At 36.1% G+C, this 71,460-nt stretch overlaps 5 protein-coding genes across 7 annotated transcripts in view; 1 reads left to right on the top strand and 4 right to left on the bottom strand.

The window, feature by feature from the left end:
- The window catches only part of trim37 (tripartite motif containing 37), a 27,838-nt gene extending 24,406 nt beyond the window's left edge, over window positions 1-3,432 (bottom strand). Inside the window, exons 1-4 of one of the 2 annotated variants that reach the window (XM_038307481.1) lie at window positions 3,174-3,432; window positions 1,061-1,130; window positions 809-910; window positions 553-593 (exon numbers count right to left, since the gene is read on the bottom strand). In XM_038307481.1, the coding sequence (XP_038163409.1) occupies window positions 553-593; window positions 809-910; window positions 1,061-1,081 (164 nt within the window). In that variant the 5' untranslated portion in view covers window positions 1,082-1,130; window positions 3,174-3,432. Of the gene's footprint in view, window positions 1-552; window positions 594-808; window positions 911-1,060; window positions 1,131-3,173 lie in introns of those variants that run through there. The other variant, XM_038307482.1, reaches the window with a different exon arrangement.
- A 3,781-nt stretch (window positions 3,433-7,213) lies between these two features.
- Window positions 7,214-30,772, top strand: pou2f3 (POU class 2 homeobox 3). Its single transcript, XM_038307467.1, has 13 exons — window positions 7,214-7,366; window positions 7,539-7,595; window positions 19,887-19,915; window positions 23,696-23,797; window positions 24,924-25,029; window positions 25,302-25,390; window positions 26,423-26,599; window positions 26,829-26,970; window positions 27,316-27,449; window positions 28,571-28,735; window positions 29,169-29,211; window positions 29,384-29,501; window positions 30,239-30,772. The coding sequence occupies exons 2-13, from the start codon at window positions 7,547-7,549 to the stop codon at window positions 30,279-30,281; spliced, it is 1,197 nt and encodes a 398-aa protein (XP_038163395.1). The 5' UTR covers window positions 7,214-7,366; window positions 7,539-7,546; the 3' UTR covers window positions 30,282-30,772.
- Window positions 30,773-35,811: 5,039 nt separating this feature from the next.
- slc37a2 (solute carrier family 37 member 2) lies at window positions 35,812-53,034 on the bottom strand. Its single transcript, XM_038307485.1, has 19 exons — window positions 52,507-53,034; window positions 49,879-49,960; window positions 48,998-49,088; window positions 48,140-48,218; window positions 47,927-48,062; window positions 46,043-46,119; window positions 45,152-45,318; window positions 45,004-45,041; window positions 44,771-44,917; window positions 43,318-43,408; window positions 41,938-42,000; window positions 41,263-41,348; window positions 40,618-40,666; window positions 38,977-39,050; window positions 38,798-38,876; window positions 37,696-37,793; window positions 37,470-37,534; window positions 36,612-36,666; window positions 35,812-36,182 (listed from the first exon to the last, which is right to left on the bottom strand). The coding sequence occupies exons 1-18, from the start codon at window positions 52,563-52,565 to the stop codon at window positions 36,657-36,659; spliced, it is 1,491 nt and encodes a 496-aa protein (XP_038163413.1). The 5' UTR covers window positions 52,566-53,034; the 3' UTR covers window positions 35,812-36,182; window positions 36,612-36,656.
- A 4,413-nt stretch (window positions 53,035-57,447) lies between these two features.
- ccdc15 (coiled-coil domain containing 15) lies at window positions 57,448-69,702 on the bottom strand. Of its 2 annotated transcripts, none has more exons than XM_038307472.1 (10): window positions 69,314-69,702; window positions 65,975-66,124; window positions 65,469-65,579; window positions 63,094-63,216; window positions 62,868-62,987; window positions 59,799-59,918; window positions 59,615-59,718; window positions 59,328-59,522; window positions 58,016-58,164; window positions 57,448-57,934 (listed from the first exon to the last, which is right to left on the bottom strand). In XM_038307472.1, the coding sequence occupies exons 1-10, from the start codon at window positions 69,485-69,487 to the stop codon at window positions 57,885-57,887; spliced, it is 1,296 nt and encodes a 431-aa protein (XP_038163400.1). In that variant the 5' UTR covers window positions 69,488-69,702; the 3' UTR covers window positions 57,448-57,884. The 2 variants fall into 2 exon arrangements, with proteins under 2 accessions (XP_038163400.1, XP_038163401.1); XM_038307473.1 differs by having other exon boundaries at window positions 62,868-62,984; window positions 69,314-69,700.
- Window positions 69,703-71,050: 1,348 nt separating this feature from the next.
- psmg1 (proteasome (prosome, macropain) assembly chaperone 1) overlaps window positions 71,051-71,460 on the bottom strand; it is a 15,083-nt gene continuing 14,673 nt past the window's right edge. The window contains exon 7 of the mRNA XM_038307464.1: window positions 71,051-71,211. Coding sequence (XP_038163392.1) covers window positions 71,134-71,211 — 78 coding nt within the window. The 3' untranslated portion in view covers window positions 71,051-71,133. The remainder of the gene's footprint in view (window positions 71,212-71,460) is intronic.

The raw sequence follows: 71,460 nt of genomic DNA, 5'->3' as shown, positions 1-71,460 counted from the left end.
AAGCTGGTTCCAGCATAAAAGAGTTTAAATGTAAGATGACAGTTTTTTCAGCCAAATACAGCTGGAATACTCACAGTACAAAAACACATTTGCTGATTGTTCAAAGTGTATCTTTATAAATAAGATGGCTTCCCCCCCGTTATTCTGCTTATTCTTACACATTTTCTTCTCATTATTCACTAAATAAAACTATTTTTGGTGTCCTTTAAGGAATTTCTGCCAGATATATTTTCTACACACTGTTTGGATCCTGGCAGAATAAACATCTGGACTTCCTTAAATATAAAAATGTTAAATTGTGTCAAATATAATATAACATATGCAAACGCTGTTAAAGGAATCATTTAATGAATGTTTACCACTGCAACAAACTCAATAGTTTTGGTGCCTATAGCTCTCTTTCCTGGGGTTGGGGCTTGTTTTTTTTTCTTACAAAATTATTTTTATAAAAATATTGCACTGTTATCTTAAGGTGGAGATAAAGGACTTAAATAAAAAGAAAAATCTGAAAGTGAGAATCTATGAGTAGATATTAGGGTGAAACATTCTTACCGACAGTGTGGACACTGTGCTCTCTGCTCCGTCAGCCATCGCTGTCAAACAAGAGACCCAAGCTTAAAATGAAAATCATGGATCACCTTTTTCATAACTGCTTTTTGTACAGACTATTCTGTTTTATTATCTTGTCTATAACAAACTTGGTTGTTCCCAATTAACAGTTACATAACTTGTTTTGCTCACAGCAGATTCAAGCAGGGAGCTTTGCAGGAAAAACAGCCCAGTTCCTGCCCCTTGGAGCCACACTCACCCGTATGCAGCTGAAGCAGCAGAGTTTGGAGCAGTGCGGGCACAGGCGAGCATCCCTCAATTTCTCCATGCAGATGAAGCAACGAAACACCTCGGCGATGCTCTGCAAAGAGACAGAGGATGAATCCAACACCAACTGCAGCAGCAGGGCCAACTTCTTGGACACGTATTTAAATGTCATTGAAATAGAAATGAAAACAAATCAATTGACTGTACAGTTTGGACGATACAGAAAGGGGATATAAATACACACCTCTACACTTTGCTCGTCCATTTCAGCCAGTTTGAGATTGTTGGGCTTAATTAGGTTTAAAACAGGACTTCTGCAATAAAAAAAACACATTCCTTTAGTTTTAAGTACAAGCAAATGTGACTCAGCTGTGATTTGATGGCTTTAAGGACTTCATGTGGAGAAAAAACATACAATATTTAACTAACAGAGGCAAAAAAGTCAAAACATTTCAGTTAATAGTACTTTTCGAAACGAGAAGCACATCCCTGCTGTTGTTACATGATTTAATGTTTGACCATCATGACAAAAGTAGAAGTTTGGATCATTTTTTTGATCTGCTGTATAGAAGTAGGTTAAAACAACCCCTGAATTGGATGACATTCACAACAATAAATGTGTTTTTTAGCAGGTACTGTATGGATTAGAAAGACCTTTCACAAGGGGAAAACATAAGAAAGCTGCTCCTCTTCCCAGGAGTTTACATCACAGCAAATTAACACCGACCGTAAAACGCTCGAGAAAAGGCTGAAATCTCTACAGGGCTTAGATTGGGTCCATCAAAAGGCAAACTGATAAAGGATGAACAAATAGGACTTCTTTAGGAAGGTTGAAGAAGAAAACTTTTTTTTAAACGAAGAAGTAGAATTATCTTGGTTTTCAAACAGTCTTTAGGAAGATAAGTTCAAAATACTGAAGGTTTGCAATAAAGCGCAGCTCCATAAGCATTAGCACAAACACCTCATAGCAACTTTCAAGCACAGTAATGGACATGTGATGATGTGGGCTTGTTTGGCTGCATAGGACTTAAAGGTATAGTAGAGGATTTTCTTTTTCCGGGTGGATCATCTCAATAAATGGTCCTCCTTATTGTCAATCATTCTGGTGATATGTTTACGAAAGGCCGTTCGACATGCTCGTCCCGTTAGCTATCTTTTTTCTGCGCATGCGAACTTTCAGGTGTATATCTGTGGTGAGCTATGGTTTCAGACAGTCATTGAAGGTCACCTTTCTCACAGCGGTTCTTTGAAAATGAAAAAAATATATCCAGGAATACTTTGCGCAGAGAGCTCTCCCCTCGCCAAGCATTATGGGATTTGCTGTCACAGCGACCCGACTAATAACAAATATGGCACCGCGCAGTGGACGGGTTACCAACGGGGAGCAAAAAGGAGTGATCATCTCTCCAAACGGTCAGTTAACTGAGTTCACCATAGAGTTCACTATATAGTTCCCGCTCTATATAGTGATTGAGAGATTTAGGGGTTATGATGGACTTTCAGGTACTGTCAGCTTGTATGAGCTATGAGAACAGCAACTTTTAAACAGGGTGTGCACGAGGAGAAATGGGCTCTTGCACACTTTCCCTATCGGGAGTGAGTCCAGGGTTGTGCATGTGTATTTTTTTTTAAGTGGAGAGGGTGGGTCTTAAGAAATCTGTGAAAACCCTCCACTACACCTTTAAGTAGCTTCTACTTAAAGGTGTAGGTCTACTTCTACTTACTAGGAACTGCTCTTTATACCTCTTTAAACCTGAAATATATAGAGCAGTTTATTATTAACAAATCATTCAGCACATATGTTTGTGTTTTTTTTTTATATAATTGTCTCTGAAACTTGTTTTTAAAATACATATTCTGTGGTTCCTTGAGACATCCTCCTGGAATTGTGAATATCAGATTTATTTTTCGTCTTAACAACGCATCTGGCTTTGATCATTTAAGCTACAACCGTCAAAGAGGTTATTTTGACCCTGCTATGTTAGTAGGTCATATGATAATATTCGCATTAGTAGAGTAAATAATCACAGAGAACGGCTCAGGTTTTATTTATACTATGATCGTGTATCATGATAAAGTGAATGAAAATAAAAAAAGTTAAATAATAATGTCAAATCTGACATATATATACATCTATAGCTTTTCCTCACCACTGCAGTTATTATAAACGACAGTTGCTGCTGCTGCTTTTAGCATAAAGGGCCCAGCATGTCGGAAAACAATGCTGCAAATAAAACTCAACAGAAACCGGACTATTTAATCCCGACCCTCTAAAGAAAACAACAGAAGATATTATTTCCTCCCTCGGAGCAGTGAAGCCATCATGTAGCAGCCTTTAGCAGGAGGGGCTGCCTCACCTCTTCGGAGACTCCTCCTCGGCTCCGTTTGCTTCACCTGATCAACAAACCGCCACCAACAGATGCATCATATCACATCTTCTCCATCAGTAAATCATTGTCAACCGAAAGGATCGCGTCTGAAAGCAACAGGATAAGTTAATAAAGACGCAGCGTTTGGGTTTACTACTGAAAAAAATCCCACTTTCTGGGCCAAACTGGAGATGTAGCGGTTTGAACTGTCCCTTAGCGATCACCTTCTTCTGTGGATTAACGCCACTGTCACCCTTCCTCTGTGACTTATTAGCGCCCCCTGTTGACTAGTGTGTTTCACTACAATATCTTTTTGTAAGAACAAATCATTAGAAAAGCAAATTTAAACAGTTAAAAGGCAATTCAAAAAACATACTGTTCCTTACGATGAGACTTGTTTGTCAGATTCAATTGAAAATTTAAAGAATAACAACATTTGAAAGAGAAGCAAATTAGATTAGTTGGGAAATTCAGTTGTACTGACAACTAAGTGACAAATAAAATAGAGGTATGCAGATTCACACAAAGGTAAAAATATAAAAAGTTAAATAAAACTAAGCAATAGTATATTAAGGCCAAAGTTACCACATAAGGAAAATAAAAATTGTGTTCAGTTATTTAAATGACCATAGTAGCATACATTATTATTATTATTTTATTATTATTATTATATTTTTTTTTTTACAAATTAGAATAATTGATGATTTAGATGAGCATCTTCAACATATATATGAAAAGTGCAAACAGTTTTAGAAATAGAACAGTACATGCATTCAAGTTAAATAAAGCTCTCTTTTATAAAACTGCAAATTTTAAACAACTTGACATGTTTTAAACATGCACCTTTTCATTCCAGTTGCACTTGTGGCAATTGTTGATTTCTAATTTTTATCACCTACCCAATTATAGCTTTTTTGCATTTTGAGACGGTCATCATTTAATTTTTGACAAAAAAGTAAAAGTAAGTAGAAAACTATAAGCGTCAAATGCTTGAACTAGGAATTATTGAGATTCAACAATTGTAGTCTGATTTGTTACATTTCTCATGTTGAAGGTTTTGTAGCAAACTTTTATAAAATCCTCCATACATACATATGTTCTCTGTTTTTCTGTTTATCTCTTCTAGTCGGGCAATGATCAATAAAAATACTCCCTTCTCTGATTTTCTGTAGCAGAGCTGTCTTAGTAATGTTTGCACACTTTTATGTCATATTTTAAAATTAAAGAAACATTTTCTTTATCTTAATAGGCCTCTGTGGACATTTTTTTTTTCTTGACATCGATACAGGCACCAATGGATATTTGTTCTTGATGGTGAAGGTTCTATTCAGACTGCTGTGAGAAAGTTGTGTTCTTTAAATAAAACCTGAATCTCTGCTACTCAATATTCCCTATAATCAGGGGCGGATCTAGAGGGGTATCCAGGGGGGCATGGTCACCCCTAACCAATAATTGGCTACCCCTGTGGCCACCTTGGATTTAACTCCATACCCTGGAACAAGCAGTTCTCCACTAAGTCTGATGGTGGCAGCAGTGATACCATCATGTGGAATCTCCTACTTTGACATTTTAACGCTGCTATATCTACCAAAAACTGAATATAAAAAAAATATATATTTACAATAATATACTGCAAATGTGCTGTAGACACATAGCAGTCTTTTCTAAAAATAAAGAACATCGCTCAACCCATTTAATGTATATATTATGTGGAAGCATAAATTCATTTAAACAGCGCTAATGTATAAATATGCACATAGCTTTATCTGCAAGGACCCTAACGAAAATATGCTCTGTCTTTAATTATTTATTTGTAAAATATAGGTTGTGCAAGTTCATTTTCTTGTTGGCTGATTTTTAATTAGTATAGATTGACCCTAAGATATTTTGGTGCCATATTTTCAGCCACCCCTCTGTGCACATTGGCCCCTTCCTGACCACTCACCTCTAAAAATCCTTTAGTAGCCACTTAGACACCCCTTCATCCATTGTAAGTAAGTTAGATGTACCATCAAGACCTGCAAAATTAGATGGAAGTTGGGGGCTTTTGCAGCATTTTTACTAAAACGATTTCAGTTTTATAAAGTAAGACAGGAAAACATGAATAAAGCAGCAGATAAACTTTCACTTGTCTGATACCTTTGAACAGTTTGATCTCTCTGTAAGCTCTTTGCAAAGCAGGCATTTAGCTCCAGGATCAAAACGAGGACGTGAGGAATTACACTAAATCCTGAGAGCTGTTGTTGTTTAGATACCCTGTAGGTGAATCAAAAGAACATACTAGGCACACTTAGGCTTTTTTTTTTTTTATAATTTTTACATTTTCCACTTTGTTTATATTTGAATATTGTTTAGTTCTTTTTAAAAGGAAAAGGTGGAAAAGTTTTGAAATAATCCATGGTGTTCTCATTTTTTCCCCACAACACAGTAACAAAATGTTTTACTAGGGTGTGTGTCTTTTTAAAATGCAGCCATAAGAAGATATAAAATTCAGCTGCTTTAACTTCAACGATTCAGTTAAAGTGTTAAATCATCTTCAACAGTGAACCAAGGAGTGCTTTTGCCAAAATATCGATGGAATAAATGGAAAGGTACACTGTTGGAGACACATTTTATTGAGACCAATGATGTAAAACAGTAACAAAAGCTAAGCAGAGGACAGCTGTATTAGTTTGTCCTCTCAGTCAAGGGTGTTGAAACCACTTCCATTAGTGGCCCTTGGGCGGATTTTATATGGCCCCCAGGTGGTAAGTGCAGAATGAGACTGTTTATTTTTAATAAGAGCAAAAAATATTACCAACACATTCATATTTTCTTTCAAAATCAGCAGAGTGAAGATATTGATAAGACCAAATCTATAGAGGCTAATATTCAAAAGAGTTAACTCCACATAGATCTGCTTCAATGGATTAAAATAGCTTATACTAGACGTCATATTTAGAAAAATAGTTAATCACATAAAGAGCGGCTGCATTAGTTTTGATAAGGCAACTTTTTAAAACACATTTTGAGTTTTTGTCAGGTTCTGCTGGTTAGATTATGGTTCATTATGTCTTACCACATAAGTTTCTGACCAATTTTGCCATTTGGGGTTTGCCATACAGTTTCCGTTTGCCTACTTTTTGTCAGGTGTTTTCTCTTGCATATTTCTGGTGTTTTCCTTCTTTTTATTAGGTAGCTTCTCATAGTTTCCTCTTAGGGTTTTTCCTCGATTATCGTTTTTTTAGTCAGAACCATCAGGTATTCCATTCCCCTTCGTTTTAAATAGCCGGACCTCATCACTTGACCCCCTTCACCCTAATGTCTATGTCTCCAAGCCTGTTTCCTAACATTATTTCATTTGACTCTCAAACTCACCATGCTGCTTCTTAAAATCTGTCTGCATTTAAGTTGTGAACATCAGAACCTGAAAGTTTTAGATCTACAATGTCTTGCCTGAACTTTTCTTCAAAAAAAAAAAAAAAAATCTGACAGTTGAAATGTTGCATGCTTGGTTTATTTTCAAGCTTACAGAAAATAACATCGGTTCTGATTTTAGTGTCTTTTATCTAAACACTATCAAGGCTCCTATAGCAAAGGTTAATATGATATCTAGTTTAAAAAAAAAGAAGCAGTTTTTGTTTGAAAAAAGGGTCTTTTTGCAGGATATTAAAATCACACTTCTTTACTAACAATTAAAGAAGGCTTAAACTAATCCATTTTGTTCAGTTCCCATTCCCAGGTTTTCAAAGCAAGCAGTTTCCAACCTTTTTCTTTAGAAAAAGGGTTGTATGGAAATCAGCATTGACAAGTTTATAGAGATGAGCTGCTCCTCACCATCACTGAGCTATCTCAGTTGGCAGGAATAATACAAACATCACCTTGTTATCCAAAGCACCCCGATGGATTACTCCACTCAGCCCTTTTTGTACGGACACACACACGCACACAGAAATGAACGCTGTATATTTGCAGTAACCCTATTGTTGTTTTATGCAAACGGTCTGAATGAGGATAGGACGCACAGAGGCATATGCAAATCAGCTTATCAGGCGGCGCAGGGTGCACTGCAGAGGTGAACGCTTCTCCACTTAGGAAAATGCCGATGAGCAGCTGTGGATTTCCAAAAGTTTTTATCCCAACACCTTCATCTGCTTGAATAAAGTGAAGATAGAAAGAGGCTCCAAAACTTTTGACCAAAGGTAAGACCCTCTTTGAGAACCAAGCTTATGGATGCTTATGGTTTGTGCAGCAGTTTGGAGGGGAGGGCACATTAGAATAAACTCAAGATCATTTTCCTGGGTGGCCTGAGTGCCTCATTGTCCCTGTTAAGTTACAATCCAGTAGGAAAATCAGCTATATTTATCATTACAGATATTAAGATGAGCTCAGACCCGGTGGAGCAGTCGGAGGCTCTGGCTGAACAGACAGGTAAGGAAATTTCACCTTCAGCAGAGCTGAATCTGGATACCAACACATAGATGTGAGTCAGGAAAGCTGCTTTGTTTGCTGTGAAACTGCTGGAGTTTCTCCACTAAGCAAGTTTGCTCTCCGCTGTTTACAAATCTGAAAATTAAGGTGTGGGTTTAATCTCTTAAACTGGAGACCTGTGTTTGATATTGAGATGTGAAAACAATATATTTTTTTAGATGATCTGCAAGTGTGTGTTTGACCTTTAGGTGTCTTAGGATCTTTACCTATACGATATTTGCAGCATCGTTGCTGTATTTAATGAGCATGAGGCCTGGTTTGTCACAAAAAGTAGAAACATTTAGGTGCTTTGTGAGATTTTGTGTGCAGACAATTTGGCAGTTGGCTTCTGTTCACGCCTGAAGCTATTTTTCTCAATGACACTGAATGCCCACAGGCTGAGGATGCCAGCCAGCCTGCCACAATGAAAAACCAGGAAGAAGCAGCATAAAAATGTGGAACTTTTATTTAAAACAATGAACCCATGAGAGAAGTGATCTATCTGTTTCGTGGAAGTGATAAATGTCTTTCTGTTTTTGGTTCGTTTAGACCTTTAAATCAAGTCTCTATACAGGTTTTCTATAGAGTGTCTTCCAGACAAAAGCATAACATAGAAATATCTTAGATGATCCAAAACAAACAAAACCACATGTGCCTCCAAGGCGAGACACTACAGATGGGGGTTTTCTTCATGGTTTGGGTGAGGAGTCACTAGAAGGCAAAAAAAAAAAAAACGTTTATCTCAGGTGAATCTCCACCTGCACCTGCTCCCTCCGCAAACTTGCCTCCTAGAAGTTTTGTTTACACACGAGTTGGAGTTGAAGCCACCAGCTGCGTTGATGAACCAGTGTGCAAGAAGTTTACTTCTGAAAATATGCATTTCATCAAGTCCATATCTATAGTGCTTTATAGTGTTTTCCCCTTTTAGATCTCAGATTGTTTATTGTACATGTAGCTGTTTCAGATCTACAGATTTTTTTCTATATTACACAATTCTAAAATATATTTTTTAGATGATGATGTAACATATTAAGAGAGATAAGCTATTCAACCAAACTGGCCCTGTGTGGAAAACAGTAATTGGCCCTAGACATCTTGGCCCATTCTTCCTTGTTGTTTTAATTCATTCAAACTGGAGGCTTTTAGAGCATTAGCAACCTTCTGGGGTCATATCAAAGAATCTCAATTCAGATCAAGCCTGGACCTTGACTACCTCACTTCAAAACCAACATGTTACTCTTTTTTTTTAAAGCTGTTTAGAGGTGAACTCGCTGGCGTGCTCTGCATCATTGTTCTGCTTCACAACCCAAGCCTGATTGACATAAGATAATAAAATGCTAGAATTACGCTCACCTTCTGGATTTATTTATTTATTTATTTTTTTTTTTGGTAGATAGCAGAATTCATTCATTCTAGTAAGTTTTCAAGTTTCTGAAGCAGCTCTGTGTTTGCTTGTTCTGATTTAATGGAAGCCAACCAGAACTTTTAGTCAATTAGCTGAGCTGCCAAACTGAACAGTTTCCAGCTGTTTCAGCTAAAAGCCTATCTGTGGTCGTCCTGACCCTGATGTGTAAGAATTAGCGCAATGAGGCTGTCCTGATGTTCTTTTTCTATAATACAATTGAACTTTATTGATCTTACATTGGAGAAATTTACCTCTGCAGTTAACCCATCCCCTTGGGGAGCACTGGGCTGCCATCGTGGGGCACCTGGGGAGCAATCAGGGGTTAAGGGTCTTGCTCAGAGACTCGGAGTGGAAGTCTGTGGGACTGGGGCTTGAACTCAGAACCTCAGGATTCCAAGCTCTATCCCCTAACCACTAGGCCGCCACTCCCCCAAAAAGCTCAGATTAACTTTACACCAGATTTATGGGATATGCAACTTCCTTAAGAGTTTTCTCTTAAAAGAGTTTCCCTAATGGATGTTTTTTTTTTTTCAAATGTGAGATTGGATCTTATTTTAAATTTTTTAAATTAAAAATAAGTTTCACTACCATTTTAGGCTTGGGAGGCCTGCAGTTATTTAGATGTTGCTTTGTATTTTTTAATGACCTTCTGATTGAGTGATGTTGTTGGCTCTTTTGGAGCAATTTTGGTAGCTTCTGTTTGTGGATAATGAGTTTTCAAAGAAAGCCTTTAATAAAACGATGGATGTCAAAGACTCTCTATTAGGATAAAATCACCACTACATGTTATTAAACAGGTTTAATTTAAATAATGTGATGATTCCACTGCTTTGGCAAGTAAGGGTATCTAAGCCTTTATCAAAAAACATTTTTTTCTTATGAGTTAATTCATGACTTAACAATGTGGATGGTTAGTTTTATACAGAGAGCTGAGTTGGGTGGATAATTTTTCCCCTTTAATAACTTCTGAACAAATCATTTTGAAATTGTTTGTTTATTAATCTGGTTTATCTTTGTTAAATAGATCAAATTTAAATACAGATTTGAATTATCAGACAGTGACAAATCAAAAACAAAGAAGAAATCTGTACGGTGGCAAATTTTCACAGCTGTTAGAATCTAATTCTGGCTTAAAATCATTGCTTTTATTTTTCCTTAGCATGTCTAAACTTGCTCTGAGCGAAATACCTGTTGGACTTTAAGCAGGTTAGCAGTACGACAGTAGGCCACCGGACTGAGGCTCCCTGGAGCAAAGTTAAAACCACCAGTTAACGTGCATGCTTTTGAAATGTGGTAGGAAGTGAAACACCCAGAGAAAACCACCACAGCATGAAAATGGCACGCAAGAAAGAAAAGGGAAAAAAGGGAAAAGTTTTAGTGTCACGCGACGCGACAATGTGTGTTATTCATACCCTTAGACCAGGCGGCTGTGGCTTGTATCCAGAACCATGTGCGAGGCGGGTTTATTCAAATAAAATAACCTGGCAGAGTTAAAGTTCTGCTGATTCAGATCATTCAGGAGAATTTTAAAAGCATGATTTTTCCACCCTGACTTACAAAGCTGGAATCCCATTTCGAGCACTTCGAAATGTCTTGCTACTGAAATATGCTCCGTGAATAAGCTTCCTTTGCCTTGATGGTTACAAACTTAAAGTTAAAGTCTAGTGACCCAACAACAAGTATGTCTTTTTATTTTTAATTTAGGTTGACATTGCACTAGGAATTTTTCAGACAAATTCCAGCTTATTCATCCGACCAAATTTAGCCTAAACAGATAATAAAGCTTGTTTGAGTGGATGTGCTCTCTTCGTCCTCTGACATAGGAGCTGGCTCGGAGCTCGTCTGCCTGGCTGTGTGTTTCCTGGACGGGGCCGCCTTTTACAGCTGCTTTTTGTGTCTCTGCTTCTGTCTCCTTGAACCCCAGTCGGCCTCGGCAGATGGCTGTCACACTGAGCCTGGTTCTGCTGGAGGTTTCTTCCTGTTATAAGGGAGTTTTTCCTCTCCACTGTTGCTACAAGCATGCTTAGTGTGAGGGATTGTATTTCAGTCAATGAGTCGATGCAATCAACTGGTTTTCCTTAGATAGAAAACTTTTTATCAATTTGACTGTATGATCTGGTTGAACTGTAAAGTGCCTTGAGATGACATGTGTTGTGAATTTGGCGCTATATAAATAAACTGAATTGAATTGAATTGACCAAAGAGGGCCACCTGAAAAAATCTTTTTAAATACATTTTTGAAACTGTATCTGTAGATGTCTTTTTTTCTGCAATTTATCCCCCATCTTTTGCATGCTTCACTGAAACTTTTTAAAAACTTTTGTCAAATAAAGTAACCTCTTCTATTCAGTACATTTTCCAAGTGAACCTTTGCATGAGGATCTTTTTTATCCTCAATCATACTGTTGTGATAAAACAGGCATAAAATTCAGACATGGCAACAATATCTGGAAAATAGGGAGTCAAGACTGTGGAGTTGTTCAAACGAACAAATGTCTAAAGCTAAATAGTGTTGGCCGACAATTAAAGTTGGTCTGTGTATAAGAGCTGCTTTAGCTGATTTTTCCTAGTAGGTATAGATAAATTAAAATAACCATTTACATGTATTTGTTTGATTATGTATTAACAAACCTAATTGACTATTTTGATTATAATATTTCATATTTAATAAAAATGTGATATTTCAAATTATTTAATATCCTCAGGTTTATTACAACTTTGTGTTTTTACACAATCGATTTATGAAATAATTGGGTCAGGTTTAGGACCGAAGTGCAGACAGATGTTCTGAGGAAGCACTGTGAGTTTAAGAATAACAGAGAAAACAGGGAAGAACAAATTGAGGAGTCACAGGTGAACTGAATTTTCCTATTAAAGGAATGCTCTGGCTGAGGGACAAATGATTGAGCATAGATAAACAGGTAAAAACCCACAGAAGAAACAAAGAGAATGTATCCAAATATATATAGTAATTATGTCAAGAAAAAAAATGAATACAAAAAAAACTAAGAAATATACAAGAGAAGTAGAAAGCACCTAGCAAAAAAAAAAAACAACAACAAGAAAACAGAACTAGTATGGCAAAAATAACAGTATTTGGGAATTTATAATGGACCAAACAAATTACCGTAAACCTGCACGACCTGACAACTAATAGATAAAATCCAAAAAAATTTTTTTATTGTTATTGCGTAAACATACGATAATCTGATTACAGAAACATTAACTCCCTTACAATGAGGAAAAGTAAAAATTGCTTCAATTTAGAAGTAACTGAATCTAATTTATCACATGGCTTAAATACCCTGGATATGTTTAATCATTTCTAAGGACCTTAATTTGGTTTAATGGAAATAGAAGCCAAAAAAGCCCCTTATTTTATATTGCTCCTATTTTAATATGGAAAAAGGAGGTTTGATCAAGCAATTAATAAACACACAATACACATTAAAGATGCTTTTTTTTTAGGACCTAATAGGGTAAATATGGAGATATTGAAGAATATTTACCAGCCTAAAATTGTGATTACCAATAATAAGAAGCTGGATTACTGTAAAACACATCGAAAGTGAGAATCAATTATTGAAAGACTTTACAATATTACTACTTGTTATGTAGGATCTAGAGTGGTAGAGTTGTAGATATGTAGTGCACCTTAATAACCTGTAGAAATGCCTTGTATTTTATTAACTTTAAATGGGTTTAGACTGATCTGGAACTACTTTACTGGACCTGTCTGGACAGGACTGAAATAATGAGATTTATTTTCATACTATTTGAGGTGATTGAAGCTATTAATCTTGTAAAGTACTTTGAAATTACATTAACTGTGAACTTGCAGTAAAGTAATGAACAAAACTGAGCTCAGTTCAATAGAAAAGAAAAGGAGTTTTTCTTGTTTGAAGGAGCCACTCAGTCCAGCTTATTTTTAATTCTCTCTAATTCTAGTACTTCATCACAGAGGATGTTACAATATACCACTTTACATATAAACGAAAATAACTGACTGAAGGCCAAATTCATTTCAGTTAAACCTTCATATTTCACAAGAAGAGTCAAATTAGGTTAAATTGAATTTGTTTAAAAAAAAAAAAATCTTCAGGCCAATTAGGAAAACTGTGATTATTTAGCTGGTGGTGCCCTTCATGGTTTAAATTACAGGAATGGGAGATCAGAGTAATTATTGTTAAAGACTTAACAAAAGGCTGTGGAGACATTTGCACCATTAGGACACTGGTCCTCTGGGACTGGAACTGGGCGGGGCCAATCAAAGGATCACAGCCTTGATCTATTTCTTTATACTAACAAAACTCAGCAGTGCTGCAGACAGAACATTGCAAACCTGTGGTCTTTCATAAAGGAAAACTATGCAGTTCTTTGGTATCAAATCCAATCAAATTGACCCTATAAAAAAAAGACAGGAGGCATCTTCTATATGAGACCTCATTATTTACATCTCATTTAAAACTGTTAAATTCCTCTCGTGTGTTTTCAGTTTTTTGTTTCTTTGATTCAGTGAGGTTAAATTCAGTTATTTCTACTGAGCCGGTCTGAACTAAATATAAATCTTAATGTGGACAGATACAGAGCATTTAATGAAGTTTGCGCTTCTCCTCACATCAATCAGGTCTGCATCTATCCGAGTTTGGAGACAAGCTCCTCCTTTTTTAGCAGAAAGAAACCAACAATCCATTAAGGCTCAGTATGAGCACCTAAAATAGCCCTCATATTCATTAAAATGGTTCTAAATGTAGTTCTAATATTACACATTTCTACTACTGGAATATGATTTTTTTTTTAATTACCAAGTTATGATTAAAACATATTTATACCAATTACTTGGTGAAATCCTGAAGAATATTATTTAAAACTTTATGTATTTTAGTAACTTACTTAAATATGTGAAGAATTATCTTGATTAATCACACAAAGACTAATGCATTTAAATATTTCCTTTGCAATGATGATTTTTCCACTTGAAAACCCGGAATTTAAGGTTATAATATTAAATCAGGACACAAAAAAACATTAAAATGTGGACTCTTCAAAGTCTGTTTTATATGTCTGCTGAAAGGTTGTGTTTGTTTAGTTTAAAAGGTATTCTTAATATTACAAAAGAACTTCATCATAATGAGTATATTCTATTTTAATAAGAATAGTTAATAAAATAGTCAGCTGATGATTTGTTTTCTGTTTGCCATGTCTGTTGGCATATCTAAGAGTATTAAACAGGATTCCAAACATAAAAAAGAAGTTTCTATGAAATATGTGCACGGTTATTAATGTGTCCCTGATTTGTACAGTATATATACAAATGTATAGGCTTGTTACTCCATTACTATTGTTGCTCCATCTCCATTACTAATGCTACAGTTTCTTTTCTTCATTTCCACTCTTATAATTTGCTTGACAGTCTTGGTCTGAAGTTTAACGATCTACAAACAGTTAATGCGCTCATGTGCTCTAAAAATTAACAAGGGAAGCAATCATGTAATAAAAACAGGTTTCATGCAAAGTCAGAAGTTTCCTGCAGTTAGCATGCTGACATGGGCAAATCTTGAACGGCACAGACAGAGTATCTGCATGGTGTAGCCTGGATTAAGTTGTCTTCTTTTTACTGTTGTCTTGTCTTGTCTGCGGAAGCAGAATTCTAGGAACTACTGTGCATTTTCAGTGTTGTTTGTTTTGTGGTGATTATTTTTTTTTCTGTTTTCTTTCTCCTCTTCCCTCTCTGTCTTTCTATTTCTCTCGTCTTAATTCTCCTCCCCTCTCCCTTTCTCACCTCCCTCTCTGTCCAATGCATATAATTTTATTCCCTAAACCATATCTAATAAAACTTCATACATAATTACCCAGTGGAACCTTGTGGCAACAAACCATAATGGTCTACTACTTATTAAAGCAAATCTGTTGGGCTATTATCCAGCTCCCAGGACTATACTAGTGAAACAGGAAATAAAACAAAGATTAAGTCTTGTGGATACAGAGTCATCTGGATGATATCTCAGCATCATGTCTTAAAAATCAGTAGCTGGAGATCACATTTTGAGCTATGCTGCAGAGTCAAATTTGTAAGATAGGGATGCTTGAACTTTTTTTGCTCAAAGCCAAATATTCGTCTGCAATTACTGCCAGTTTATTTAGATTGTATTAAACAATATTTAGCCATATTTGCCTTTGTAACCATCCAATAATATACTTATTAGTTTAGTAGAAATGATTGAGATTTCTGATAATAGGTGTATTATCTGAACCGACAGATCCTTTTAAATTGATCTAAATCAATCTAAGAGCATTTGGAAGTAGAAATAAAAAACATCTAAACTAACCTGATTAATTATGGCAGCAGATTCACAAGGTAATTCTCATTGATGCACATATCTCAGTAATTATGCTATTACAAACTTAAACCAAAATAAGATGGCATTACTTCATTTGGAATATTTCTGTCTTTTTTATGGCAAATCTAAATAAGCCTTTAATGTTGTTTAGACCCCTTAATCAGAAATATTATGCTCCACCTAGTTACATCAACACACTTTCACCTTATATGTCATCCCTGCAAACTAAGACCATTTCAAGACGTGCAGACTGCTTTTTTAGGAAAAAAAGAGATATTAATTAACACCCACCGCCATTTTTTTAGGTATACTAAGTGGACACAATAGCAACGAAAACATCTATAAATTAGTGTGAATGATCGAAAAAAAATTAAATAATTACATTTAAACATACGATCTTAACAAATTGTGAGTTGTAGTTATCCTTATAAAAGTGAGGTAAAGGGACCAGATGACATTCCAAGGTGAAAATGTTTGTCCCAGATTGGGAAAAACAGTATTTTTTTAGATATGGCCAGAAAATAAAACTGCTTTCAGTACAAATGCAGTAACCGAAAATATTGAGAAGTTCAGTGTGTATATTTATTGATTTGTTCCCTCACTAAAAAAATAATTTTTCTCATTTTCCATGGATTCTGTACAGATGGGGGTCATTTTTCTTCACCATTTCATATGTTTGCAGTTTTGTTGGTTTCCTGCATTTATTCAAAGTCAGTGATTGAAGCAATCTTTTAATAATCTACTGCAGAAATGTGGAGTACTACAATAATTAATATGTATCTTCACAAGGTGTCATGTAGTTATTTTGGTTTCTTCATCTTTCCTGTCAAAAATTGGCCCAAACTGGGGCCAGAACCTCAGAACATGGAAAATATGAACGTTTTTATTCTCCCAGATCTGGAGAAAGAAATTGAAACTAACTCTTTTTAACAGGCTGATGGAAACAAAGGGCCTACAGTTCCTATATTATTAGATTTTTTATGAGTTTGCCTTTTATATGTATCCCCAACAGAGGTTCATTGAGATTGAGACCCTCTTAATGACTGAATAAGGCGTAAATCAGGAGTAGAAATACAACTTGTTTGATAAACATTTAGGATCTATTCTGAAATAAGGGAAAACACAACTTCTTCTTAAAGGAAAACACTAAAATATCTTTAGGAAGGCAGAAAATATGATCATTAATACTTTTAAAGAATAAAATGAACTTTTTGGTAGCAAAAAAAATATTTTATATTGTACACAGCAGTCATTAATCTATTTCACACGTGATATATTTGAAAAAATATATTTTTAGAGATGTTTTCTGTTTCTTTTTCTGGTCTTTTCTAGTTTTCCAGCTTTTTTGATAATTTGCCTGTTTGCTTGATATTAGAACCTACAGATTTTTTTTTCTAGACAAAACAAAAAATATTTATTTTATGTAGCTAGTGACTTTTTGTGTCTGCGCACTGATGTGTAACTATTGCAGGTCACATGTGTGCCGGCGTGTGCGTGCGTGTTGAGGCCGAGGCTTCCTGCACTCAGAGCTGATTTGCATGTTCTGGTCATTTCCATACTGGAACCTTGGCTGTGAAGCTGGCTGTGCTGCAGGGAGGGGGTGAAGGGTTGGTTTGGAGAGGTGGGGGTAGGGTAGGGGGTTAAAAGTGTATTTGCATTTTGTGTTTAAAGCAGCTCCCTGCCTCTTTCGTTTGCTCTCTCTCTCTCTGTCTCTCACACACAGCCCAATAGGCCCAATTTGACATTCAAATGATGTGAGCTTACCCAGTAAACCTTTGTACCACCGTCCTCTGTGATCGTCTCCTCACACACACTGACTTCTATCTGTGAATCTTCTTAAAAAGATGTGCATTTTTTTACATGTCTATTACCTTGCAAAGGTATGTTGATAGCTTAAACCTTTTTACATTTGAAACATTAGCGACACAAATTTCCATGTGTTTAATCAGGATTTAATGTGGGGAACAAACACAAATTAGTGGTTCATTGTGAGACATTTGTTCTGAAATAAAATCTGAATAATGTAACATGCATTTGCTCTCCATTCAGTACTTTGCTGCACCACCTGTTACCCTGGTTACCACTGGACTGAGTCTCAATCTGCTGTAAAACTAAAATATCCATCTTTTACTATTCCTTTTTTGGAAAAAGAGCTAAAGTTTATATTGAGTGAGCATCTGGGAAGATTAGTTTTTAAGTCTGGCCACATTAAAACCATTTGATTTTGGTCTGGACTTTGACTGAACCATTTGAAGATGGCCGCTCTGATCTAAACCATAGCATTCTAGCTCAGTCTCTGTATTTGGGGTTGCTCTGCTGAAAAATGAACCCCCACTCTAGTCTCACCAGCAACTTGAGGTTTTACCTCTGGATTGCCTCTAAACATCTCTGAGCAGCTTCTTTCGAAATAAGCATTCCCACAGCATGATGCTGCCACCATGCACATGGTTAGATTACCTAGAGAAATATAGCTTTAAATGTTTACCATAATGCTCATTTTTGGTTTCTTCTGCCACAAGCATCTTCCTCCACATGTTTACAATTTCTCCTACATTGATTAACGACTGGATTCATGGAGTAGGACTAATGTTTGTCCCAGATCCCCCATCACCAAAGCTGCAGAAAACTAAAGCCCCCTTGGAAAAATAGGCCTCTTGGCTATTTCTATTAAATGCTGGGCTCTTAAACCAGGTGAACTATTCTGTCTTGTTGGATTAGTATTTGTGTCATATTCTTTATGTCCAGATGACTGATATGAACAGAGTTAATGAGATTACAGAGCTAAAGAATATTCTTTCATAACTTTCTGTCAGATATGTCTGCAGTGTTTCTCCATTTTAATAATGCTGTTGTTCAACTAATGTTTTAAATAAAAACTCACTGAGGTCTTTACAGCACAGTAGATATATTTACAATTATGTCAACTCAATTTACGACTTAAGTTGCCTGCTGAAAGACTGGGGTTTTAATTAAATGTATTTAAAAGCATTATATAAAAAGAAAATACAAAAACAAGCATAATATCCAAAATCCAGTATATCTATGAACAATTGGAAGAAATTCTGAAGCTCTATAAAAATATTTAATCCATGAATCAGTTGTTTAATTTTTGAATTAAGTAATGTATTTAGAAATAAATGTGATCATGAATCAAGTTTATTACTTTTTTTATTTTTACTGAAAATATATCTAAATGCCTATGCATTTTTTATTAATCATTATATAACTGAAAGTATATTAATTAATTGGTTAGTTGGTTAAGGGCTATGTAAAACAAACGTAGGAATTTGACTACAGACCACAGTGCAACTATTACGCTCTCTTCTTCATCTTATGTTCTCAATGAAGCTTGTTTGTTTAAATTTACCCACTGATAACTCTGCAGAGTCCCATTAAACATTTTCACTCATCTTACATTAATTGAAATTACTTGAATGAACAGTCATCAGAAATCCGCTCATTGTCTATACCCACGTTTCATGCAAGGTCTTGGGTCACTAACAGGATAAACTATCATGCATCCAAGGCTATTAACCAATCAGTTATGTTTTGTTTGGCGAAGTTAATAAAAAGAGGCTATAAATGTATTAGGAAAAAGTGTACGTAGAAAGATCCCAAGCTTTACGCTGGGATGCAGCTGTGCTGTAAATTGTGCCACTGTGCAGCCCTCATGTATGAATTTAAAATAATATATAGTTTTAGTTCTTATTTGTATCTATTTGTTTTATCTCTGTTTTTATTTATTAATTGATATAAATGTCACAATAATTTGTTCAGTTCATGAACTTCCCTGTAAAAGAGCATTATTTAATCGGTTTGTTGATAAGAATTTCAACTGTGCATTATTATATTAAAAATAGACATGATCCAGATTATTGGTCAGGGACCAGAATATTCATTTATTGTTTGATAATTTCTCATCTGTGATCTGGAAGTAAAACGTAATAATCTGCCTTCCTCTCTTTCACATTTAATCATTTAAAATCAAGAGTTCACACCTTTTTTATATACATCAACTTCACATTATGAGCAACTTAATGCGAGGAATCTACAGTTTGTTTTCTTTTTTTTTATGTGACAGTCAGCCAAAAAAGGAAATGAGTAAGTGAAGCCATGAAAACAAATGTATTGTATTAATCCAAAAAAAAAAAAAAGCATGATTGGTGAACCTCTGATTATTAAATGTATTTTCTGCAATGGTAGTATTTGAACTTGAAGCACAAAAAACTGAATCGAAAAATTAAAGAGGCTTTATTTACTCTTCAAATATCAAAGAGTAAATGCTTAAATATTATGTATTTTAAAGGGCAAAATCTCTATAATAATGAAAAAACTCTGACAAATTTTCTAATTCGAATTTGCAGTTAAAGCGGTAACACAAAATACATTAAAGTCCAACACTTGCTCTTTCATAATGGTCTTATAGTTGATTTGCTTTGGATTTTATTTTACAGAAGGCTATATATTTCTGATCTGTTTTCCTTTTTTCTCTCTTTCCACATGCAGAACGAAACGGAATAGACTTCAATCGACAGGTGGGTGCCTGACATCACTTCCAGTGTCCAAATTCTTATGAATGAGGATTGTGTGAATGAGGCCTCTGTTTCCAACGCTATGACTCAGGATGATCTTTTTTTATACATATGATCCCTTCCTCTTTGCTTGCATGCAATCCAATGTTGGTCAAATAAATACATCTCATAATGAAAGAGAAATGATAGTCAAAGATGACCACATGCAATGCTGGGCTGTCTGTATCGCAGAGAGGATGCATGTATGGCTTACCGTACATTTAGGAGAATGATTCTTCACTGAAAGGAAAATCTTTAGTGGAAAACAAACTAAAAGAGCCCACAGTTAATCAAAACAGTTAGATAGATGGAAAAAACAGTATAATGTGCCACAACAGAGCCACAGTTGGATCTATGATGTGTTGGTTCTTATGGCTGTGCTTTATAATCACCAGACTAAGCGGCAACTAACGATTATTTTACAAATCAATTAATCTATCAATTATTTTTCTGATTAATCGATTACTAAATTAGCTGACGATTATTTCAATAATCGATTAATATGATTAATTGTTTTAGCCCTACACCAGACAAATTTTAATGACAGAGATAACATAAGGAATTACTAACAGCTAATTACACTTGATTAATATATGGAATATTTACAAAGAAAATATGAACCTTTATAAAAGAAAAGTTATGCAATCTAAACCTAATAACTGATTCTGCCACAATTTTGGAGCACTATTGTTGGCAGAATTGTCTCAATTCAGCAAATCTGGAAAGGTTTCAAGCCTAAATAGGCTGATTTAAGGTCATCCCACATCATCTCAGTTAGATCTAAGTCTGGTCTCTGACTGGGCATTATTTTGTGTTTTAAACTAGTACGTGATAGTTTAGATCATTTTCCTGCTGCATGATGATGATGATAAGGACATCATTTTGACAATTCACTGCATATTTGTTGAATTCCTTCTTTTGTGTCTAAAACCATATGAGTGACGCCACTCTCATGTTTAAAAAGTGTAGTGAATTAGTATTGGCTCCAAACATATTGTGTGTCAAAACAGTGGATGGATGCTGGTGGATGTGGCAGAGGACCCAAATGCAGAGTACAAGGAGGCGAAGATGAGTTTTTGCTGATTTAATGAAGACGCGAAGGCAACAGAAGCGAAATGAAAAACAAAAAACAGAAAACAAAGACCAGGGTACGTCAGGGAAAACACACATGAGGAGCATAGTAACGACGAGAAACAAGGACCGGGGAACTGCACAGTAACTGTATGTATGGGAGACAGAACAAAGACTGAGGTAATCAGCTAATAGGGAGCAGGTGTGGATAGAAGCAACTAGAAGGGAGCAAGGGAAAAGGAGACTGGCACATGAGGGCAGCAGAGAGAAACACAAAAACACAGCACTGGTTCAATATAACTAGAAAACAATTACAATAACACAAAATGGAAAATAAACCAATGGCCAAGAAAACAGACATAAATAACTGAAAACTTAAAAAGAAACTCAAAAAAAGAAGTCCAAAGGGGAAACCATGACCAGAAAAAACTGATGAGGGTAACTCTTCCGCTGTGGGGAATAAAATCAGCTCCTCTTTTTCCTGTTCTGTTCCCTGCAGTTTTACTAGGAATATGCTAAATTGTGTTGTCCTTATGAGGAAAGGTTCTATTCCTGGGTTGGCTTTAGGGCTGAGGTGAGAAACTGAGTTGAGGTTGAGTTGATCGGTGATAGGAAATATGTGTGTGAGGATCTGTTATGGAGGGCTAATACACTGAAATGGAAGAGAAGGCGAAGTCCCCATAGGTGTAGGTGGACAAAACATCGTGTGTGGAAGTGTGCTCCTGTTTTAGCATCAGAGTGAGGATCATTTAAACTATTTCTGCATCAATTTGAGGACGGTTTGTATCAAAGAGAGGAAATTTTGCTCATCCCCACTTTCAATTAGGTTTAGAGCTTAAAAGTAAATTGAATTTAGATTAAGTAAATGGTTAGGTATGCACTGGTAAATATTGGGTTTATGATTATTGTCAGGGTGAACTTAGAAATTCTGATTTTAGTGCAAGTGTATTTGATTTTTTTGAATAATCAAACTCAATCTAAAGCACCATTAATGTCATTTTCGACATGTTAAGGTTAACTCAGCATTTCCAATCATAACCAGCCGTCATGTAACTTTTACCCAGAAGTGTTGCTAAAGTCTTAAAAATCAAAGCACAATTTACTTACCATGTATTCAATGAATAGGTAAATAATATAAATCAGCTTCTTCTCCCCTCTCTAAATTTCCACCATGACCCCCATTGGTGGCATTCAGTTTGAAAACCACTGAGATAAGCTAAACGTTAAACTTAGCCAGCAGGCTGATAATAAGAGTCATTTGCAATAGCGTTGGAATTAGCATCATTTTACACAATCTATGCTTGATTGAAAAATTAGTAATTGATGCGTAAAATGCCAGAACGTTAATATGTTTTTACACCAACCATGAACAAAATGTTCAGCTCCAATGGGAGGAAACATCTTGTTGCAGTACAAAATCAACATTTTAAAAACCAGCTTAATTTACTAAAAAAGAAATGAACAATAACATATTTGTAGATAAAAAAAAATATTGCATCCTTCCACTGCCACTGGCCAGCCTGGCCTGCTGAACCGTTTCCAAGTCTGTTCATTAAATAACCTTTGTTTTGAGTTACAAAAAGCTGAACCTCTTATTGTTCCTAAGGACAAAGAGGCTGTGTTTTGACAGAGCAAACCAGGATCTACACCAAGTTCCTGTTGATCATTCAATTATCTAAAAACTACTGAATGTCTGCTTTAAAACTTCAACATATATGAAAATCTAAACATAATATTATTATATTCATTGACGTAAAAAGCAAGGATTAACATACTTAACCACATGCTTTCAATTTGCAGGATTGCATCAATGCTGTCGCAGCATATATGGCTTAAATAAACTTTAAATATTTCTTGATTGATATAATATCCTAAAGGCTTTTTAAAAATATCCGTTGTCTGTGCTATTTGATAGAAAATAATTCACTTTGATAAAAATTTTAAACTTTTTAGACTTAAATGTAAATATAAAAATGTTTTACTGTCTTATACTAGTCAAATATTAATCTTTCTGTTAGAAACATGGTTCCCAAGTGACACGGCAAACTACACTGATAAAGCTAAAATAGGTGCTGCAGAAATGCCTTCTCACTAACCTCACAATGTTTTTGTTTTTTAAAAGTTAAAATTATTTAATCAACCGTGGAATGATTCTTTAGATAAAGAAGATGACTTCAACTGAACATATTTCCATGGCAATAAAGTTTAACCGTGGTGTTTTGTTGACAACATAGGTGTTCTTTATGCCAGAAAGCATTTGCTTTAGTCTTTTAAGATTAGTTGATGGTGTTAAGAAATGTCTGGGAATGTTTCCAGATCAAAAGGTTTACAAACTTTAAGTGTCAGTTTGATTAATTAGAAACAAATTACACAGTTTGCAGCACCGTAATTATTATTATTTTTCATTCTGTATTTTGAGGAAGTGCCAAGGGGAGTTAGGGGAATGGATATTTGCATAGCGGTTCGCCCAAAGGGAAGGTTGACCGTCTATCGTGTTTTTTTATCACAAAGAGCGACCAAACAGGTTGTGAGGCCTGTGAGTTTGGTCTGCATCTATGCTGTGAAAATGCAGTCGGAAACATATGTTTCCTGCTTCTATGGCCTCTGTCACATTTAGACAATTATTCTCATATCTCCACTTTTCTATTTATTTATATGTTTGCTGCACTTTAGATTAAAACAGAAGACCTCAACGACTCTCCTCATTCAACCTCCTCTGTGAAGACATGTCACCTCACACAGAGCTCTCCGGTGCATGGGGGTCAGCTGACAGGGGTAAGACAAAGCCCATTAAATCATGCTCTCCTTTGTCAGTAAGTTTCCACATGCTGTGTAACACTGATTTATCCTAAACAATTTGAAAAAATTTTTTTTTTAATGGTATCATATGATGTATTACAAGAAGATGGGACATTAAGAATCCCAAAAAAAGCATTAAACTATCTTATAGCGCTTGCCATAAAAAAACATTTTTCATTTGTTTTGTTTTTTTCCCTAAATGATGTCATATTTTACTAACACTTAGCAATGAGCATGACTTGAAAACCAAAACCTGTCCCATGGACTCATTAGGAAAATCCTTGCCCATGACAATGAAGGCAGTGGAGGCTTCCTCTCTTTGAGGCCACAAGAGTCGCCCCCTGCTGGTCGTTAGACGGATAACAGTTCAAAGTGGCTCCATTCCATCTGCTGGAAAATAAGTCATGTTAAATAGAGTCTGTGCTTATATTTCTCATTATATATCTGTTACCATCACAGACAAAGATGAGAAAAAAAATAATTTATGTTTCATTTAAGATTCGTAATCTGATCTAAAATCACTCATCCTACAATTACCAGTTTGCTTCCCATTTACAATTTGTATAAACCACCTTTTTACCAGACAGTACCAAACACTGATCATACAGCAAGAGAGAGAGATCTCTGACTCCTCCTCTGCTGTGCTCCCTTCTCTCCAGCTCACCCATGGGGATTTTAGTTAGATCTAGGTGTGTCGACCAAGACAACCATAGAAGTCTGATTTTGTGTGAGATAAACTATTTCCTGGGAATCTTATTACCATAGTAATAAGGCCTTTTGAGGAGAAGTAAGCCCCAAGTATTACAGAGCTTCCACCGTGCTTATAAGTCTTTTTCGCTAAAAAAGCTCTCTTGACCACATAAAATGACTCGAATTAACCAACTCTGCATATTTACGTTTACATCTGAGATTTTTTGTTTTTTTGCATATTTAAAAAAATACAATCCTTTTATTTAAAATTGTAGGTTTTTAATCAGAGATTACCAGAAAGTTTTCTCTACTTAAAGAAATTAAAAAACCCTTATAACTTCTAAATATAAACAAATTTTCTTCCCGTTTTGCTTTTCTAAAATAAACCCAACTCTACATGTTGTATTTTCAGGAGCTCACCTCCCTCCATCCAATGCAGCAACTGGTTCTGATGCCGCCGTCTCACCTGTCGACTCCCTCCCCCTTCCTAATCTCCCAGAGTCCCTCCAGCCACCAAGGTGGAGTCTCAGTGAGCTTCCTCTATTTCCAGAGTTCAAGTAGAGACTTAAGCAAGTAACTACTGGGAAAAAATATGACCTCCTCTATAAAAAAAACAATTGAGTTTGAAGATAGAATGCAGTTTGAGATGGTAGTCAAAGATATAGTTTGATAAATCTCAGTGTGAGAAGAGATAAAAAAATGTGGAATTAAATGTAAATGTACAGAAAGATGCTCAGTTCTGTCCATCCAAAGCAGTTATTGATAAACCTCCTGCTGTGTTGCTTGGCAGCCCTCCTGCAGCCGAACCTGCTCTCCCTTCCCGGCCAGAGTCCACAAGGTCTTCTTCAGCATCAGTCTGGGCTAGCGCTGACTCCACAGGTCAGTCCTGCTCTCAGTTCTCACAGTTTTTAATTGTCAGAAGATGATAGAACTGCTGTTGGCCTGCTTTCAGTGTTAGAGCATCTGCGTGCAGAAGTGGAGACGAATAGTTCCTTTAGCTTAAATAAACTATTCACTTAAAAGCATTCAGTGGTTTGATGGTACAACCCGTTAAAGCAACTGATCCCGTAAAATCCCTGTGGGGTGATTCCTCATGTTCATACCTGTATTGATTCAGTTGAAATGAGGTTTATGGGTGTTTATTCATGCACTGCTATTGTTAGCCGAGGAAAGAAAATTTCACTTTGTTCTTAATCTTAAAGGACACTGCAGTAGTAATATTCTGTTTGTTTGTTCTTAGCCATTATGCAATGCAAAAAACTGAAATCTAAATAAGTAATTTTTTCTTAAAATAAGTGCAAAGTGCATTATTTCTGGAATTGAGTAGGTAAGTGAGGGACTTTGCCAATGGAACAAGACATTTTACTTTTAAAATGAGAAAAAAAAACTTGGATTGTCTTATTTCAAGAGCATAATTATCTAATTATCTTATTTTAAGAGTAAAAATAGTAATTCCATTTGCAAATTATCTTATTTACCTACTCAAATTTAGAATAAATACACTTAATTTAAGAAATGTTGACTTATTTTTAGGTCGTATTTGCAGCGTGTTCTAGGTTTTCTGTTTAGTTCAAAAGTAACCTGCACTATTTTCTCCCATGAATGGTTCCTATATTGAGTTTCACCATAAACCTTTAATTGAGGAACGCCTAAGTGTATTTAGAAGCTCATGCCTAATTTAAAGTGATCTTATCTGGAAGAAAAGCCCAGATCATCAGCCTTCCACCACCATGCTTAATGACAGTTAGCAAGGGTTTTCACCAGATGTGGTGCTGTGCGTTGCAAAGAAAAACAACACTGAAAGTATTAAAACAAGTTGTGGGTTCCTTTTTATGCTTGTAGTGATTGAATTGTCCCTTTAATGCCTTCGTAAAGCTGAAGATCAGTCTGTGGGATGGTTTTCCAATGCAGGCTATGAGTCGCTCCGGGTTGGCTGGACCCTCTATGGAGAACCACATGGACATGTCACACCTGCAGATGCCCAAACACATATCTGTGGCCCCGCAGGAGGAACCCAATGATTTGGAGGAACTGGAGCAGTTTGCCAAAGCATTTAAGCAAAGACGCATCAAGCTGGGCTTCACTCAGGTATTGAAAGAAAGATAATAACATTGATTTACTTTGAGGATCCTGAAAACCAGCCAAAAGTTTGAAAATCTGGTTAACCTGTTATTGGATTTAAATGTGAATATCTTCCTAGTTCTTTGTTCACTTGTGTTTCCGTTTTTCTGTAATGGATGGTCACCATTCCAGAGATTTTAGAAATGTTATTTTCTGCTTGCTTCATTCGTCTTGTCATTATTTTGTCTTCTCACAGGGAGACGTGGGCCTGGCAATGGGAAAACTTTATGGGAATGATTTCAGCCAGACCACAATATCTCGATTTGAGGCTCTGAATCTCAGCTTCAAAAACATGTGCAAGCTCAAACCTTTGCTGGAGAAGTGGCTCAGTGATGCAGGTACACAGAACTACAAAATAAGAGAGCTTTGGCCTTTGAGAAAAAATCCTGAAAGGCAAATATCAGTTTCCCAAAATGTGTTAGTTATTTGCATCATGATTATTGGTTTTGAAGTGCAGGGTGATCATAGTTCTTCATCATTGGGGGAATCTATAATAAGGATCTATAATAGAAAAATATGCTTTAGGGAGGCACCTCAAAAAGAACTTTAGTGACAAAATTCACAAAATATTTAGAACACTAGAAGAAGCTTACTATAATGGAATATAATTTAGCATATTTAATGTGTTGTTTTCTTGCTTTTTTGAGCTGATTACACCGCTAATTTTTTTTCTCATGTTTTAGAAAACTCACCTTCTGACTCGATGAACACTCAAACCTCTCTGCCTCCTCTGATGGAGGGATACGGACGCAAACGGAAAAAGAGGACAAGCATAGAAACCAACATCAAGCTGACGTTGGAGAAACGTTTTCTTGACGTAAGATCAAGACAAACAAACGTTGAATTCTGTTATTTAATAAACAAAATGATTTAGAAAGTTAAAATGCTAATGAAACGATGATGATATTGTTAAAAAAAACAACCTGACTTTACCCACCAAGAACTCAGAATCAAAGAAGATCTCTAAAGAATGTTAAATAATTTCAGGAACATCATATAATACATTTGCTTTTGATTCTGTATGTTTCTAGCTAATGTTCAGCCGATCTCACAGGTGTGAAATAATGCAATATATAACTGCGATGGTTTGGTTTTGCACAATATTTTCATCTTCTACTCTTGGAGGAAAAAAAAAGGCTAGATGTTTTTTGATAGACGAAATTATTAAAGATATAAATATGATCTTGAAAGAAATGTTGAAATCCTGTAACCAACTAGATTTTATGTGCAGGTCATCCTACTGAATGTGAGCTTGAACCTCTGATATGCAAAGTTTAAGATCTAAATAGTTAAATTTATATGTACTAATCTTACCATATAATCTATAAAGCTGAGCCGTTTCCAAAAAATCTTATCCATGACTAAGAAGTACTTAATAAGGTGTATTCCCAAACAAAATTCAAATATTATTCATGTGTTATGGTTGCAAGTCGAGCCAGCTTTCTAAAATAAACCATTAGCTCTTTAAAATCCACTTTTAATTCATAAAACGTGCCTTTCTTTACCGTTAACATTAAATAATGTTGAAATTTAGTATAATCAATAAACATAAGCCATTCCTTAGTGGTGAACCTGCTAAAATGCTAACCTTAAACCCTTTTTCTGTCAGAGATAAAAAAATTAGCATTAAATGGTCAATCTTTGTTGTTCCCCCCCAGAAAATTTCAATTTTAACCACCTGTATTATAATTTACCGTCAAATTAACAGCATTTCTTGTGGTAGATTACTAGAAATTCTAAGCATGTTAATAATGTCACAATGCATGTTAATTAATATGGTGACAATACCCATTGTCAACATAAGATGCTGTAAAGTTAATGTGATCAAATCCATCAGTCTAAAGACTGAAGGATAATCATACTATTGAGACACTGTTCTGGAAATTATCCAGATAGCACAGACAGATTTCTGATTTTTTTTTTTCTTGTTGGTTTCAGAATCCAAAACCTAACTCAGAGGAGATAACCTTGATCTCCGAGCAGCTTTCCATGGAGAAAGAGGTTGTTCGAGTTTGGTTCTGCAACCGCCGTCAGAAGGAGAAGAGGATCTACTGCCCAGTAGCTACTTTACCAGTCAAATCGCACAGCTACAACTCCAGAATGGTAAACTGTCAAACCCATCCCTCTCTTAACTTGAATTTGATAATAAAATTAAACCTTTTAAGGACTAACCTCTAACCCCCTCCAGCCATTACTATAAAGAATGTTGTTTTCTTTTTAATCTCCTTCATGAGTTTAGTAGTGCACTTTTTTTCTTTTTTTTTTTTTTTACTTTGTTGAGATATTTTAATCCTTTACTCATATAAATTCAATCTAGTTTTGGATTTGGTGATTAAAGTTAATTTCATGTTTCTTAATTGGAATCTCTGGAAGCCTGAAAAGAGTGAGAATAAAGTATGAATGATATTTATAAATGGGGCAACATTATTTCAACAACAATATCAGACATTTTGAGTAAAAGCACTCGTTGATTTTATAGAGATGTCTATTTCTTAACATTCGTACAATCCTAACGTCTGTTTTGAAACGGTTTCAGGCTTCTACATCCAGGTCCTATAGTCCTTTGGCCTCAGGTGCAGGTGAGTACCGTCCTCAATTTACCAGATAACTGTCATGACTGTCTGACAAAAAAGAAGACAGTTTGGCTAGTTTCCCTTGAAATTCAAATAATGAAACTTCTTCCACTAATGAAAATCCTTCTATAATAATATTTCTATGGTTTTGAACAATGTTTGGTCCTTTATCTTTCAGTTTCATCAAATTCATCTCCAAACAGCACAAGTCGGGAACCATCTCCCAACAGCCTCTCAGTTGCTGCCTCTGTTGCTCTGACCTCCCAGGTCAACCCAGCTTCGTACAGTACGCCTGGGTAAATACATGCTACTGAGTGTGTCTTATGTGAAGCTGAAATATTGTCTGATGTGAAAAGTCTTATTACCTCCTCCTGGTTATCTTAGCTCAGTTGATACTTAAGTAAAAGTCCATGCATCCATTATCTGACACGCTTGTCCCAATTGGGGTTGCGAGGGGTGCTGGTGAATGACAGGTCGCCAGTCCATCGCAGGGCAACACAGAGACAAACAGTACATACAACCTTTCACACATACACCTAAAGAGAATCTAGAGAAGTTAGACCTAACAGTCATGTTTTTGGACTGTGGGAGGAAGCCGAAGTACCCAGAGAGAACCCACACATGCTCAGAGAGAACATGCAAACTCAATGCAGAAAGACCCCAGGCCAGGAATCAAACCCAGAACCTTCTTGCTGCAAGGCAGCAGTGCTACCCACTGCGCCACTGAGCAGCCTTGAGTAAAAGTCTATAAAACCAAATGAACAACAAATGTTATTTAAATCATATTTCTGCTACAAATGTTTGAGATTATACAAAAAAAGCCCAAATAAATTTATAATAGACATTAGCTTTTGATGCTGTTTGTGTTATTTCAGTCTTATATAACCAACTTTGCATACTCAACTGACATATGTGGTCAAATCTCACTTCTAGATTAATAACTGTTGATTAGACAACTTAAATTGCAGGCTACCCAGTATAACTATGAGATGTATAACTATATTTCTGTTTATTTCCTTATTTGAACTTTCAGTTCCTGGTACCGCGCCTGGAATGCTCCCACTTATCACCACTGAGAGCCACAAACTGTATCATACAAAGCTTTTAAAGAAGAAGGAAGATGGATTAACACACTCTCCTTATTTTGAGCAGGGTTACAACTAATATGTTGTATCAACAAAAATTAAACACAACACAAAGCAGGACAATAAGGAGAGGACTTGGTTACGCAGATTTTTCCTGCCAGTTATTTGTTCATATTCCAAGGAGCCTGGAGAAAGTCAAATCATGCTCAGGGGATTCCTTATTCGATTGAAAAAATGAAGGATGAAGAAAAATAATCATCAGAAGCATCAGCTGGAAGTCTAATTTTTGAGTACTCAAGCTCAACACCTTTTTTTTTTTTTTTTTTTTTTTTGTATGTTGAAGGATTCCTGTGCAGATTCACTGAAATTTCGTCAAACTTCTTCTTTAGTCATCTTTGTACAAAGCGTTTATCTGCTGATAACAGTGCTGACTTGGGTGTGCTTATATTTAATTTAAATGTAACTTATATAGTGCTGATTCACAAGAAAACATAAGAAATTGTTTACATACAGGTGCTGGTCATAAAATTAGAATATCATGAAAAAGTAGATTGATTTCAGTAATTCCATTTAAAAAGTGAAACTTGTATATTATATTCATACATTACATACAAACTCATATATTTCAGATGTTTATTTTGTTTAATTTTGATGATTACAAATGACAACAAATGAAAATCTCAAATTCATCATATCAGAAAATTAGAATATTGTGAAAAGGTTCAAAATTGATGGCCCCTGGTGCCACACTCTAATCAGCTAATTAACTCAAACCACCTGCAACAGCCTTTAAATGGTCTTTCAGTCTAGTTCTATAGGCTACACAATCATTGGGAAGACTGCTGACTTGACAGTTGTCCAAAAGACGACCATCGACACCTTGCACAAGGAGGGCAAGACACAAAAGGTCATCGCTAAAGAGGCTGCCTGTTCACAGAGCTCAGTGTCCAAGCACATTAATAGAGAGGCGAAGGGAAGGAAAAGATGTGGTCGAAAAAAGTGTACAAGCAAGAGAGATAACCGCACCCTGGAGAGGATTGTGAAACAAAACCCATTCAAAAATGTGGGGGAGATTCACAAAGAGTGGACTGCAGCTGGAGTGAGTGCTTCAAGAACCACCACACACAGACCTATGAAAGACATGGGTTTCTGCTGTCGCATTCCTTGTGTCAAGCCACTCTTGAACCACAGACAGCGTCAGAAGCGTCTTGCCTGGGCTAAAGAGAAACAGGACTGGACTGCTGGTGAGTGGTCCAAAGTCATGTTCTCTGATGAAAGTAAATTTTGCATTTCCTTTGGAAATCAAGGTCCCAGAGTCTGGAGGAAAAGAAGAGAGGCACTTCATCCACGTTGCTTGAAGTCCAGTGTAAAGTTTCCACAGTCAGTGATGGTTTGGGGTGCCATGTCATCTGCTGGTGTTGGTCCATTGTGTTTTCTGAGGTCCAGGGTCAACGCAGCCACATACCAGGAAGTTTTAGAGCACTTCATGCTTCCTGCAGCTGACCAACTTTTTGGAGATGCAGATTTCATTTTCCAACAGGACTTGGCACCTGCACACAGTGCCAAATCTACCAGTACCTGGTTGAAGGACCATGGTATCCCTGTTCTTAATTGGCCAGCAAACTCTCCTGACCTTAACCCCATAGAAAATCTATGGGGTATTGTGAAGAAGAAGATGCAATACACCAGACCCAACAATTCAGAAGAGCTAAAAGCCACTATTAGAGCAACCTGGGCTATCATAACACCTGAGCAGTGCCACAGACTGATCGACTCCATGCCACGCCGCATTGCTGCAGTAATACAGGCCAAAAGAGGCCCAACTAAATACTGAGTGCTGTACATGCTCATACTTTTCATGTTCATACTTTTCAGTTGGCCAACATTTCTATAAATCCTTTGTTTTTATTGGTCTTCAGTAATATTCTAATTTTCTGATATGATGAATTTGAGATTTTCATTTGTTGTCATTTGTAATCATCAAAATTAAACAAAATAAACATCTGAAATATATGAGTTTGTATGTAATGTATGAATATAATATACAAGTTTCACTTTTTAAATGGAATTACTGAAATCAATCTACTTTTTCATGATATTCTAATTTTATGACCAGCACCTGTATTGCAAATTAGATTTTACACCCCAATTGGAGGGATTTGGGTTTAAATTATTTCCATTATTATGTCTTAAAATTAAAGTAACAACCTTAAAGGTATAGCGGAGGATGTTCTTTTTTCCGGGTGCATCATCAAATAAGTGGTCCTCCTAAATTGTCAAATTGGGCTTGTGCATGCTCTTGCACGCATTTAATAGGTGTTCCCCTTTCAGAAGAGGGTGCAGGGTTGTGCATGTGCATTTTTTTTTTTTTTTAAGTGGAGAGGGCAGGTCTTTAAAAATTTGCGAAAATCCTCCACTATACCTTTAAATATTACTCTGTATACACCTGGACTAATATTAGCATGGATGTACACTACCAAGCTGCAGAGTGACCATACACTTGTGGTCATCTATAAGGTTCTGGTATAATTCCAACTTTATACTAAACCAATCTAATCAAATTTTTAAAAAAGTTCATTGACCATCAGTTTTAAGTTTTTTCTGTAAATGTTCAAGGGTTAAAGTTACTGTCTATCCAGTAGCTTCATGTTGGCCTTAATTGTCCGGTTTAAAACCAATGCTGAAGTTCAAATTTGAGCCACAATTATGAGCTGACAACAAAGAGAAGGATTAGATTAAAACATAAATAAGAATAACCCCAAAAAAGCTAAGTTCCAACTTCACAAGAACCAGAAATTGCTAGAACCCCAGTTTTACTAAGCTCAGCAATACAGACTGATAGGGCATGACCAAGAAAGAAATCAACACCTAATTGTGCTCCTTAACCACTGTAACGAAAATATATTGGAGTGCGTCAAGGTGAGGCTTTCAGACCTTACATCGTATCTGCCTCAAACATGGTATAGGGAGCATCATGCTGGGGGCACTGGCACTATAAGGGGGCCATACTGGATAGAGGATTCGAACAAAGCATTTGTTCAGAAAACAGGGCTCACATATCCAGACACAATTCTACCAGAAGCTACATGAGATACATTATGCTAAGGAAAATGTAGCTAATTGTTAGTTGGAGTTAACCTAAATGTGACTGTATCTACCTGTATACTGTTATTTTGACCCTGTATGGATTAAAGACGAGGCACAATGAGCTTCACTTTGTGCATCCAGTTTATTTATGTAAAATACCTGCCAAAGGCTCAAAAGTTGATGGTTTTAAAAGTAATAGCAGAGTGTTAGAGCTATCCAAATGTTTCAAAACTTGTAAGAAAGTTCTAACCTTTAACGATCGAAAATTAGGCATCTACATTTTCCACTGTATATTATTTTTTTGGGTAAATCCCATTCAACCTTCTGTCAGATTTCATCTAAAGCTCTGACACTTACTTTTTTTATCGTTTGATGACTTGTTTGATTTTGAATTTCTCCTTTCATTGTTTAATGTGTTTAATTTAATTGCATGGAAATGTTGCTGTGGTCTGGAGATCTGTTATGTTCTGTATCTTTACAAGAGGTTCATTCTGATATGTTTCAAAATAAAGCGATGTTTCACTAAAATGAAGCCAAACCTACTGTAAATAAATGAAATTCTTTTGTGATACCACCTGCAATCAAGAAAGTAAAAGTTCCAAAAACAACATACATCTTTTCTGCTTCCATAAAAACCTGCATGGTAAAGTAGATGCATATTTTTTTGCACTGTGACTAGTGTGATCATCTCAATAAAAGCACCAGGTATGGGAGTTTTTAGGGTCTGGGAAGAAAGCCGAAAAGAATTTCGGGAAGCAATTGTTGCAGCCCATAAATCATGGGAGAATAATACAGTCATTTCCAAATATATGTAATGAGTTTTGGTGATGATTGAGTGGTTTATAGACTTTAAGTTCCTGGGAGCCAGTGTAAGGACACTATATCTGGGGTGATGTGCTCCACTTTGTCAAGTTTTAGTAAGGATGTGGGCAGCAGCCATCTGGATAAACTGCAGCTGTTTTCATGCAGACTTGTGAAATCACACATGCAGCAATCTGTTCAATATCAAACATTCCTTTTTCAGGATCCTGCTGAGACATTGGTCCTTCAATCCTGAAAATATTCTGGATTAAAGTTCTATGTCAGTCACTACACTTAGATTTTGGATGTGATCAGTGGTGAATAGCTTTCATATCCTAAGCAGTTTGCTAACTTTTGATCTATCCTTTGGTCCAAAAACTGACTTCAGTTTAACTAAAAAAAATCTTTTACTTATTGATACATTCATTTCTTCTTTATATTTAGTCTGCACTTGTATTGGTGTTTAGTCATCTCTAGTGTAGAGCTGTGTGACATCTGCATAATTATGGTAAATAAAGGGTGAAAAGGGAGTCCTATAAAGCCTGATTGGCTTGTGGGACTCCTGAGGCAGCAAGCAGGTACCATAAGAGCCAAGTATGCTGCTACCCTGGCGGTCGCAGAGGGAAAAACTCTGAACTGGGAGGAGTTTGGAGAGGCCATGGAGAGAGACTATTGGTCAACCTCTAAGCAATACCACAGGAAAAATCGATGTGTTGCTGAAACTGTTTTTAGTGGGAGTGGGGAGCTGCTGAACTTGAATGAGGACATTGTTGGACAGTGGAAGATGCTTTGAGGAATTCCTCGGATGGGTTGACACCCCATCTGTGGTGGTAGATATCACCAAGGCTGGAAGTGGTCTAAAAACTCCACAGTGGAAAAGTTTCTGGGATCGTTAAGATCCAAGATCCATGATCTGCCATGAGGAAAATCTGTCTGACTGTCGAAACTGGGCTTCAGTGTGGTTTTTGTTCTGGCTGTGGAACACGGGACCAGCTCTTCACCTGCTGCAGGGAGCTCAAAGATTCATGGGAATTCGACCAACTGTCCCACCAGGGACACCAGATTACAACAAAGTTTTTTCTTATCTTAGATCAATTTATTCCCATCCAAATGAAGTGACTGACTAATCAGCTTTTTTTTTTCCAAAGACCCCGGTCCAAAGAGAATAACTTCCTGTTTTGTCTGAATTCAGAATCAGAAAGTTAAGAGTCATCCAGTTTTTTTTTTTTGTCTTCAAGACAAAAATGAAGTCTATGTAATGGGTTAGCTTCATCAGGTTTGAAATTATTTAAATGTTTGAAAAGTTGAGTAATTGTTAAGAGTTTCAAGTTTCAGTGTCACATTTATTTAATTTAAAAATGTTCTGGAATAAACTTGTAGATATTTTATTTGATTTTAATGAAATAGGTGGGTTTCTCAAGAATCTTTGGACAAGGAAAAGCCACAGGTTGGTATTAAATAATTAATATAGTGACTTAAAGAGAAAGTTTATCTGCTAAAGCTGACAGCTATAAATCAGCTGTTTAAACAATGCAAAAACAGTTCAAAAAAGAATAATGCAGTGAGCTGTAGCTGGATCTCCATAGCATTTAGTTTGTACATAAAGAGTGAGAAAATAAGGACAGAAAGCTTGTCTGATACTTCAAAATTATTTTATATTTCATAATGAAATGCGCAGCAAAAATTTCTACAGCAAGTCTGAGCACCCCGATAGAGATAATTGGATTTCTAAATGAGTTACCCGTGAGACAGAAAAAAATAAAAGATTAAGACAAAGGTATTTACAGGTTTAACATAAAAGAACAATACAAGTAAGAAATAGGCATTTAAAACCTGTTTCTGAGAGTCATTGTCTCAGTTACTTTACAATAAAAAGGCTTTGATCATCAACCCGTGAGTTTAAATCTTCCGGCTTGGTTTTCTTTGTACAGTGAGGTGATATCTGGTTCAGTGATGGTTTTGGTTCCAGTTTGTTTTCATTGTTTGAGTAGATCATTTTTAAACCTGAAATGACAAGAAATTAGAAAAAAAGAAATGAAAGTTTATTTACATGATCTTGCTTTTTTTAATGTCATATCAGTATAAATTTGGATTAATCTGAAATATCAAACTCTCCCCTGACCTGAAGGGGACCAGGGTAGAGGTGGTACTATATTTACTTCTTTATATTTTGTATGTACAGAATAAGTACAATTTTTGGCTTTCCAAAGCTGTTCCAGTCATCTGTGATCTTATTTAAAGACTAAAGAGAGTAACATGTTTACATTTGAGTACCCAATGTTAAGGTTAAAACTTTTCTTTAGTAGTCGAGGTTCTATACCAGGATCTCTTAATTCGCGGTTGAATTGTAAAGTGCCTTGAGATGGCAAGTGTTGTGAATTGGCGCTATATAAATCTACTGAATTGAACTGAATATAATTCACAGCTGCTCACCTTCAGCCCAGCTCCTGCAGATGCAGCGGTGGACGCACCTGGTAGTCATCTGAATCTAAAGCAAAAAAGAGACAGTTCAGCCTCTAAACGTTCTTATAAATAATGTAATTTAACATGGGTCTATTGGAACGGTTTTAATATTTCACCTAGTAATAATACACAACAGATTAATGACAGAAACTGGTCTGTTTGCACCATCAAAGCTCTAAAAAATATTGGTGACCACCTGCACAGAGCAGGCTGTTTAAGCTAGGCTGTACCCACAGCTTCTCCATATTCAGCAATGGAGCTGCTACTGCCTGAAGGCGAAGGTGAAATTCAGGCTCCAGATTTACCTGCAGTGCAGTGATCCTTATGTACTTTAGAAGAGCGGATGAATACATTTTAAAGAAGCCATGCCAGTGTGGGAGTACCCGATTCCCAGAATTGAAATGGGAAATATGTACCTTTTCATGTACCTTCAATACCAAGCCTATGTACAGTGTTTCCTTACAATGTTTGTTGAGAAAAAAAGGTTGTTTTAGAGAGATAGTTAAAGGAGATGGTTCTGCCCCCCTCTACCACGGCCAAGGAATTTTTTTACTCCTTTTTTTAAGAATCTAACAGCGGCACAAGCTAGTTTTTAAAATGAAGGAAACCAACCCTCCAGGATCAGCCTTATCAACCCAGTAAGGACATAATATATATATCGGTAAGTTAATCCTAAACCTTTTCTGATGTGAAAATTAGTTTTTTAGATTTGTATATAACTGTTCTGTTATGTAATACTTTGATTATTAGTTATTCGAAGATAGTTTCTTATTAGATTTCAGTTAAAACCTTTTTTCAGTACAAATTCTTATCCTGGTAGTAACTCACCCTCTGGATCGGGAGAGTTGTCCACACCAGCCTTTGATTTCCTTGAAGACGAGTCTAGTTAGAAACTGTGAAAAACAGCAGAAAATGAGCCAATTATCACTCTGGATGTGGCAAAAACATTCACAGTAAATACTGTAAAAAGTACCAACAAACACTTGGCAAAAGAATGTAAGGCATTGCTATAAGAAATATTATGAATTAGTAATGTTTAAGTGTTGCTTCTGACCAGGCAGGCTAAGATGTCAGCAGTGATGAGCATGTAGAAAACATTATTCCACCCAGTAGGAGAGATCAAACCAGCAAACAGAGGACCCAACGCTGCACCTGCAAAAAAACATACATAAGAGACATGTCAGCTTTCCTTTGTCCAACAGACTCCGCCTAAATGTTAAATTCTTAAGGTTTTAGGGTTCAAAGGTTTACAAAACAGCTTTTAATGGTAATACTATACTTAAGAATTAACTGCAGGGGTAAAATCTGCAAAATGTTTAAAAAAAATTTTTTTTTTCTTCAGTCAGAGTTTCACAATCGATTTTGTAAGAAATTTTTGTTTTGACAAACCCCCCTGTTTTGATAACTATGAACATCACTATTCTTAGTAATCCATGGATTTCGTTTTTTATGGGGTATAAATAGTTAACTTAATTATCTTAACCACTGACCAAAATTAAAGAGACATGACAGCATGCTGCTAGGGTAAGGCAGGTGTGTTTTTAGTACAATAAAATGTTATGCAGTTTAAAATGAAAAAGAGGATTCCAGAAAATAACAAAAGCAAGATTTTCTTGCAGTTTTTCGATAATCGCCTACAGAGCCCCTTAAGCTTCTGTCCTTATACCTTTACATTTGTACCCAGCTATGATCAATTTTATCACATCTCAGACTGACGCTATCATCTTGTGTTGGATTTAAACTAAGAATTGACCCACTCCTGTCTGCATTAAGAAAAATTTAGGTTTCATGATAACATTTTACAAGAACCTGAACGATTGATTCTACAGCTTTCCCTGCATTAGATGGCTTAGAAAATAATCTGGATTTTCTAAAGGAAGACAAGCAGTTAAACGATCAAAACTGTGACTCATCTACAGGGTGGTTGACAAACTGCTAGAAACATAAATCAATTAAATATCATTTTCGGCAGTAATTCTGTATAAAAAGAAACCTCAGGACTGCCAAGTAAATGTTTTTATTTGACTGTTTCCGATTTGAAAATCCTTTCATTCAATCAAAAAATCTGTTAAAATTTTATTTGGGGCAAATCAATAGGGATACAAATGGCGTGGATTAATCAATAGGGGGAATATATACACGTTTGGAAAGCATACCTATTGATCCAGTGCCGTCAATGATTGCAGTGACTGTTGATAAAGCTCTGGAGTTTCCTCTTAGACTTTCATGTGTTCCCTGCAACCAACAGAAAAAATTGTCATCATCAAATCATTTTTCAAGGTGTAATGCACCGAGGCAGCACAGGATCTTGTTTCATACTGGTTTTATGACGTACCAGGTCAGCAGATACAGCTGTGGTGATCAAGGCATAAGGTCCGTTGACCAGACCGCCACATAGGAGCAACATACCTACATAAACAAAACAAAAAAATAACTTGATTAATAGTCTACACAATAAAAAACTACCAAAAAATAGAAAATAACAACATGCTTGCAAGCTAATCCTTTGTGGGGAGTAGCGGCCAAGTGGTTAAGGCATTGAGCTTGGAATCCTGAGGTTCTGAGTTTGAGCCCCACTCCCACAGACCCCAAAACTGCTCCTTGAGCGCTCCACAATGGCAGCCCAATGCTCCCCAAGTGGATGGGTTAAATGCAGAGGTAAATTTCTCCAATGTGAGATCCATAGGGTTCAATTATTAAATTATCACCTGGGAATTAGTTTTCTTACATTCAACTTAAGATATTTATAAAAGATTAATCCAAAGTGTCTAAATGTTAAAGCTGCACAGATTAGGTCAGATAATGCTGTATTGAGTGACCTATTTTCAGTTTACAATAAGCTGATCTCTCCAAACCTTCATGTATGAGAATCTATCCACTCTTTTAAAGTACTCAGCTTCCTTTTTAATTTTAAGGTGTTAAACCTATGGACTAATAAACACCATGAAGAAAACACATGCACAATCAATAAATAAAACCACATAGGACTGTCTTATCTAGCGGTCGATTTATAGATGCTAAAACACACACAAGGTTATCAGTTGTGATATTGCAGAATGTGCTGCTTCTCTCTGCTGCTGTTTCCTGGAAGTAGATCACTTGGGTTTGAGACTTTCTGTCATTTCCAGTCATGTCTTGTGGTATTAGCCTTCAGAAAGTGTTTATGCTAAAACATTTACATTGATCTAGCCTAGCAATCAGTTCCTCTATCAATTATTTGTTAGAAAACTTTTATTTTGTATATTATAGCGGCTGGTAAGTCGGCTGTCCTGCAAACAGGAAGCCTGGATTTGTATCCCAGCTGGGGGGGAAAGAGCGGCCAGTGTGGGTCCTTAGGCAAGACCCTTCATGCTAATGCCTGTTTTGGGCAATGGCGGCCTAGTTGTTAGGGCATACAGCTTGGAATCCTAAGGTTCTGAGTTCAAGCCCCACTCCCACGGACTGCCACAAGACCCATAAACGCCTTAACCACATCACTGCTCCCCAGGCGCTCCAAAATGGCAGCCCACTGCTCCCCAAGGGGATGGGTTAAATGCAGAGAGTGAATTTCGCTGCTCTGTACTTGTGACAATGTAATGACAATAAAATGTTGGAAAAAATTGCAAACCACAAACTTTTAAATATGTACATGCATGATATGTGTATATATATATATATTTTATTTTATATTAAAAGAAAGGATTTTATTTTTTCATTGTATTTCTTAATTGCTGTTGTAAGTAGGTCAATCTTTAAGCAAATGATTTGATTCAATGACCTAAGCAGTTGTTGATTATTTAAAAAATCGATTAATCACTTGAACCATAATCTACCCTTGAAAAAGCAGTTTAGATAGAAATGGGTGATTAATTTTACACCTAACGCATTGTTCTTTACATATCAAAGGTTTTCAAGTTTTGACATCTATTGCGTAGTTGGGGTGGGGGGTTAGGAAGTGATTGTTTAAAAATATAAATATAAATTGAGGGCCTCTTACCAATTGTGATCCCGAGACTCCTTTGTCCGATGTAATTATAGACGAAGAGCTGGAAGTAAAAAAAAAAAAACAGAAGACATGAGTAAAAAAATAAATCCTGACATCCTTCTACTTTCGCTGTTATAAATCATATTTGGGCTAATAAAATCTCTACTTCAACATAAAAATACTGTGATATATTAATAGTGCTGAAGGTAAATTAGCCATTTATACCTATGAACCATCGAGCATCAGTTTATTTATGAAGTAGTCAAATATTTTGAACAAAACTAGGTACACAAACTATTAAAGACTCTGGTATCTCTTATAGTTTGATCAGAATTATTGTTTGAATATTTTGTTCATACCCCATTTCTAATCATTTTGGCTACAGTTTGTCACTTGTAAAATAATAGGGATTATAATTTCTTTATTAACACTGAATAACTATCAGTACTGCTATACTATTTACTGCTGTAAGAACCACATTCCCCCAGAGCAGATGATAGAAAACAAGTCTCTGTGGAAAGAATCGGTCTCTGTCTGATGAAAGGTTGTCAGGAAGGAAATGGCAAAACTAATGTGGGATAAAAACAAAACTCCAACACAACTGTGCTTTTCCGCATCATATATTTGTCAAAAAATCTGAAATGAGATATATGTCACCATTGGTGCAGCGAGAATCAGCATGACGCAGCAGGTTGAGGCTCTTCCTCCAGTGAAGTCAGACACCAGGCCGGCCATGATGCCTCCTGTGGACAAAAAGAGGTGAGACTGTTTAAAAATAGTTTAAAAATAAAACACAGAACACTAGATCAGCTCTGTTTTTATAAATGTAAATCGTCATGTAAGATCTCCAGAGAAACAACTTTGATTTGTTGTTAACAGGTTTACATTTTAGAAAGAGCAGAACTCCATAATATGATCCTGAATTTTTTATGCTTTGAATTTCACATTAAAACCCTGAATTTCTTTTCTTTGTGTGGAAAATAAAAGCTCTATGGTTGTCAGTACGCTCTATCCAGCCTCCTCATGTGAAAAAGTTATAGTTTCACCTGGTATGATTTCATAAAAAGTCTTCTATAAGGAACCTTTGGCTATTAGATTATTAATCAATTAATCAAAAACTTATTAACAGATTAATCGATTTGCAGAATAATTGTTAGTTGCAGCTTTAAAATGCTCAGTAGCAGTTTGACCTTTAAACCAAAACTAAATCCTTTGCATCTTTAGATAACAATAAAAAGAAAAATTCCAAAATATGTTTTATCTGCATGGTATGAATTAACTTTCTGCCATCACTGAAATATAAAGAAAGATGCCATATTGATCCAAACCTACCCAGAATCCCTCCTGCATCAAATAATGTTGACATATCTCCAGCTTCTTTAGCTGGAAAATGAGCTGAAAGAAAAAAGATTCAATCAGTTAAAAGAGATATTACCAGATTCTATACAGAATAAAATAAACATTTATAAAAAAAATGTATATTCAGGAAAATAAACCTGCATAAATGAACAAAAAAAAGGCTTAATATCTTTACATTTGAACCTGTTTCTCCAACCAGACTAATAATGTATGTACCGGTATCTACTTACCGGTACATATTGTGTACCGGTAAGTAGACTTTCAGACTAATGTTCTCCTTTCTAGGGCAGGCAGTATTGATAAAATTATTATTTTCCAAATCTTAGATTATCAAGAGGACAGCTTTAAAAATTGCATTTCTGTAAATGTCTTTCAAACTGAAATGCATCAAATATTTATGGTTTCCTACTACAAGCTTTAGGCAGCCTCCTTCTCTGTGTCAGAGATCAGGCCTTTATGATGATCACTGTCAAGCATTAACTCTGATGGTGGGATATTCAGGGCCGCTGTCCATTTGAAGACTTATTTGTGCCAAATCTTTAACTTCCAGGTCTTCAGAGGCTGTATACTTATTTCTACATCTTTTTCTCTCATCTACTTTGAGAAGCACGCTTATTCCTCCCCCACAGCATGATGCTGCCACCATCCTACCTCAGAGCAGCATGGCTTTTAAGCTTCCCCCTTTTTTTAAAAAGTAACAGTGGCGGCTTTGGCAAAACAGTCTAATGTTAGTTTAATCAGTACACAGAAACTGTCTCTAAAAATTAAGATCTATATGCATCTGGAAAATGGAATCTGACCTCCGATTGATTTCGGATTAATTGGTTCTACCATTCTTTCACACTTTAAAACACTAACACACTTTAAAACATGTCTAATTCCAGACACAAATCCATGCCGTTCCTGGACAGTGGGATGAATCTGGAATCTGAATCAGGAATCTCAACAGGAAGCCTTTGTGGAACCAGACTAATGAAGATCTATATTTATTTCTGTCATTTTATCTATTTATTTTTAGATTATCTTAACACCCACAGCCTCTAAACTAAAATGTTGCAAATCAGAACTTTACAAAGCCATGACATAAAGATTTGACCTTCCCAGAATTTTGTCTCACATTTTGAAGAAATTCACAAGAAATCTTCCTGCTGGGATTTAAGAAATTCTATTATAGAAATCCTGACTGGTCTAAAACAGAAAACATTTAGTCTGTGTTCAATCGACAGTTGGATAAAAGAAAAAAGTTTTATACTGTATTTTTAATCTATTTTGATAACTTGAAATCATACTGATGATGATTCCTTAAGTAAATAATGTTTGGTTCAAATCATAAGAAGTTGAAATAATACTGACCGACATTTGAGATGTACAGAGGAAGCCAGTACAGGAAGGTGTAGCTGACCAATTTGGCAAACATGAGACAGAGAGAGAACTCCACCACTCCCTGTAGGAAACAGAAGCACATATTAAAAACAGAAGTGGCTTCAACGCCAAACAGGGCAAAAACCAGATTAAGCAACATATTAAATAAGGAACATCTCCAATAAAGGAAGAGGTGAAGGAGACAAGCTTGAATTCAGTAGTTATTTCTGGTATTGTATTAAAAAAAGGGTAAAGATATGGTGATTACTTCTGACCAGCACCAGTCCCTTCATGTTGTTGAATTTTTCACCTTTGGTTAATTTAATTATTATTATTTTAATTTTTTTACATTTCTAAAAGTGTTAACCATGTTAACTAGTTACTGTTGACAGTTTTAACAAGTTTATTAGAACATAATCCCTCATTCTGAATGAGGTAGAATGGGATTGAGGATGTAAAAGTAGTTTGGTTCCCTAAAAACAATCAAGCCTAAAATCTTTCCTTCTCATGGCAGATCTTATCTTTTTTCCATGAATGGTTTGAAGAATCCCAGCTTCAATTTAATAAATAATCTACCGAGTTAACTAAAGATTGGGGTGATGGCAGGGAGGTCTACCAATCTCAAAAGTCCCAGAGCTCATAATTAGAAATAGGTCACATAAATAACAGATGAACAGGGACATAATCTCTTGTTAATTATAGTAGAAGATTGTTAGCAGTACAGCAATTAGTACAGCTAATAAGATATCATTTTAACTGATACTTCCTTTAATTGTCTGTTAGAGATGACTACTCATTTATTCAACCAGAATCAAACATTTAGGATGTAAATAGTTTCCAGTCTAAATTTGCCAAGCGTTCAAATAATTTTGAGCAGATCTGTATTAGATACATGGTAAACAGCTACTGGAAAGTGAAAAAAAATACAAAAAGTTACTTAATATAGAAAGACTCTATGGAAATTTTATCTTTACTAATAGAAAAAAAAACAACGAAATTGAAAATGAAGGACGGCTGTTACCAGTTGCAAAAGTATGATTTTTGGATTGTTTTAAAATCACATTCCAGTGAGCCACTGGTTTCTGGGAATCTCTTTTGGTAATTTTCGTATATGAAACACTATAATTAGGTGAAATGACAGATTATAATCTACCCTGGTTAAATGGCGATAACTAATATTAATAGGTAAAATGTTGATAATGCTGTTACTGACGGGTTTTCGATTTCAGGAGACATGTACGGGGTGGATAAAAAAATAATATGATTATCCCAAATAAAACAGAAGCATTTTCTAACTTTTCTAATTATTATTTTAAAGTACAATGTGCTTTTACACCAGTAGATGGCACCACAAAAACATGAAATAAAAAAAAAAAAAATAATATTTGGAACCGGATCAAACTAGTCCAATATTTCTGCAGTTAAATCAAGCCTTTCTTCTTACAGGTATAGAGAGAGCTCCAACAAAACTGATGGCCTCAGAGTGTTCCTCTACGATCTCTGGAATCTCTGTTGAGACGGCGCCGTTGATGTTTCCGTTTCCATTTCCGTTTTGCAGCAGAGGTTCGGTCTCACCGTTTTCCTGGACAATCTGACACACAAAACACGGCTGTGAGCTCAGAAAGCAAATGTTACAAGGCAAAATGAGGCGGAGGAAGGTTAAAGTTAAAAGCGTACATGATGCTGAGGAGGAGAGCAGTTCACGTCTTCAGGCCCTGAAGGGGAGTGAAAAATAAATTAAGTTTTGACTGAAATAGAAAAGAAAAAAAAGAACAGAAACACAGACTGTGGAAGAAGAGCAAAATTGAACTTTGGGGAAACAGACTTTCAACCAGGAAGAAGAAGCACAGGATCCCAGTTGAGGCGATGATGAGTCCTGGGACGATGAAGGACATTCCCCATTCCGAGGACACGAAGACTCCGGCGATGAGGGAGCCCAGGATGTTTCCCACGGATGTGTGGGAGTTCCAAACGCCCATGATGAAACCACGTCTGACAATTACAGAGACACACAAAGAAGAAAAAACAGTTATCTTCACAATCCTGCTTCTGTTTTGTGATTGTAAATCTATGTTGGAATAGCTCTAAAGTTGTTGTTTTTTTTAAATCAAATTTTTTGTATTTTAAAATGTCCCAAGCCTTTTTTTTATTGATTTATCTTTGCAATGTTTTTTTTTTATTCTGCAACAGCAAAGATTCTCCAAACATCATCTCAAATCAATTCTAAGCCAGAGAAAATGAGTGAAACAATACTTGGTATCTGCTCTTATATTTATGAGTCAGTCATAAATTGCTGTTTAGTGGTATCTACTAACTTCTACCAATTAGTGTTTTCCTTTGGCTTTTTCCCTCCTTCTATCTTGAGCAATACTTAAAACCACAACCACAGACATTCAACCTTAAAAGAAAGATAATTTTCTGCTTCTTCTTAATGACTATGCTTAAAATCTACATATGAAGATGACCAGGTTGACTATGTTCTTAGTTGTTTCTAAACTGAACTAAATATTCTTTAAGTTCACCTAATTGGAAGCGGTCGTGTTTTCATGGGTCATCTATAACTGCACCTTTAAGAACACCAAGGCCTCCATAATGTTCCAGTATGAACCAGTTTGACCAGTTTCTCCAGACATTTAAATGTGAAAAAAGTATCAGTGTGTGATTCAGACAGCTCCAGAGCTCTGCAAAGTCAGCTGGATTCCCTCTCCGTACTCACTTCCCCTTTCCGAACCAGTTGCCCACACAAGCCACCACAGCGGGCCAACCGGTGGTCTGCATGAGCCCGTTCATGACCTGCAGAGGGAAGCACACCGAAGCCCACCTATGTTAGAGAGAGGGATCTGGTCCTCATATTATTAATCACATTCCAAAGCTCAGGAATATAAGCCCAGACATGCATGTGCAGTCTTATGACACAGCTGGGAGTCATGTGATGGTTGTGGGTGAAGTCTGGGTAAGCATTTTATTCTAAGGAGGGGAAAACCTAACTAACCAACAGTTACAACACCTGCAATGGAGTAAAGAGCTTGTTAATAAATACTTTCATTATACATATTGAGAGCTTTGTTTTTTATCTTAAATTTTGTATTCTATCATTCCTTAGGAGTCTTTGGACAAAGGCTTTTACTTTTTCATCCAACTCTTGTCGTTTTTATTATTCCTCTGAGGTCATGTGTTGAAGTGAAGCTACAAAAATATCCCTAAATTCCATTCAACACTCAAGGGGTTGTATTCTTTCTAATTTATTCACACTTTGAGCAGAATTCTGAAGCAAAACAAAATGCTAAACACAAAGAAGTGTTTGTACATTTGTTTTGTTTTTTTCTGTTTCTGATTTTATGTCATTACAAGCAAACAAAAAAAATAACAAATCCATTTTTAAACCATAATTGAAGCGTAGTTGAGCACATTATATCTTAAAGTTTAGTTTTACTGCCTGGCATGCTGAATCAACAATTATTCATATAGAAATAATATAAAGGCCAATTAAAGATCCGAAAATCTTAAGTGCATAAGGCCTTACAAAATTAACTAAATAACTCCACTGGTTTGTTTAAGAAAGAAAAATGGCAAAAAGAAGCCATTACACCACTGGAGCTGATGAAATAGATCATACAGATGTTTTTGCATCCATCTAGTAGAGAAGTTTTTATTTCTTCTGTGAGCTAGTACGATTTTAACAAACTTTAGTTTCTGTAAGTTTTTTTTTTTATACAAAAATAAATGTTTAACAAGAAATCAAGTCTGTATATCCTTCTGAGCTGGATTTGATTATCAACAGTCAAAGGCAGTTGAAATAGTGAAGTGAAACACAATCTCTCCTGACGCTGCTTTTGTTTGCAGCAGTGCAGTGAGGGAGGGAGCAAAACTTCTGCCAATCTGAGCACATACAGAAACCTGACTGCTGTGCTCTGGTAGGACATTAGTCAGCAGAAACAAAACACCTCATCTGATCCTTATGCTTCCCCTTTTTTCACTTAATCAAAGGTTGTTTCTGCCAAGTATTATGAGGGTCAGTTTAATCATAGTTAAACATCAAATTAATTTTATATCAATCCGCATTGGCATCAACAAAAGGGCTGATTGCAGCTGTGTGAAACGTTTAATTTGATCTTCAAAGAATGCCCTGCTCTGTTATCGTACCTTTACTCCCATTTAGGTAGAATGTATGTAGAAGTTTTATCTACTTTCCACAGTCTAAAAGGATAAATCCCTTTTAATAACGACATGCATACCTGGCCTATGCCTCTGAAAAAGGAGTCGTTAGTGACAAAAACATTTTGCCTGGTCAGCCAGGCCAACATTGACCTCAACGACTCCCCATTATCAAGGGATAGACCTGTTTTTTGGTTCAATTTGCATGTTTTCTAAGCCATAAAAAGGCTTTGTTGGGTTACTCCATTAAGCCTGAACTCAACGCTAATCCAGACATTTTGAGAAAGCTTCCTGGATGGGAAGTGAAATGTCTTCAAACTTGGAAAACAAAGTCCAGTGGAATGATTCTTAACTTTTGTTTTGTTTTACTTTTTTGGGATAACAGTTATTTCTCACAATCTAACTCCAACAATCAGTCTTGGGTGAATGGGGGGTGTTTGTATACCTGCACGAAGGCATAGTACCCTAAGGAGTGGATGTTCCAGTAGAAGCCGAGCCCGAAGAGGCACGTAAAAAATCCGCTCATCAGCATCCCAAAACTCAGGTAGTACCGTAGAGGAAGGCGCTCTCCAAAGATCCCACTGGGGACACAGAGGATGACCTGGAGTGAGTGTGTGAGTTAAAAGTGTTAGCTGGAGAGCTATCTGCAGCTACAAACCTGAAAAACATGCCGATGGCATAGGCAATGAGGAAGGAGTTATCCAGGACTCCGAACAGAGTCTGATAGTTGTCCTGATCTGCAGGAAGGACACAGAAAAGAAAAAAATGGTTTATTATTAATGATACCAAACAGCACAGAGTGGGTCATAACTTTGGAATATGTGAAGAACGAATCCTTGGTAGTTTAACTCATGGAACAGGTTCCCTTATGGTGTGATGTGAAATTATTCATGAAACCTTGAATTTCTTATACACCGAAACACCACATGGATTAAAAGCATAACGAATACATCATACATAGAATTTGGTCATTTTCAAAATAAAGAAAAAGACATTAATAGAGGCTTATGTAGAATGAGAAACTTTAGTCTGTTACAGCTGGATGGAGCATCACTCTTAGCACAGACAGGCAGAATTTCTGTCCTTAAAATCTGATATAATATAATGAACTCTTTTTATCTAATGTAATGATATCCATTACCTACAATATCAAAAACATATCAGATGAAACAGACTTTTATTTGAATCTTTTAACCATTATTGCAGCTTGCTTTACTTTACAAAATCAACGAAGAGCATTAGAAAATTATTACCTCACCTGGTTTTTTACTGTTGACCTACTTTCTGTCTTTCCTCCCCTACAGCCAATCAGATTGTCTCTCATAAAGTTACTGCCTGATGCAGAAAGTCTGATTGTAAAGACATTTTGTCATCAACGTAACCCTTAATTCTAAATAACTAACTAAGTTAACTCTTGAAATTGGTTAGAAAAAAAACATCTATATTCTTTCAGCACATGGACCTGCCTCACATATGGCCTAAAACGTAAATGAAGACCCGTTAATGAAGGACTTACCAAACGGCGTCCAGTCACACCAGGTATCATTGTTGGTTATGTTGAGGTCAGCCGGTCGGATGACTAAAGAACAGTTTCTATGCAGCTCACCCTGAGTTTAAAATAACACAGAAATAGATCAAACAAATCGGATAAGGAACAGATAAGCCACATAAACCCACGCAGGATGATACGGCCTCCCCCATACCTTAGTTAGAGTTCTGTTCCCAAGCTAACTTCCCATTTTCTCACCATAATAGCCAAACATTTAACTTGTTAATGGGTGTGTCTAAAACTAGTGCATTTTCAAATTAGAAGCTTACAAAGCAATAACATCAACAGTAGCTTGTTTTCTTTTCATCTGACTAAAAGATTACAGATCTTGGTGGAAGTAAACTTGTAGAAAGGAAATTAAATGTATGCAAGATATTTAACAGATAGAAATATTTGTGAAACTCTCACTGGCTGAAAATGGAATATTTAATCAGATATAATGACATATGGTATTCATTAATTTTAAATAGAGTGCAAATATCCAGGTTTTACTTGGATGTGGTCAAGGCTAATAGGAAAGTTAGCCGTTATTTTCATTTTACCTTAATTCTTATCTCAAAAAAGTTCCCCTTTTCTTACCCCTTTCATTATTTAAAGTTAACTAAAATTGTTAGGCTGTTCCTCAAACAACAGAAAATAGCCTCAACAATGAATAATTTATGAATACTCTTCTCATCTGGCAAATGGCAGAAAAATATCAGCATTTATTTTCCTCAGAAGTGAATGTAAAGTTTTTAAATCCTGAGCTTATTTTGAAAACCACTGTCTGACACTAAATTTAACACAGAATTACAAGTTATAGATGAATATATATCTCGGTAAGTGTACAGAAGGGTTTCTCTAGTCACCTTTACAATGCTGATAGGTTTCCTTGACAGGTGGTAGGCAGTGTAGAAGAGGAATGTAAGGAAGAGAATAAAACCTCGATACCTGCAACAGAAGCACATAAAACATAAGCACATGTTAAAATGGATTATCTAAACAAAAACACACTTTACTGTTTTGTTATTTTAAACAGAAATGAGAAATAGTGGAAGTGAGTGGATGAGGATCCATTAGGAGAACTTTTTTCTGTTTCCACTGACGTATCAATGTGTGTTTGAATAACATAGATGGTATTAAGAGTAAAAAAAACTGTTATGGATGAACCGTTTCCATGCAGGGAGGTTGGAAATTAAGTGGAAATACATATTTTATGCTTTAAAATAAGACAAACAGTGACAGCCATTAAACCAAGCAGGCTAACACCTTTTGGTATGCTGAATTATTTGAAATCTAGGGAAAACTATCTTTTCTGTTTTAACAGTCGCAGCAATCTAGGCATTACAAATGAAACACGATGGTTGCTGTTGTGTCAGTAAACTCTGTTAACAGGGACGAAATCTGCATTAGTTAAGGGGGGATTTACAGGCTGAGCTTCAAACTGCTCATCTGTCATTCAAACACTGAAAATCTGATGGAAATCAACGGGACCAGCAAAATGGGAAAAAGGACTCAAAATAAACAAATGTGGCCTACAGACATAATTAATCAAAAAACAAGTTGAAATGTTTAAATTCCAACAGGTATGATGATCCCATCAAGTTCATTTGAATAACTCCAAAACAAGCTTTTTTTCAATAGACCTTTATATATAACATGTCTCAACAGATATACTGTAGAAACGTTTTCAAAAGTTCATAGGAAAATCAATTTTCATATCCTATTCAAACCTCAAATTTTAGTCTAAAACAAGAGACACGAAAATCTGTTCAGATGAGTAAGGAAAGATAACCCTTGGAAAGATAAAACTTTCTAAGTTGTTAATTTTTGCTATTGTACTGTGTTTAAAAACAATGCTTTAAAAAGTCCAAGCAGTTTAAGGGATCTAGTGTCACAACATGACCTTGTTTACATCCTTTCCATGAACAGAGAGCCTGAAACTGAATATGAATCCCTGTAAAAATTGGCTTAATTCTAACAAATGTTTGCCTGCTCACAAATTTTCATTGTACGATTTTAAATAAATTACACACTGACTGCTCCAAACTCACGACCCGTCTCATATGATGATCTAATTGCCCTCAGTTCTCAGTGTGTTATATTCTGACAAATGTGTTTAAATATTAACATCTGGTGCAGCTGCTGCCTTCTGCAAACATCTATGCTTCAATAAGCAACAGTCTCGTGACAGCAAATTTAGTAACTGTAATGGATTTTTGGAGGTATCTGAGCTGTTGCTTGATTCCAATAGTTAGCACAATTTTTTTTTCATGCTCTCATGGAAATAGGTTCCTTGTTTCGGTATTTCTGTCTTATAAAACATTTATAACAATGAGATATATGAGTCTGGAGAGATAAATCTTCTTCTAGACTCATCCAGATCTGGAAAAAACTGTAAAATTCATCATAAACAGGAACTTTGAAAGAGGATCTTTTCTGTGCTTTAAAGTGTTAACGTTCAACTTCAGTTTTAGCTTTAGAAAGCCATTTTCATTTTACTCTTATTAACATTATTCTGGTATAATATTTGCAGGCATAATGTTGAGGCTGTGAAAACCAAGTATATTAATATATTTTTTTTACAAAGTTTTTTTCATCTCATAACAGAAATTGTTCCAACCTATTTGGTTTTTCATTTCATTGCTAAGATTATTAAAAGTTTATCAGAGTTCTAATGACTAGTTTACTGTTTTGGTAGATGATTAGTGGGAATTTAAACGTCTGACAAGTCTAAGAAATCTCATGTTCTAATTTGTTGTAATAAAAGGTTACTGTAATGTATGCATTCAATCAAAAGAAACGATCAGGTTCCAGGTTGCTATTATACGCAAATAATAAAAATGGAAAGATTTCTTTAAAAGCATAAATCAAATTTCTGCAACAAAATAAAGAAAAATCAGAGGGGAGTTGCTCCTGATCTGTTTAGATAATTTGTAGAACCTGAGTAGGCCTTAATCATTTTAATTTAGTTTGATACAAAATAGGAAAATCCATTTTCTATCTCCTGATATTCATTTGACTCTTTGTAATTAATTTTTTTTAATTATTTAAGTATAATAAAACCCAGGCAGTGTTTTGTTTTTAAATATAAAGTCATCATGTAGTAAATAATCCCTCTCATGCACCAGCTGTGTGATCAGGAGCTGGAGGCTAAGACGTATAACGCGTCACGGATTCCTTGACTGCTGGACGGCAGGATTGACTCGTTAAAGTTCAAATATGAGTCGATAATTAGATTAAAATGACCCTTTTTAAAGAATCTGATTGAAACAAACACATAATGCCAAACTAAAACCAAGTAATGAAACGCTTATAGCGATGAGATCTTAGATAAATATGTAATAAACACCGTGGTGCGTTCAATGGTTTATTTAGAGAATCATTGTCCATCGACTGGACTGAGTAAATAATCTACAGCCGGGAGATAATGTAGAAACAGATAATGCTGCCCTGTACCCAAGTAGAAAATAAATAAATAGATAAAGGAACTTTACCAGCTGTCTCGAGAGAAGGAGGTGATCAGTCGAATCCCGGGAGCCAGGGGAGACTTCATTGTTGATTAAAGACCGGTTAAAAACTTCTCAACTTAAACTGTTACCACTTAATCCTAAACATCGTGTCCTCGAAACTGATACTCAGATAAGGAGGTTTGTAACTAAATACCGAGTTATAGCTAACAGAGGGGACGTTTTCCGAGGGCAGTCGTCGGGTGGGGAAAAATAAGGAAGAATGGTAAAAGCAGCCGAAGGATAAAAGCAAACGCTAGCTGCTAGATGTGAAAAGCGGCTGCTGCCCGGCTTCTAGGACGGAGATAGAGTCCGTTAACATCCAGCAGAGCTCCATAATGTCCCTCTAAGTTTATATACACCGAAGAGAAGAGCCAGCCTACCTCCCCGAGCCTGAATCAAAAAACACGATGGGGAAAAACGATGGAAAATAATAAAGAGTTACTAATAATACTCGGAGGATATGCACTGCTCCAGAAGGTTTTCCAGGAGGAGCGAACCTCCCGTCGTCAATAACAGCTGTTACGTCACAGCGTCGCTTTGTACAGAACGAGTATGGCAAGACATTGTTAACAAAAATCCAGCCACTTTCTGACCACTAGTTAGGTGGGGTTAAATCAGTGGTGTAGAATTTTTTTGTTGTTGTCAAATTTTGGTCAATATTATATAAATAAAAAACGAATCTTCGAACAGAAGACCTTAATTTTCTTATATTAGGAAACTTGAGAGAGGCAATGGAAAATAAACAGAGATACGAAAATTTATACAAACTTAAATATATGAGCTCTGCAAAGTTATTATTGAAAAATAGTCAAAACATTTAAATGTTTAGGTTCAATAGAAAAATACAGCAATAGTATTAGAAAAATTGCAATTGTTATGAGTAGAAAAACACACAAAAAATATGATTGTAGAAAAAGCTCTATTTAATAAAATTTAAAAAAATTGCCCTGGAAAAAAAAAAGTTTGTGCCATGGGGAATTCTAGACTGGAGCCAATAAGGTCAAGTACCCCTGTTCCTGGCCCCTCTTGGGGCCCCCATACTAGAGACATCATATTAAATTAATTTAGAATAGAAAAATCGAATAGAAAATCCCTTTATTGTCACACAATAGGGAAACTGTGGTGTTACAGCAGCAAAAAGGTTATAGCAGAAGTGGTCACACAATGTGGACATTAGAAAAGTGTATTAAAATAACAGAATAAGTGACAGATTTAAGAAAATAAACAAGTACTGTATGTTATGGTGTTTTTAAAATATAAATACTCTGTATCTGGAGAGTAAATATTTAATAAACAGCTGTGGGCATTTTAAAGTAATGGCTATGTGAAAAATAGCAGCAACACCAGAGATGTTTAAAAAAAAATCCTATGATGTTTGCTGGCACAGAAACTGTAACTGACTGTTCCCTTTGAAAGAGTTGATTTTTGACTTTCAGGCTTACTTAAAAACTGATTTTAAAATGCAGGTATTTAGGTAGGATCAATTTCTATCTGCAGCTCCAGGGCTGCAAGACGCTCTTTGGCTCATTCACTATATTAAACAATGAAATACTACCCTGTTGGTCATGTCATTTATTCGTTCTGTGCCCCCATACATAAGCAGTGTATGGGGGCAAATTTGATCTAGAACTGGCACTGGGTGATGCATGTACCATTTTTTAACTGCTGTATATAAAGACATCTAGTGGCTTCACCCCTGGCTGAACCACCCTCCAAAAAACATTTAATTAAAAATATAGTTTCACAGTTTCTCTTTGTTTAGATTTGACAAGGTATCAAAAAAAAAAAAAAAACACAGATTCTGGTCTTTATTGATATAGCATCATTCAGTAGATTTTTTTGCCTGCAAATTCAAGTGGTGCTCTTCATTGTGGCTTATTAAAACTCATTGACCTGTTCATGACACTAGTTTAAGGTGATTCAGGTTTTGGTTCATTAACCTGCTGGTTTCAGTGAACCAATCAGAGGAGGAGTATACTTTGAAAGGAGGTGGACCAGGTCAGTGGAAATACTTAGGTAATCTGCAGCTTTCAGATGACACTTAAGTGGCACAAAAGAGTCCAAAGAGTACCAGCATACATCCCCCACTTAATTACACAACCAACCTGAAGAGACTCAAACCTGTAAGAAAAAACAATGCTGGGGAGACTCTAAACTATGGCCTTGTTTTTGTTGTTAGTGGAAAGAACCAGGTGTGGGCTACTGCTGCTGCTTTGCACCGTCAGCTGGAAATGTGTTGAGCTTCCAGACACTGGTTTCCCAGTTCTTTAAAAACAGGCAAACAGGATGAAGGGTTTAAGTCAGTGGGATCACTCATATTTAAAATGGGGCGGCATTATACTCATAATGATCTGAACTGGAGAAGCCTTTTTTTTTTTTTTTTTTTTTTTTTACAGTAAAAAGCCTTCAGGGAAAAGGAGAGGTCATCCAGCTTCCATCATTTCATGGATGACAGAGAACCCTGCTTGTAAAACATTGTGAATCCGCTAATTTTCCTGTGCCTTCTGACAAGGCATTTAACCTACAGCTGCTTACTTGGTATTTAAATTTGGACCACTTTCTGTAAACCTGAGAGGTGGTTCTATGTGAAAATCCAAGTAGACCATTTCTTACACCTTAAGACATGTCTGGCTTCCCATTACTGGATGATCAGAGACAATCTAACTTATTCCTCATCCTGCTTGGTTTGTAGGTTTTTGTCTTGACCACTAGCTGGCTAAATGTATGGTTTTACTGTCGCACATCCTTAAATGGTTAATAACCGATTATTTAAATACATTTTTAACAATATATCCATATTGACTGTAAGGACATCTGGTTAAATGCCTCCACTCAATATATACTCTGGTTTTTTACTTTGATCAGAGGATCAGCAAGCATTAATACCTAAACAGAGATCAAAAATAAAAGATAAAATACAGACATTTTAGTAAATATTATACACTGAAATTACAGCATGAATCTGAAAATCCTTACCTGGAATACAATCAAATGTAAATATGTGGGCAAAACCTGCAAATATGAACTAGGAAAAGCCCCCTAAAGTCCATCTAGGATTCATAAAGCTTCTTCTAAAAAAAATATCCTTCATTCTTGTTAAAGACAGGAGCTCAATGAATTAGAAAAGCCTTTTATTTTCTTTGGCGATAACATTTTAGATATCCAAAAAAAGCCCTTCTGAAAGCCAAAAAGTTCATCTTGACAGGAAATTGAGCTGTGGATTTATAACTTTTTGACTTATCACTATATGACAAATAGCTTGCCGTACTAGTTAGGAAGACAGGTAATGTTTAAAAAAAAAAAAAAAAATTACTAAAAAGTGCAGTAAGTTTTTTTATGACCCTGATTATTATTAGAACTTTGAGCATTTTATTATAAGCACTGAGAAGACTACAAGGTTGTGCCAGTTTCATATTGAATTAGACGACGGATCAATTTTAACTATACTGCTTTTTGTTTCATGCAATTTTGCTGACTTTGAACTGGAAAAACTTGTTTCATTATACTGAGAACAAGTCACTCCAAAGGAATGTACTGACCTGGTTCCTATCTAAACCAGCCAGCTTTGCTAAGGCTTTTTCAGACTAAAACTGTGGATGACATATTTAAAATGAATTACAAGCTTTACTTACAACTTTTATAGCAGGACACTTGAGCAGGCTGCAATTATTGTGCAAATGTGCCTCAAGCAAGTCTTATTCCTATTTTTCGGTGCTGAAAATGAATGTTATTTTACTAATTAAATTAAAAGCATTCCTGATTTATTACATATGTTGCCAAAATTTCAAAACATGGTGATGAGAAACAGTAATATTTACATAAGTACAAGTGTTGATAATTCAGCTAAAGTATCGGTTTTTAAATTTTTCATTTTACATTTTATTAATTTTTTAACAATCATGTTCGGGTGTTCAACATTAAGTATGCTGATGAAATTTACAATAATTGTAAAGTTAATCAGATCAATGATTGCAACAGGAAAAAGCAAGTTGGTAAACTAAAAATTATGTTTTTTGCTCTAATAATAGAGAAATTGTAGTTCATCCAGGAGAGACTCAGTGAGTGAAGTACTAATTAGAATCGTTTATTGCCATGAATAATATATAAGTTCTTTGGTGCTCGGACACCGGCTGAAACCTTTGTGTTCAGAGCTGATGGATGATCAGATCGGTGGATTTAACAGAGAGAGGATAAGACTTTCCCCGGTGTCCGGACACTGATGGTTTAATAAGCCCAGGATGAATCGGATGGTTCCTGTCCACAGTCACTTCTTGGGCAACGAGGGGGGAGGTGGGTAGAGAGAGGGCTGGTGAGCAGGAGACATGGAATGACGCTGGAAGGAGAACTTGCAAATCGATTGGCTCCAGGGAGGGTGCGGCCCCGAGGCTGACTGGCTGAGGTTTGAAGGGAGGCCTCCAGCAGGTGATAAAGGTGAGGCTGATCAGAGTCCTCCAGATTGAATATATGCTTAAGCTTCATTTATAACAATAAAAAAAACAGACGTAATAATACTAATAATCAGGCCAGTCAAACAGCAAATGAAGGAAATGTAGAAAACAAAGAGATAAACAGACTTATGGCAGCATGTGGCTAAAATTACAAAGATCTGTTTTGTTTTTTATCACGGATGGATGGTCAATAGAACCACTTTAAAATGGTCAGCATTGTTTAGTAATAATCAAATAAATCTTAGCGATACCTGGCAAACCTCTGTTTTGTTTTGGTGTCACGTTTTAATCGATGCACTAGAGAACATTCTGCACTTTAACACATTTCTGACAATCTGCAAAATGTCTTTTTTTACATTATGGTTTAAATAGAAATTCACAAGATATTTGATATGGCCTTTCAAAAAAAAACCCCCAAAAAAACTATAAATGACTAACTGACTGAAAGCATCAGTAAACCAGCAGGTACACACAGACACATGTGAGATGTTATTTTTAATACTTCTTTGAAAGAGATGGAAAAAAAACAGCAGTACAGGTCAAATCTTGTAAACCTGCCCAATAAAACAGAGCAGAGTTCAAGTTTAAACAGATACTAAATCCCTGATTGAGTTTCTGATTCTTTTAAGTTATGTTAATCATTAGCTGCACACAGCTCAAATATTAACAAACCTAATAACTTACAATAAATACATGAATAAAATTAGCAAAATTCAGAACAGTCCAGAAAAGTCAAGGTGGGGACTTAATTTTCCAATCAGTGTTTCATTAAACAATAAAATAACATGTGGGGAAAGTTACATTGAACTAATTATTCTGCAAGGTAAATATGCAATAATCCAGGTTTAGTCTTTCGGATACTTTGGATTAGTGTGTTTGAAAAGAAGCGATCTCCATTAGACAATGCAGCTCCGTTCACTTTAGATCCAAACTCACCAGCGCTGAACGTAGAGCTTTGGCATATGCTGTGGAGGAGGAGAGAAACCTTTCAGAAACAGCTTCAGAGGCAGTGTGTGTTTACAGGGACCAGAGAGTGCCATCAGTACCTCTGGGATTGTTGTGGAAGGAACAGTTGTTGGCACAGGTATCAGGGTGGGAATCCCAAAAAGAGGAGGCACAGCAGCAGAGAGGAGGCAGCTCCAGCTTTGTCTGAGACAGGCGCTCCTTCAGCTGAGCTCTCAGAGATTCAACAAACCTGCAGAGATTCACCAGAGCTGCTGATATCTCCTTTCACTGTAAACAATCCAGCTTGTTTGCACATGTAATAATACAAAATAACAATATATAACATAAAAACAATGAGGTTCGTGTTTAAATGAATCAAAGTAAACCACAAATTGCTCGTTGAGAGTTTAGTTTTTTTTTTTTTTTTATTGGCCTAAATATGGTCATCAAAGAAAATTTTACAGCCATGAGAGTAAAAGGCTCATATGTGAAATGTGAGCAAATAAGTATGGAAGCAAATCATTACCATATTTAAAATGAAAAAGCATTTTCAGAAATACTTTTTCATTTTAAGAATATGGCTGCATTGTACTAATTTTATTTATGAGCCAAATAATGCAGCCACATTCTTAAAATGTAAAAGCATTTCTGGAAATGCTTTTTCATTTTCAAATTTTACATTTCAAATTGAATTTTGGTATGTATTTGCTGGGGTACATTTTGAAAAATAAATCTCAAATGTCTTTTTCATTTTAATTAAGTAAAAGGATGAGTGGTGTTAAAGAAGAAAATGAAAATTCAAACAGGATTATTGATTACTAATTTCATTTATGAGACAAACAATGCAGCCACATTCTTAAAATGAAAAAGCATTTCTGAAAATGCTTTTTCATTTTAAATATGGTAACGATTTGTTTCCATAAATAAGAGCAGTCAGAACATCAGGAAATTGTTTTATTTTGTAGCAGAAATCCAGATTGCTTGAAACTTTTGCTTTGCTCTGAGAACCCATCAAAGAAAAGACTGATTAATGGCTAATCTCTGATTAACGTGGCTACAAAAAGAAATAAAAAAACTCATGTACAAAGGGAGGTCCTATAAATCACATCAAATAAAACAGAATTTATCATGTTTTAATTTCTGATCACTACTTTTTCAAATTTTTGCTTATCCTTTAAGTTTAAATATTACTAGTTACAAAATAAACAGGATTTTAATCTAAATTGTACTCCACCTCTTCCATTGTTTTTTTTTTTCTTTCTGCGTAATTTCCCTCCAAAAGCATTATCTTTGTGTATGAAGATTGTGAGCATATTTATTGTGGCTATACTCCATCAGCTACAGATAGAATAGATCTTTATACAGCATTGTCCAAGTGACAGAAGGTCAGAGATCAGATTATATGCAGATTACCTTGCAGAGTCTCTCCTCGGCTCCTCCTTGTTCCTCTTTTGCAGCTGCTCGGCTCTCTGCTCCTCTTCCAGCTTCAGACGCTCCAGAATCTGCAGCTCTCTCTCCTCAAGTCTCTGTCTGGCTTCTGCAAGCATCCGAGCTCTTTCTAGTTTCATCTCCTCCTCCTGACGAACCTTTTCTTTCTCTGCTTTGATCCTAAAAGGTCAAAACAACTAAAATCAAACCTGTTTGTTTTTTTCACCTCCTGAGAAGTATTATCAACCATATTGCTGGTGGTCAAAGATCACCTTGCCGTCCTCTTCAGGTGTTTCCTGAGTTGCTTGTTCTCCTTCACCTGCTCCCGTTCTGTGCTCATGGCCTGACGCCGGTGTATCAAAAACTGAGCCTGACGCTGCAGAGAAAGCCGCACTTTTATCTGGTATATCTATATATTTTATATTTGGTATATTGTTCAATCAGACCTTCCTTTACCTGCTTTTTTACTTTTTCTTGATTCATCATTGGCCAGAGAACCCTTGGGACACTTAGGCTTCGAGCAGAACTGTGATCTGAGTGCAAATCATCAAGATCCAAAAAAGCATGTTTGCCCACCTGAAATATAAAGATGGCAGAGTATGAGAAGAGACAGAGGCTCCATGACTTTAACACATTCAGCAATTTTATAATCACAAACTTTAATTCATTTTACAAAGATTTAATGTTACAGTACAACATGAAGGAGCAGAATTAGGAACTGGAAAGAAAAAGTATACATTTTACAACAATTTATACAAACTAAAATCTGAAAAGTGTGACGTGCATTTTTAATCATGGACCTTTCCATTAACAAGGCAAATAATCCAGATATCCTGAATGAAGTATAATCCAGATTGATTTGCAGGATCCTGACTTCATAAATTGGAGATTCTTTGTCCTCTTTCAAGTATAAATTAGATCAGAATCAGCTTTAGGGACAAAGTTATAGAAACTATAGGGATTTTTATTGTAATTCCACTTTATTCAAATATGACAACTGCAAAAACCTGAGAGGGAGGAAAGGAACACAAATAGACAGACAACCAGATTGATGTGTGGATGGATAAAAGTAAACAGATTAATAGATGGATATATCAGAAAGACCAGACAGAATGGATGTCAAACAAGATGAACTTCATGCTTGCTGATAATTAATAGGAAAGAGGAAATTGTGGAAACTGACGTATTTTCCAAACTATAGAGCGCACCTCACCTAACAATAATAAAATGTTTTGAAAAAACTCAAAACGTACATTTAAATATAAGCCGCAATGGGCTATAAACCGCTGATATCTACTGAACTGTCTCCCACCAGACCTGTAGGGGGAGCTCTACAGAGCTTCTACTCAAAGATGGGGCTTCTTAAAGGAATAGTACACCCAAAACATGATTAGCCTTCATTTTCTACTCACCCCCATGCTGAACAACACTCTGGAGTACTTTTTTGATATCTCAAATGCATCTGGAGATCTGGGAGGCTTCTTGCTGTCTGCTGACATTCAAATAATGGAGGTGCCCAGCGCCCGAGACAGAAAGGTCCATAAAAGTCCACAAAAAACGTTTCAATATTCCTCCATACTGCTCGTCCAATGTATTCCAAGTGTCCTGAGTGGGTAGCATCCAGAATTTACTCGAAACGAAGTCATTTAGAATGTTTTTAGAGCATAAACAGTAGTGTATAGGATTTCCTAATAGCGCCCCCATGCGCGCTCACGATTCTACGGAAGCCGGCAGACCAAACCAGCGCATTCAGCTCGGCAAAGAACTCATGCTCTTCCTCAACACTGAAGTCCTCAGACATTTTTCTTTCGTTGTTTCTTTCTTTGCACAGGTAAACGGCACATTTCTTCTTCTACGCTTGCATTATTGGAAGAGCAGACGCTGAATGCGCACTTTCATCTGGTTTGGTCTGCCGGCTTCCGTAGTGTCGTGATCGCGCATGTGCGTGCTTTCAGGAAATCCTATACACTACTGTTTATGCTCTAAAAACATTCTAAATGACTTCGTTTCGAGTAAATTCTGGATGCTACCCACTCAGGACACTTGGAATACATTGGACGAGCAGTATGGAGGAATATTGAAACGTTTTTTGTGGACTTTTATGGACCTTTCTGTCTCGGGCGCTGGGCACCTCCATTATTTGAATGTCAGCAGACAGCAAGAAGCCTCCCAGATCTCCAGATGCATTTGAGATATCAAAAAAGTACTCCAGGGTGTTGTTCAGCATGGGGGTGAGTAGAAAATGAAGGCTAATCATGTTTTGGGTGTACTATTCCTTTAAGCTCTTTATTTCAGCTCTGCATCAGTTGAGCCCTGCCCATGTGTGAATTTTGGACATTTTTTCTCCGTCGTGCCTGGTGCTAGCATGTTCTTGTGCTTAATGAAAATTAGCCCCTTATTCTTTCATTTCCAACTTTGACATCCCTCTCTGTCATTTCTTATAAGCAGCACGGTTCAATGCGTGGGAAACAAGTAGTGGGTTATAGTCTGGAAAATACAGTATTTGTGTTTCTTCTTCAAAAGAAAAATCACAAAAAGAACCCTCATAAATTCATCGGGTAATCAATGATATAAATGCTTTTTATCCATCATCACAAATAAACACTTGGATCAAATTATTTTACATTGTTTTTGCGACGATGCAAGAACCCTGCTGTAGATAAAGCAAAGTAGAACCAACAACATGTAGTCCATCATCCCAGGTAGGAGCGAAAATTTCATTCCAACTTCCTGGAGGTCTTTTTGCCTGATCAATGGTTGAAGAAGTGAAACATAACTCTTGTAAGCTAAAATATAAGAGGAACTCACAGTTTCACAGCTGAAATAGTACTCTGTCAAAGGTTAGCAGTAGAAACACCACTGTGCTCACAAACGCTGAGCTCTTTAGAATTCTTCCACAGCTTGAAACGATCAGTTTTAAAACTGGATTTCAAGGCTCTATAGATGAAGATCAACAAGTAAGATGTTTCCATGGATTACATCATCACTTTAAAATAAGCTTCTTCTGGACATCATAAGAAATATGGGAAAGCTTATAAATATCTAAATCTCAATTATAAAGCAACAGTTATTCACGATTAAGGAAATTAGCTTGTTCCTCTATTTGCACAGAAAAATCCAGGTGAAGAAATGTAACCACATTCAGATGTTTCATTCGTGTTTGGAAAGGAAAAAAGGAAGGCGCTCTTCTCAGATGAGACCAAAAACAGCTTTCTGCTAGTCAGGCAAAATCTGTGTGTAAATAAAAACTGCACATGACCCTGAACACAACAGTGGGGGAAAACTCGTGCTCGTCTTCAGCAGAGAGCGAGATTGTGAAGATGACTTAAGCAAAACAGCTAAAATCCCTGTTTATAGGCAAAATGCATGCCACACTTTTAACATTATTTTTTTTCTTACTAGCAATTTACAAAAAAGTATAGTAGTTTAAGATATTGTGCTTAAAATGAAAAAAAAAAAGTATTAAAAACAAAATAGAAACTTTAAATGAATGATTTCACTGTTGCATGCTGGCAATTCAGTCACCTTCTGTTGAACAAGGGGGCATTCATGTTGACTGCCAAAGAAAGGAGGATCTCTGGCTTCCTCTCCTTCATCCTCCAGAACATCTCGCTCCGTTCTCTGCCCCTGAGCACCAGATCTCTGCTAAGTGGAGAGTTTTCAGTTATTCCTTGAACTTCCAGAAAAAACTAAAACAAATGTGACCATGAGAAGTTTGTTAAAAAAGCAGAACAATGTGTCAGACACAGACATTCGCATGTCTGGTTGGAGAGATGTTCCATCTGCCCCCTGGAAGATCTGACGCCGTTTCCTCTTGCTGGATCAGGCGACAGGCGGCCAGTCTGAGTCTGACCTGCCTCATAGGGTCCCTAGACTGGAAAATGGAAAGAAAAAAATAATATTCCACATTAATCATAGTCACATTATCTGATAAGACTAAAAATAACAACGTGATGCCTCTGATCAAAAAAAAAAAAAAAAACTTTAAGGACGGAAGCATCTTTTATGGATTTTTTTAAAACATTAAGTGACCTGAAAACTGTTTACCAGCTGAAATTAACTCCTTACTGCTCTCTAGAGGTTAAACCATCACTTTACATGTCAGACCAATAAATGACTCATAATGTTTCATATTGACCAACTTAATCTCTTATGGTCAATTTTCTCAAATTGTACACATCCTAAATTGCTAATCTTGCTATAAACTGACATAAAGGTCCTGGAGGATGAAGTGGATGTGAAAATGTGAAAGTACATTTTTCTGTTATATTTAAATAGCCAAAAATTTACTTCTGCCTTAAAAAAAAACACAATAAAAATAGATGTTTACATAGAAAACTTCATATTTTTCCTGTAATGAAGAAAATAAACATACTAAGCTGCAAATATAACATCTTGGTTTCATATGTAGCAATTTTGGTCTCCATCCAACAAGCACTGAGAAGTTATAGACGTTTGGATTGAAAAATTTAATGCAAACTCCTGCTGTGCTGCCATTTTGGAAAAGTTTGGCATATTTTCTGAGATTTGGAATTTATTCTTGAAATGTAACATTTGGAAAAATGTTATATATTTGGTTATGGGTTGGATATATTCCTTAAACTGACTTTTTTTTTGATAAAATCACCTTTTGATGAAAAAACAAAACAAATTTGGTGTGCTTTGCTGGTGTTTTTGGAGGATTTTGTTAAAGGAGAAGTTCACTTTTTAACACTTTAAGCCCATTTTCTGTAGTGTCCAGGATGAAATCGAATGATCGACACCAAAATTTTGACAATTGGTCCTGTCTCTGCTTTTCGGCTCATTTAGAATCCCCCCTGGCTGCTTTAGAACGGCTTCCATAGAGCATGTCCCATAATGTCCTGAAAACAACCTTAAACGTTCTTTTTTTAAATATGCTACTCACCGTGTCGTCAGCGCTGTTCAATGACGTTCCAAAAAAAGTTTCGTAAAGAAAAAACGTTCCTGTAGTGTTTTATTTAGCATTTTGTAAATCCCATTGAGTTCTGTTGGAATAGTCAATATTCCCCTGCCACCGGAAACGGAAATGGGGCCTGTTTACACAGTTGTAGTCTTTTCGCTTCACTCTGTGTACTCCGACGTCGAGAATCAAGAATCCACCTTTCGTATTCAATTTTCAGAGTTTTTTAAAGTGTTTAACAGAGACGTTAGCACCTCGACGTCGGAGTACACAGAGTGAAGCGAAAAGACTACAACTGTGTAAACAGGCCCCATTTCCGTTTCCGGTGGCAGCGGAATATTGACTATTCCTACAGAACTCAATGGGATTTACAAAATGCTAAATAAAACACTACAGGAACGTTTTTTCTTTACGAAACTTTTTTTGGAACGTCATTGAACAGCGCTGACGACCCGGTGAGTAGCATATTTTAAAAAAAGAACGTTTAAGGTTGTTTTAAGGACATTATCGGACATGCACTATGGAAGCCGTTCTGAAGCAGCCAGGGGGGGATTCTAAATGAGCCAAAAAGCAGAGACAGGACCAATTGTCAAAATTTTGGTGTCGATCATTCGATTTCATCCTGGACACTACAGAAAATGGGCTTAAAGTGTTAAAAAGTGAACTTCTCCTTTAAGTGGTCGGCTGCAAATAAGAGTTTCGCTAATGAGTTTGAATTCAGTGTCTTGTTGGACTTAAATAGCAATCCATCATTTGATGCAGCTACTGTGTTCTTGAAATGAGGCTCAGTGAAACACAAATTTGGTCATAAATTGCATTTTGGCTTTGTGAGTGCTTTTTGGCATGGATGGGGGCGGGGCTGTGGTTGGTGAATATTAGAATGAAGTAGATAGTCTTGTAGAGGAGTCTCAGATGAAGATCTGGACATATGATAAGTGTGTGTTAGTCTCAGGTTTAGTCAGCTACAAGCTTATTACTGTTGCAAAAGAGCACCAGCTCCCTTGACAAGGGGGTACTTAATGTTGAGATTTACTGGAAATGCTTCTTGGAATCTAGCACTTTTTGTTTTAAGAAACTGGGAACAAATATCTATATATCAGTGATTTTAGTGGAGGTTTTTTTAAGCTCTGAAGTTAAACAAGAAAATAATAAAGACTAAACAACATCCTCAAGGTCTTTGCTCCAAAACTGTCTCTTCTTCTCACCCGTGGGGAGGTGCTGTGCTGTGCAGCACTTCCTGAGGGGATGTTCTCCTCACTGTCAAACTCTTGGTGGGTCACCACCTGATAATATGGGAATCTTCTATGAGATATGACCTAGACAAAAAAAGAGAGATCTACAATGAAAAGATCAGCACAGTTATATTACCTGGGTCCAAATGTACTCCCGAATAAGGTCCGGATAGCGAGGTAACAATTTAACCATTAGTCTGAACCGTCTGGGTGTAAATATGATAAATATTAGGACTGGTTGAATTTTCTAAAGCCTATGTTTCAGTCATGTTACCCAATACGCCTCTGAAGGTCATGTTTCCTGTTTCATTTACCTGAAATAGATGATTATTATTCGACTATTTTAGATTTTATATCACAAAGGTGAATATAGTATATCATCCAAGTCAAATTTGATTATTTTTGATGACTTTGCAGAAGTTGAATCAGCGGTTTATCTGCTTTGTTTTGCAGGATCTTAGTCAGTGGAAACATGTTACCGAGGGATGCGCGTGATTCTGCTGTCGTCTCTTGCTGCGGTGAGCCTGATGTGCCACTCGCCGCCGTACTTCATCTTGAAACCGCCTCAGGCTGTCTTCGTTCTCCCTTCTAATCTGTGCTTGTAGCTCTTCAGTTAGTACAGCGAGCGCCTTAAACAAAACACACAGTTTTAAAGAAAGACAAAACAATGAAAGTTTATCAACCTCTGAAATCTCCTTTTACACAAAATCTTTATTTTTTATTTTTTAAAGTTAGTCCATTATAAAAATGATGACTTAACTGCATACAGACCTTGATTAATACAGAATAAGCAGAATAACCATTAAAAGTCATTTTCTATATAACTTTATTAGCCTCTCACATCAATCTAGAATCATTTTATTTTATCTCAGCACCAATGGTTCATCATTAAAGTTTGTAGATACGTCTCAGCAGACCCCACAAATCCATTAACTCATTTAAACCAGGCCTAGGAATTAGAACGGGTTAATATCCCTTCCTCTTTTTCCCTCTCACTCCTGTTTTAGATCTGCAACCATGTTTCAGACGTCTTTCCTCCTGATAACCCTGCTTAGCCCAAGCTCCAGATGTTGGTACAAAGAAAAGTTCCTGCTCATCTCCATGACTACAAATTTTTTTGGGGAACAACTTGTAGTCATGGAGATATGCAGGAACTTTTCTTTTTACAGACATCCAAAAGGATCAAGTTTCCACTGCTTTGCTGGACAGTTTTAGGAGGTGTTTGTAACGCTCTGCTTTCTTTAATCTAGCATGTTGTTGTGCACCTTGGTCTCTTGTTCTGTCTCTTTTGTCAAAACAACTTTGTTGCAGAGGTAATTATATATTTCAGTTGCAACTTTGCACACTTCCATCATTCTATCAGATCTCTTCCTTACTTGTTTTATCTTTCTTACTAATTATTTATTAGTTTTGAACTGTAACATCCTAAAGACCAACATACAGGTAAAGAACATAGAAACTGATTTTTTTACAGGGAGGAGGCCTCCTAATCGGGCTGCTGAGTATCACGCGTGCAAAGGTTCTGCTGAAATGAACCTCAAGTTTCAAGATCTCCCAAACCAGAGTAATAATAAAAGAATGGCATCATTTTATTCTTGCATGCCTATGAAAGAAAACATGTCTTTGTTTCTGCAGAAAATACAGGCCTTAAGATTCACTTGTGATGATGCAGTTTTGAGGTTTCAATGGGAGTGTTGGCCTAGTGGTTAGAGCAGTGCACTTGTGCTCCAAGAAGGTTGCAGGTACCCGGTTAGATCCCCAAAGAGTGCCACTGTGGCTCCCTGAGCAATAACCTTAAGCCCACACTACTCCCTGGGCGCCGCACAATGGCAACCTACTGCTTGCCAAGGGGATGGGTTAAATGCATAGGTGAATTTCTCCAATGTGAGATCAATAAAGCTCAATTATAATTATAAAATTATAAGTAATTTCTTCAGGCTTGTGGTCAAAGAGAAGCAGGTGGTTAGTGGTTAGAGTCCTGAGAAGGCTGCAAGGTAGTTAACTACAATCCCATCAATGGGTTCCTGAGAGAATCATGGCAGGTAATGACTACTGTTAGTAATAATGATAGCAGTTGCTTATTTCAAAAGCTTTCTGATCTAATTCCGTTCTGGTATTGTAGTGACACATAACCAACCAAACTGGCAGAGGGTTAAAACTGTTGATGGTCAGTTAGCCAAACACATTTGTTTAGTAGCGTCTGGAAACTTCTTGTTCTCTTGAATCCAATGCATTCGAGGAATTTTTTAAACTATAGTGTTAGACAAACTTTATTGTAATTTTATATACACAAGAGTATATACAAAACGACGTGCATTTATACAGCTTTCCGAAAGTGAATGAGGAGCAGCTTAGCAGTGAAAAAGAATATTTCTATTTATAAAGCGCAGCAGTGATCAAAATGTAAACAGTATAGGGAGAGTAATGGTGCAAAAGGACATTGGTGTGGAAGGGTCAGAGCAGTGCAAAAATAAATAAATAGATATGGTGCAAAATGCAACAGAAACATATGGTTGAGTTCTATTTTGAAGATTCACCATATAGTGCACGATGTTATTAGTGTGATGCAGAGTCTCAATTTGTGACTCACAGACTGCCAACGTTTCACCAAACCTTTGGGTGAGATATTGAAATAGTTTGGACAGGAAACCTTCTCAGGGTTAGATAAGGATAGGTGCAGCTATAGGTTGGAGATTTTCAGAGGATTTAACTGAGAGAAAGAGGCAAAAAAGTGGAATTTATATCGCAGAGTAAATTATACTGAGTAACAATATGTGGTCTTTAGTTATGTGGAACATTTTTCTCACAATATATATTATTTTCTACGTTCTGGTGATTTTTGGAGAAGTAAAGCAGAATGGGCCCTACTAAAATACTTGCATCTTAAATATACTTTTAAATAAGAATTTCACAACTTTTTTCATTAATTATTCTCTGCAGTCCAAGTAAATTAAACAATGGGGAATGACAACAGATTACTGGCACTGATACAGAAACCAGCACAATCGAAACCTATGCAAACTACACTGTGTTGAATATTTGGTAATAGGCTAAGGATTAAAAAGCTTCATTCATTATGTTATTAGTTTTTCTTATATACATATTCAATGGACCAAAATAAAGATAAATGACTATGATAAGTAATAACAGAAGATCATCCCTGTGGTCTTTCCTCTATCTGGTTCACTGAGCTGTTCTGCACATCCTCTCTGCATGTGGTTGGTCTTTTCTTTGGTGGCTGATTTTTGGAAAATAAAATTCAATGGTTCTTTTTCTTTTTGTGGAGCTCCTATGGGTTTGAGAGGCAAACCTGGAAGCTTTAAGAATTAAAATATATATATTGGTCTAACTACTCCTTAATTCTAACGTGAGATTATTAAACTAGACTGAGTTGAGTTTTAATGTCTGTAATTTTTTTAGTGCGAGAAATTGGGAATATGGAGTGAGAGTGTTTGAAGACACTGAGATGGGTGAGTCTCACTCCCAATGGGTTCACAGCCCTGGACTCGGTTTAGAGTTTTTCACAGTTCAACACTCTTAATATAAGTTTATATAAATTATCTAAAGTATTTAAAGAGAAAGGTGGCAGGCAGAATTATGCCTCATTGTTTAAGAACAACCCAGGAAAAAATAAACAAGGGATATCTTCAGCAGGATGGTGAGCTAAACATTTGGGTTAAATTAATAATTTCTTCTTTTTTATATAAAATAAAAAAAATTATTTCTTAATGTTGTGGTTACAAACTTGATGGAGTCAGTTACAAGAAGAGACCAGACGCAACGCCTTGGTAACGTTTCCGCCTAAAAGCCAAACTTACAGCCGGGTGCTCTCGGAAATCCTGTCCGTCCTCCACCCAGGCTCCAACCGCCACCACTGCCTGGTTCCTCTCAGCCAGCACCTTACTGGCCTTTAAGGGAACCTGCAGGCTGCTCCTGGTCCCTGGGAATTTCTTCCTGCAGGTTTTCGGAGTTCTAACACGGTTAGCACTCATCGGTAACAGAAAACGCTGCTGCTAAAGTTAAATGCTAAGGCAATGTCATAAAGAAACTGCTACGTTAGCTAAATCGACACACATGAATTAAATACACTTTGTAAACAAGGAAAATAAACTGAAAAGCATCTGCTGTACAGACAAATGGAACAAAACCGAGCAGTAGCAACAGGTTTGTTTGAATATCGCTCCATTGGTGTGTTTGAAGTTTGTCAAGCGTCTCACTGCTGCCCCCACCTGGACCGGAGGGGACGCTGAACATCTGTAATGCGATTTATCTGACAGCCTGTTAAAATAATGGAGAAAAAAGACGTATAAAAATATATAAAGTAAAATAGCTAGTCTTCTAATTAAATTGTGACAACAGTTTTAAAATCTAAGCAAAACATTTCCAACCAAAGCATTTTCTGTTTAACCTGAGGCATTCTGAACTGTTATTGATTCATGTACAGATGAGTGAATCTTTGAGCAACAATTTCAACAGGCTCAGGAACTTAAAAAGAGTTATGAACAATTATAGTGATAATTAGAGGTCTGAGTGTCCAGAATAAAGGTTTGCAAATATGTGAAGATTCTGTCATGCAGGTCATAATCAAGCTTGAAAAGGTCAGTTTAAGCAACTGGAGGTTAAGTTTTCTAGATGTTTCGCCTCTCATTCAAGAGGCTTTGGGGTTTTCAAAGATAAAACTGAATCAGAGCTTCAATCTCACATGTAGCAGCCATGTTTGACTATTTACTTTAATAAATGTTAATCTTGTATTTAAACCTTTATTTTCAACTAGACAATATAAAAAAAGGATTGGCACTTTAATAGTTTTGTCTTTCTCGCCATTTTTTAGATCTTTACCTTTAATAACATTTTTCATTAGCTCTGTAGACTTTTATTTAACGTCATGAACATAAGCTGCAATTACAACACAATAAAGATGTTTCTTATGTCTATTTTTACTATTACATGACCCTCTTACTATTTATACCAATTTATTATAATTGATGTCTTCTGATTGAGCAAATTAATATCTTAAACTGTGTTCTTCACTTTGCTTTCTATGGGTTTTTATCCCATGTCTGTAATTATGATGGAAATGTGTGTTTTGGATTTTTTTGTTTTTGTTTTATTACTTTTTTTTTTTTTGTTGCAGATGAGATTTTTTTATTTTTATTGAAACAAACCTAAACCACTCAGCCAGCAGGTGGTGCTACATATAAGGAAAAGTGAAAAAAAATAAAATAAAATAAAGCATCTGGTTGGATTGTTCAGGAAAATAATTGTTGCCTTGTTTCAGCCCATCCATGATGAGAAAAAAAAAAACAATACATGTACATAGCCTGGAAAGAAAGGACACATTTATTACTCTCACAATCTTCACTTCTACTGCTTCTCTAACCTTAACAACTGAAAAAAACAAATTAATGTTGGAATTTTTCCTATGAAAACCAAGATGCTGACATATTTTTACATGTTTTTATTAATAAATCAAATAATTAAAAATGTAAATAATAAAAACCGAATTCAAAGTTGGTCAAAATATGATTGAGCAAATAAAACTATTAACAGAAAGATCCTGTTGAAGAAATATCTTTATTTAAAAAAAAAGCAACAGTATTTTATCACATGAATGAACTGAGTTACAGAGTGGATTGTCTCAGATATAAAGATTACTTTGAATTTCAGTGCTTCTGATTAACTTGCGCAGGACGTCTGTGCTTGGAGATGAGTCCACCTGGGAAGGGAAATAAAATTCAGAACATTTAAGAAAGCAACAGAAAATCTATATATCCAAGTGAAATGTCAACCACTCTAAATCTTTTGTAATAAGTTGTAAACAAATTCTCTAAGGACTTGAACTAAACTATGGAAGATCTAATAAAATATTCACATTTATAATGAGCTGGTCTTTCTAAATTAGAGTTTATACACATTCTACCTCAAAAATGTTTTAAAAGCAATATATTTTACAGCCTAAAAATGA

Source organism: Cyprinodon tularosa, unplaced genomic scaffold, assembly GCF_016077235.1.
Source record: "Cyprinodon tularosa strain WSP-4 unplaced genomic scaffold, ASM1607723v1 ctg610, whole genome shotgun sequence".
Lineage (NCBI taxonomy): Eukaryota > Metazoa > Chordata > Actinopteri > Cyprinodontiformes > Cyprinodontidae > Cyprinodon > Cyprinodon tularosa.
The sequence above is the reverse complement of the archived record's forward strand: the minus strand, read 5'-3'. Positions and strand labels throughout refer to the sequence as shown.

Coding starts and splice junctions, on each gene's coding strand:
- slc37a2 (XM_038307485.1), bottom strand. CDS start 52,565: ATGAAGTCTCCCCTGGCTCCCGGGATTCGACTGATCACCTCCTTCTCT. Junction 49,089..49,878: donor AACCTATCAGCATTGTAAAG/GTGACTAGAGAA, acceptor TTTTAAACTCAG/GGTGAGCTGCATAGAAACTG. Junction 37,794..38,797: donor TGACGGCACTGGATCAATAG/GTATGCTTTCCA, acceptor GTTTTTTTGCAG/GTGCAGCGTTGGGTCCTCTG.
- ccdc15 (XM_038307472.1), bottom strand. CDS start 69,487: ATGAGTGCTAACCGTGTTAGAACTCCGAAAACCTGCAGGAAGAAATTC. Junction 59,919..62,867: donor GCCCCCTTGTTCAACAGAAG/GTGACTGAATTG, acceptor TTTATATTTCAG/GTGGGCAAACATGCTTTTTT. Junction 59,523..59,614: donor CACCTGAAGAGGACGGCAAG/GTGATCTTTGAC, acceptor TTGACCTTTTAG/GATCAAAGCAGAGAAAGAAA.
- pou2f3 (XM_038307467.1), top strand. CDS start 7,547: ATGAGCTCAGACCCGGTGGAGCAGTCGGAGGCTCTGGCTGAACAGACA. Junction 7,596..19,886: donor GGCTCTGGCTGAACAGACAG/GTAAGGAAATTT, acceptor TTCCACATGCAG/AACGAAACGGAATAGACTTC. Junction 27,450..28,570: donor TGGAGAAACGTTTTCTTGAC/GTAAGATCAAGA, acceptor TGTTGGTTTCAG/AATCCAAAACCTAACTCAGA.